The following is a 69,921-nucleotide window of genomic DNA, read 5'->3' as shown; positions in this document are numbered from 1 at the left end:
CCAGTTCAGCCATTGGCACCTTTGAAGATCGTCTCAGCAGGTGGGGAAGCCAGCACAAGGTGTGAGCTTCCATTCCCTTTCCTGAAATATCTGCTCAGAAAGGTCAGCCAGCAAGAGTGGGCACTGATGCCAAGATGGAGGTTGGCACACTGGGCCAGGCGCCTGCCTCAGAGCAGTCCGGTCTGGGGCAGCCTCCTCTGCTGGCCAAATGCAGCTTTTCTTTTTTTCTTTTTCTTTTTCTTTTTTTTAAAGATTTTATTTATTCATTTGAGACACAGAGATACAGAGAGAGAGAGAGAAAGCATGAGCAGGGAGAGAGGCAGAGGGAGAGGGAGAAGCAGGCTCCTCGCTGAACCAGGAGCCCAATGTGGGGCTCGATCCCAGGACCCCGGGATCACGACCCGAGCCGAAGGCAGACGCTTAACCATCTGAGCCACCCAGTTGCCCCCATATGCAGCTTTTCTAAGGGGTGTCCTCACCATCCACCTCTCCCTCCCAGCAGCACAGCTTGCACTGTTCCAGGCCAGCTCAGACCCCACCTCCTCCCTGGATGAAAGGATAAGAGGGTGCCATATAGAAACACAATCCTAAAGGGCTGTTGCTAAGACAAGGAAGCTGGGATTGTGCATCTCATTGCACATGGCTCTCCCAGGCCAATCCACAGTCTGGTGCTTGGAACTGCAGGAGCTCCTGGTATGGGACAAATGCACTGGCACCAGCGGGGGTGCATAAAGGCAACTTGGGCCCTCCCCTGCTCCACACCCATAGCTTTGAAGTCCTCTCCATATTCCTTTCAGTCAGGCTTAGTCTCTAAGGACTTAAACTCTGAGATATAACAAATTTGTTATTATTTTTTTCAAATATTTATTTATTTATTTTAGAGAAAGAGAGCGAGAGAGAGCGCAAGCAGGAGGGACAAAGGGAGAGTGAGAGAGAACCCCAAGCAGACCCCACGCTGAGCATGGAGCCTGACACGGGGCTCGATCCTATGACACTGACACCACGACCTGAGCCAAAACCAAGAGTCAGATGCCCAACCAACTGTACCACCCAGGCGCCCCAACAAATTTATTATCCTAAGCATCCTTGGTGTTAGCTGCCCCAAATTCCATGATTATAGGAGTCCATAATTATTTAATCAGGACTCTCAGTTATAAGTGACAGAAAACCTTTTCTCCCTGATCTAATAGCTGAAAAGTCTCAAGGTAGGACTTCAGGCATAGCTTGATCCAGGAGCTTAAGTCAAATCTCCCTTTGTCCCTCAGTTCATGGTGAGGTTGGCACACTTTATTCTTGGAATCAGTGTGGTGCCATGATGGCTATTAGTAATACAGAATCTATAGCCTCTCAGATTCGGTCCTGCAGGAAAAATAGAGTCTCTTCCTGGCTTCCCTCTCACTCCTCATGTCATGCCCAGAAATTTGACAAAAGTCCAGGACTGAATTCTCATTGGCCTGGATTTGCCAGGGGTCTATTCCTGAATCAATCACTGTAGCCAAGGAGACAATGGGATGCTCTGATTGGCTTAGGCCAGGGTCACATGTGCATGCCTCCCACCAAATCACATGGTCTAAAGGGGAAATGATGGTTCTCCATTGGAAATTGGTGGGCTGCTATCAAAAAAAAAAAAAAATGGTGAGCTGATGAAAATAGATAAAAATTGCTAAAAAGTGTCCCCACACCGAGGTTCCGAAGCCGTGTAGATGAGTGGTCCTATGAGAACTTGACTCAAAGCTTTGAGGGATCCCTAAAGCTCACCTTTCAGATTTGGGACAAGGGTAGTGCTGGAAGATGGGGGTGAGGATAGATCTCCCTCACTGTCCACCTTCCAAAGTTAAACAAACGATGTGCCTCCTTCCTCTCCCTTTACCTTTAACCCTCGGAGCCTGAGTATTCTCTTTACATTTCTTTTCCACCGTTGTTTTGCAATCAGCATGGCTAAGTTTCAGATGGGGAAGGTGGAGCATCCGCTGAAAGCTCTGTGGGTAGTAACTGCAGGGAAGGAGGCTGAAGAGACTTGTCTAGTGGCTTGCGGGGCAGTCAGCAATCAATTTGAATCTGTAGGAGGGAAGGTAGAGGCATAAACTGAATTATTGGTCTTAATTTTCCAGCCTCCCAGACTGGTATTTTACATTTATAGTCTTGCTATGGCTACATCGTGAGCTGAGTCTCCTTCATCACCAGTTGACTTTGGGCTTGGCCAGGGGACTTGCTCTTGTCATTGGGATGGCAGCAAATACAATGAGAGATGAGCCTTGAGATGTGTTTAGGCAGTTGTGCTTGCATTCTTGAATTTCTGCCACAGCCACAAAAGGAACCTAATCAGGGTAGATGCAGCCCCTTATAGGACACATGGAGCATACATGAGCTGGACCACAGCCTGAAGCAGAGTTCTCCAGTCAGGTTCTAGACCTGTGAGCAAAATACACGTATTAATGTTAAATGCTCCTGAGACTTTGAAGTGGTTTGTTACGCAGCATTATTATGGCAATTGCTGACTAATAAAAGTAGCAAGGATCATTGGAGGCTCTGGGTGGCAGAGAGAGTGTGCATCAGCCCAGCTGTACAACGGGGACTTTGGGGGACCCCACAGGGTCAGGATTTGGAGGCCCAGGTTCTATAGTTTCCCAACGAAGTGCCATGTGATCATGGGGAGTAACGCCTGTCTCTAGCTTCTGGCCTCGGTAGCCAGGTCCTGGAGCAGATGGTCCTGGAACTCCAGGCTCTGTTGCTGCTTAAGATCTGCCCTTCATGCCCTCAGCCCTTGCCTGGGAAGTGGCCCCCTCCGCAGAGTCCTCATGCACCTTCACACCTCGTGTGCCCTCGCGCAACAGACTCTATATAGAAAACAAGTCAGACTGTGACAAATGCAGAAATAGATGTGTGAAATTGTTCCAGGAGCAAAGACGAGAAAGAGCTAAAGACTTTGAGGGAAGAGTGGGTGTAGGGTTGGGGGGTAGCTCCAGCATGGAAGGGATGAGTTGGGCCTTTAGATGAGTAATATTTCAGCTGGTAGAGAAGAAGAGAAAGAGCCTTTCAGACAGATGGAGTGACGTGAGAAAGGCTGTGAGGCATATCTGAGCCATCACGGGCTCTTGGGGTGGGAGTGGAGCTGAGGCTCCTGGGGGTGGGGAGGGGCTGCAGTAACAGGGCTGGAGAGAGGCCATTGAGGAGGAAAGGGCCTTGGGTGCCATATTCCCTCAGGGCTGTGTCCTGCGGGCGGTGGGGAGGGTGGAGCCATGGAGCACTTGGATCAGCAGACCCTTCAGCAGGGAACAGAAGGAGTCCTAGGGGCTTCCTGGATGCCTGGGAGCTCTCCTGGCTTCCCACAGCTCATGCCAGCCCTGGGGGAGAACAAGGCTGGATTCAGGGCCACTGCAGGCTCCCGTGGCTTGGGAGGCCTGCAGAGTGAGCAGGTTTGGGAATAGGAGTAAATAGTTAAACGGGAGTCTCTTTGAAATGAATGACTGAATGGGAACATCAAGAGGGTGGCAAGTGAGTTCATCTGGGTCATGGCATTGGAGGAGCTGACTGAGCCTCGAAGCCCCATTCTCCTCTTCCCTCCTAGACATGTGACTGCAGTGCGAAATGCGGAAGCCTGGGAATCAGTCAGAACTGGGTTCAAATCCCGCCTCTGCCACTTACTAGCTATATGACCTTGGACCAGTGACTTAACCTCTACCGGTTACTTCTTTTGTAAAACAAGGATGATAATATCCACTTTCTGAGATTGGTGTAGAGATTAAATAATAGTGTGTGACATTTATACCAACCACTTATCAAGGCTCGGCACTGATCTTGGTAACTTTCCATGCACCCCCAACTCCTCATTGCACCTTTAGGAAGTAGGTGCTGCTATAAGCTCCTTTGACAGATGAGGACAGCCAAGCACAGAAAGGTTAGGTGACTTCCCCAAAGTCACATAGCCAGTAAGTGGCAGAGCCGGGATTTGAACGTAGGTTGTCTGGCTCTAGGACTTACGCTCGGAACTCACATGTTCTATATAAGATGACATGACCAATTCGCCTATCACACACGGGACACATACAAAAATGCTGGCTATGACCGTGCTATCTAAATCCTACCAAAAAATATTTGGAAGAGCAATTTCTGGGGAATGAGTACCAGGGGGACCGCCCTGGGCTAGAGGGAGTATGTTTCTCTAATTCTCTTGACCCAAAATGAGATGGAGAAGGCCATGGCCTGTGGACTGTGTACCAGACACTGTATACACTATCCTACTGATCTTCACGACCACTCCTCGAGGTGAGTATTGTCTCTGTTTTATAGACAAGAACGCTGAGACTCAGAGAATTCAAGCAGGTTGACCACCATCACCTGGCCAGTGGCATAGCTATAAATGGACTCAAGACTTTGACCCCAGACTCCATGCTCCTAGCCAACTGCGCTGCAGGCCTTAGCTATCCATGGATTGAAATAACCATGATCATGGGTCGCCTGGGTGGCTCAGTCAGTGAAGCATCTGGCTCTTGATTTTGGCTCAGGTCATGGTCTTGAGGTCGTGAGATTGAGCCCCACATCAGGCTCACACGCTGGGCATGGAGCCTGCTTGGGATTCTCTAGCTCCTTCTCCCTTCAGCCCTCCCCCTCAAGAAAAAAAAAAAAAAGCTTTGAAATGACCATGATCACAAAATCCCCAGGGGACGAGGGGAGTCCTCTGCACTTGGCCCACTAACACCTGGTCCCACGGGGGTGTGGTGGTCTGGTTGCATTTCCTGACTTAGCGAGCATGATGAACAGCTGACTCTGGACTGCCCATACACATTGTGGGAAGGGAAGGGTTAGAAGGAGCAGAGAACACAGCAATCCAGCGTGGGGGGATGAAATCAGCTTAGAGCTTTAAAGGAAAATCAAAAGACAAAAAAACCCCACATCTACCAACAATCCATCCAAGGCCGAAGAGAATGGATCACACCACCTCCGGCCTTCTTGCCCCATGTGTGATGAGGTGCTATGTCCCCAGCAGCACAAAGGGACAGGAGAGTGTGGGCCTTACATCCTGACTTCTCTGAGCCATACTTTCCTTATCTATAAAAGAGACGTGATTATTCTCCAAGGGCCTGTCGTGAAGATTGAAGAGGATGGTGCAGGAAAAATGCTTGGTACGGGGCTTGTCACACAGTAAGTGCTCAGCAAATGTTGACTGTGGTCGTTATCAAGGAAAGGAATAAGCGTAAAGGAGGGAAGGTGAGGAGTTTGGAGGTGTTTAGGGGTGTGGGGGGAAGAGAGGAAGGAAAACAAGGGGGAGGAGGAGGAGCAGTGGAAGGGCCGGGAGAGAGGAGGAGGACAGGGAGGATGAAGAGGAGGAGGCGGGTAAGTGGACATGCCACCAGCCCGGCTCCCCAGGCACAACCGGCCGTGTGAGCCTGGCCCGGGCTGCTGCCCCACGTGGTCATTAGGACTATTCACATATTCCTCCTGCATCCTGCTGCCGTATCTGCCAGATGTGGCTCTGGATGCCAGTTAGAACAGTTGTCCCCAGACGTGCCCAGCTGCAAAATGAGGACTCAGAGGTGTTGGGAAGGACACAGAAGACTTGGAGGGATGGCCAAAGGGACAGTGCTGTCAGGAGCCAACCACACCACTGCAGTCACCTGTCCTGGGCCTTTGTCTTCTCATAAATGAGAAGCTAGGAGTCGGCCTGGCATTTTGTGTCAGGTGATGTCTGCAGCTTGCAGCCCTGGCTCCTGCATCTTGTCCTGGGAGGGATGAGTATGACCCTGTCCTTCTGGGTCCTGGGGACTGTCCTGCCATTTTGCAGGATGGCCCTTCTAGTCTCCATGGAAGAATGTTATCAGACAAAGCAATTCTCAAATTAGAATGCGAGCTCTGTCTTAGCATGTTGCCCTTGGTAGATTGGGGCTCAGAGAGAGGCAGTGACTTCCCTAAGGAAGAACAGGCAGATTAGCTTAGTTGTGTTTTAGACCTAGGAAGGGGACTCTGAGAGTGGGCACCCAACAGGGACCTAGTTCCTTGGGGAGCAGTGGAGTGAACAGATAAATGTGGTATCTCCAACATCAGGCAAATCTTGGTTCAAATCCTCTCCATCCCTGACTCTTCTGTGAACTTAACCAAGTCCCTCACCTCTCTGACCCTCAGTTTCTCCACCTGTGAAATGGGAATAACAATGTGGTAAAGAATCTGAGCTATAGAATCAAACTGCCTAAAGCTGAGTCCTCAGTATTTCCCTGCCATGTGACCTGAGGCAACTTACTCTCTGAGCCTCAATCTTCTCACCTGGAAATGAGGATGATAAAGGACTCACCTCCTGGGGTGGTTGTGAGGTTAGATGAAGTAATACATATATGGGGCCTGGCACGCAACAAACTGTAGCCATTAATTATTAATGATGCTGATGTAGTCAGTAGCATCCCTTGCTGCCTAAAAGGTATTTTAACTGCCTGAGCACTGATGATCTCTCTACCAGCCCTTCATTCCAGCTCAGGGGCCCTGGCCACAGAGCTCTCTGGCACAGAACATTCCCCACCCTCCCACACTGGATGTGCCGGAATAAGAGCTGGTACTGGGGCAGCCCATCAGAGCCATGCAGATTTCTGACTGGGAAAATGCCAAAAAAGCTCTTTCTTGCTGTCACTGCTGAGGCCCAGATGGGGCCTGGTGGTCAGGGTTAAAGCCAGCTTGGCTTCTGGCGCCAGTAGGCCAGCCAGGCTGAGGCAAAGGGAGGCACTGGCCAACTTGTACCAGGAAGCTGAGGCCAGAGGGACAAAGGGTCAGGGTAGGGTAGGGTTTGGGGTGGGGGAGATGGGGCTGGAATTCCATGCTGAGTCATGAAAGAGTTCACACCCAGGCAGGTGCACGAGGAGCCTTAGATGTTCCTGGGGAGGGGCTGGGAGACAGGCCCTATACATAACCCTACTCTCTAACACTTAGGCAATCCCTCTGGGCACTCAGAGACCCACCATGTGTAACTGAGTTATTCTTGAATGTCAGCATTGCTCACACTAAGTTATTCTTGAACATCAGCATCATCACACCATCTCTGAGGATCCAACTGAGTGGCCAAGTCCATGTCCCTCATCCCTTTGCCCTCACCTCAATCATGGCCCAGGTGTTTGGAGGCTGGCATCTGCCGCTGTTTGTGGTCCTGAAACACCCCACCAGTGAGAACTGTGCTGGGGACTTCTACCCAGCCTCTCCCAAGTAGTTCTGAACCAGGTGATGATCTTTATTACCTGTCTTGATAAAAGGTAAGTGTTTTCTTTTACTGATGCATAACCAACAGATTAGTGACTCTAGGCTTAACTATTTATGTAACTGGTTTCATGGTCTCTTGGCAGTTCCATTACATTTACCGCTGCCATTCACCCCTGAATAATTGGGGATTCTACACTCCCCATGGCCTCCTACCCATTCTAAACTCATTCCTTCTGCTCATACTCTTCTAAAAAAATCAGTTAGAGGGGCTCTAGAGCTCACTAGGTTTGTGTCCTCATTTGTCAGGTCGGAACAAGAGGCCAGAGTGGAAAGGACACCAGGACCACAGTGGAAGTTACAACAAACCTGGGTTCAGCATCCAGGTCTCTTAACTCCCCATCTACCTCATTCCCCATTGCCTCCCATGTCTGCTCCCCTGCCAAGGGACAGGGGACCCACAGGCAGCATGGACTCTCCTGCCAGGGCTCTGTCCATATAGAACAGAATACCATTTATTTCCAGCTCATCCCGTGCCACTTAGTGTGTTGCTATGTGCTTCTGCATAGCATTTCCCTGAATCTCCCTCCATGAAGAGGTGTGACCACCATCCCCAGTTTATAGATAAGGAAATGAGCTCAGAGTCATGAAGGGATTTTCCCAAAGATGCAAACCTAGTATGTGACTGAACTGATTCAAACCAGAACTTTGGGGACATTTCTGATCTCTCCCTTGCTGGGACTAACAATAAGACCCTCAAGAAATCTATTTAAAATGTTCAACCTGGAGGTTGTATTCTCTCCTATATAGTGGGATAGTCTTTGGCTAGTGCCACACAGTGGGCTAAATCTTTGGCAGGGTCTTGCTCCTTCCTGCCGTTGCTTTGGCCCTGCTATGTGTAATGCCCCTCAGGGTCTAACCCTTGAGTGACTTCCACTCTTGAAGACCTAGGGAAAACTTGGTCTTCTCCAGATGCTGGGGTCAGAGCAAAGGCGCCTAAAACATGAATGGAGAGTAGGGTGGTACTGGGGGAGAATTATGCAGCAGAGTGAATATTGTAACTGGCTTTTTTTTCAGGACCTGGGTGTCTGCAGGCCCAGGCACTGGGGCTAATTGTTGCAGGCAATTAATAACTTGGATTGTATTCACTCTGGTGCAGGCTGCTTGTTTCCTTGGAGGAGGCAGGCAAAGCTGGGAAAGGAGTGCTAGGTCTGGCTGCTTGCAGAATTCTGGAGGTAGGAGGAGAGGGTTGCCATCTGTCCAGCCTCCCCCAGGCCCTGTCTATCCCAGTCTGGCCCTATCACCTTTCTCCAGACCTTTCTATCTTCTCTTGAATTATTGGCCCCTCTACCCTTTGCCCCCCATAAGCTCACACTCACCTCCTGAACAGAGCTCCAGGGAGAAGGAGGAAAGATGGTGCCTTGGTAGAAGCTCAAGATTGAACCCAGGGAGGCCTGGGTCCAACCCAACTCTTCCACTAACTTCCTACATGACCTTGAGTCAGAAATTCATTCACCATGAACATGGCAAGTTTCCTGAGCTCTTTTGCACCCATTATATCAAATGAAGTGCAGTCAACCCTGAAAGTCATGGAAAGAGGGAATGATCATTCTACCCATCTCTATATATAACTATAACAACATATAACTATATATGTGACTAATTATCAGATGGTTGTCTATAAATCCGTGCTCCACCTCAGCTGCAAAGATCATTGCCGGCATATTATAGGCACAGATCATTATACTCCCATTTTGCAGCTGAGGAAACTGAGTCTCAGAGAAATGAAGTGACTTATCCAAGGTCATAGAGTTAGTAAAAGACTTCTACATCTAGAGCTTTTTTCCAGCACACCCAAGTCCACTTGCCTCTACTCAACGGTTTCCTGGAGAAGTGAGACTAGAAGTTGGGGCCAAGAGCTCCAAAGTCAGTGTGTTAGCAGATTGAAGAGATAATTACTTTTAAATGTAATTATTCTATTCCTTAATGCTGGAACAGTAGAACAACTGTCTTAATCTACCATATTTTTCAGGATAAACAATTCCAACCCTCTCCATATACTCTTCCCCTGAGCTGCTCAACCATCTGCTGAGAGACTTGGTTTGTACACAGTTCATCTCATCAGGGGTGGGGCAAAGAAGTGAGAAGGGTTATGGTCACCTTCAGCAACACACCTCCAGGCCTTCTCTTGCTCAGCAGGCCATCATCATCATCATCACCACCACCACCACCACCACCTAATATTTATTTAGAGCTTGGTTTGTGCCATACACTGTGCTAAATGCTATTTGTGCACTGAGATTTACTCATTTAATAAACTCTTTATAACCACTACTATGAGATAAGTACTTCTCCCTCCCCCATTTTATAGACAAAATAACTGAGCTCAGCAAGGTGAAGTGACTTTCCCAAGGTCACACAGCTGGTAAGGGGTGGAACAGAAACATGGCTTTATTGGGAGTGGTGGACTCAGAGATTGGGCTCAAAGGCCCTACTTCAGACATAGTTGGAGAGAAAATGAAAACAGAAATAAAGGGATGGGAACGAAGGACAAAGCAGCCCTTTATAGCTCAAACACCTTACAAAAGAAGCTTTCAATTAGTCCTGAAGACAGAGTATAAGGGAAGCCGCTTATCGGCAGCAAGAGGCATTTAAATCAGATCCAGGAAGAACTTCCAGCAGACAGCACTGGAGCGGCAGAGGGGGTGGGGAGGTGGGGGGGCTAGGGGGTAAGGTGGGGGTACGGACTGTGGGGGATGGAGAATCTCAGTCTCTGCCACCTTTCTGTTGGGCAGATCACTGAGGCTTCAGGGAGGTGCCCTGAGGTTGGGCAGGGATCTCTGAGTCCAGCATCCCCAGTCCCCCATAAACACTCGTCCTACAGGCAGAGTGGGGAGTGGAGGGAAGGAAGTCTGAGGATGAGGCCCCGCGACGAGGTTTCTCATGACTTTCCGAGCCCGCACCAGCTAGGGCTGCCACCACCCGTTCCACTTTATGGCAGGCATATTTCAAAGGCCCGGTTCCATTTGCATTTTTAAAACTCTGCTGATGGCCTGGGAAAATTGTATCCTTTCAGTGTTCTCGGGCATCACACTCCCTACCTCCTCCCCCACTCCGTGGGCCTCTGCCTCTGCATCCTCGGTACCCAGAAATCCCTGGACAAGGGCAGAGCAAGCCCATCTCCCACTGGAGATCATCTGGAGACCCCTGGAGGCAGCAAGGACTTGGAGCAGGGTGTGGCCAAAGTGGCCACAGCTGTGGCTAGCTAGGTGGCATGAAGCTAGGACCCCCATCCGCTAAAAATAGTTCCCAGGGGAGCGGGGACTGTGTCCCAGGTGTGGGCCAAGGGTGGCATTCCTTGTGGCATTCCCTGTGGATCTGTCAGACTGAGAGCAACAGTGCAGGAGGCTTGGAGAACTTTGAGGAGGCTCCTGGAAGCAGCCATCAAACCAACTGAGAAGAGTAAGCCATTCACCCAGCAAAGAAAACCCTTTGCTCTCAGCTGGGCTTGGGAACACACTTTGTATCTCCCCTGTTGCTCCCTTAAAAACCAATCTTTTCTCTGTTCTCCTTCCTCCCACCCTCTCCCATAGCTTCACATTTTCTGGCTTCCTTCTGGGATGTGGCAAGAGAGACCAGAAGTGTGCACCGTGGCGCTAGGTCTGTTCCTTTGTACTCCTATGTCAGATTTGGCCACTGATCTTGGGGGCAGCAACACACATACTCCCCACTTCTCAGGAGAGGCCTTCTGTCTCTGTCTCCCTCCCCTCCCAGCTCAGGGTGGCACCCTTGGAGTCAGGAGCTGCTTCCAACCCTAAATGTCTTCAAGACCAGATGATGCCACTGGGAGTCTCCTAACAGGCTTGGCTAGTCTGGCAACGGCTCCCCTGAGGATCCTGAGCACATGGGGAGTGAGTGCTGGGGCAGGGACACTGGCTCGGGCCATTTGCTTCTGCATAGATGAGCTCTCAAGGCATCCAGGGTCATAAATACCAATGTGTCCAGTTGGCAGTGAGCCAGTGGGTACAGCTCCCAGGGACTGGACACCACAGAGCAGGAATGGTAAGTGAGCCACAGACCAGGAGCTGCACTCAGCACCTTAACATTAGAGGTGCCCTCAACTCAGTTTTCCTCTTTTAAAGAGAAGGGCTGGAGAAACTGGCACGGGTTGAGTACCTGTGTGTGGGTATGGGGCTTGGTGTTTCATTTTAGAACTCTCTCGTGTTCTTATCTCTCCCAGAAGCTGGGAACTTGCTGCAGGCTGAGTTGGGTTTCCCCCATCTCTGTCTTCCCTGCTCCTCTCCGCACACACTCTGAAGATGTATGATAAACTGGCTCACCCCTCACACAACAGTGGTGGTGGCCTCCCTTCTTCCTGGCTTCTCTAAGTAAAACCTCTCCATTCTGCAGCTGGGGTGCTGTGGCTACCCCGCTTTTGAGGCGACCCGCTCGGCTCTCCCTCAGTGACACCAATGCTGATGCCTTCTGAGCCCTGATGGAGAGAAATGGGCCAGGCACTGGTCTTTGCTGCCCGGCCCCTTCTCCTTGTGGCCTTTCGGACAGGGGTGTCAGGCAGACCACGTGGAAGAGCTGGAGGGATGCCCGGTCCCAGGGGCTGGCATGGCTCTGGGCTCTGGTGCCAGAAAGGTGGATGAAGGAGGGAAGGAGGGATGGCGCCAGGAGCCCGGGTTTGGCAGCTCCCGCTGGAGAAGACCCGGGGATGCCCTCGATTGTCCAGGCGGCTGGTGATCTGCCAAGGCTGTGCGGACGGGGAGACAGGAGCGCAGGCGGGAGAGACCTGGGGACCTAGGAAACTTGGGGTCGGAGCAGGAGTCACGGCCTGGGCCGTTTGCAGAGGCGTGCATCGACCCCCAGGGGTCGCTACGCCGCTCGCAGCCCCGCCCGCCGGCATTGTGAGCCCGGTTGTACCACCGCGCAGCTCCCGCAGGGGGAGCGGCGGCCACCACGGCGCCCGGCGGCGGGCTCCAGAGACAGCAGTGAGCGGCGGATCGCAGGCCCTCACCGGCCACTGACGCGAGGCCAGGCGGCGCGCAGGCCGGAGGCACCAGTGGCTGGGGGGGCGGCGCAGCTCAAGAGCCTGCCCCGGACACCCCCACACCCCGTGGTAGGAGCCGGGACCCAAACAAAGGCGGGCGGCAAATAAAAGGCGGCGGCGGCGCTGAGTGCTTGGGTTGTGCGCTGGGGACCAGGATCAGCCTCACGCTGTGCGCGGTCTGTGCTCTCTGGAGCGGAGTGGGGAACCCCGGCCTCCTGCAGCTCCGAAGAGCTTCTCCCTGAGACTTCCGCGAGGGGACAAGTCCTCACGGCGGGGTGGCCGAGCCCCCAGCCCCTCCGGTGTGCCTCCTTCCCGCGCCCGCGGCTCAGCCAGCTCAGCTTGGCAAGCCGAGGTGAGTGCGACGGCCGCTGGGCGCCATCCGGGTCGGGGCTGGGGGATGCATTGCTCAGAGGAAGGGGCAAGCCCTCCGCGCCGACCCCACCCCGGCCTGCGCGGGGCTGTGTGTGGAGTTCTCTTGCTCTCCGGCCAGCCTTGGGTGCAGGCCTTGGCTTCCCCGGGAAAGCCAGCTGATGGTGGGCAGAGCCCGGAGCTTGCCCCCCGCGGCCGGGCCCCAGCTCCGCACCAACTCCTCCCGGGGCCGGAGCAGCTTCTTCGTTGTGCATGGGTCAGTTTGATGTCCACAGTTGGCGAGATTTCCGATCTCCAGGGAGGCTTCCGACCTCCAGCCCCCTGCTTGTCCTCGCGGGTGGATGACTGATTCCGTAAAAGTTGAGTGTAGGTCTAAAAGCCGCCCGGGATCCGGCTCTCGGCCCGGCTAGAGCGGAGGGAGGAAAAGGTTAATGACCTCCTCTCCATCCACTCCCCACCTTAGCGCACTCGTGCTTTCGGCCGGACATTTCCCGAGTCCTGGAAAGCAATTAACCTGGCTGCAGGTCCAGTTGGGCGCGCGGGAGCTCTGGGGCAGACTGGGCGGGCGGTGGAAGCGCGATAGGGTCCCCGGGCCCTGCCGAGACGGGAGTGAAGGTGGAGGTGGGCTGAGCAGCGGGCAGTGGCGGCGCTGAGCTTGGGGTAAGATTCCTGGTGTGAGTGGCGCGGAGTCCCGTGAGCCAGCCCCGCCGCTGGGAGAACTTTTCCCAACTCCCCGGCGAGACCTGCAGCTGGACTGGGAAGGCGCCTCCAAGGAAGACTTGGAGACTTCCTTTCTGAGGCCCCTGTCTGCTCGACAGCTGGCGCCAGGCTCCTGCGGTCCCCCTGAGGCTGGGCGCAGGTGCCCTCCTGTCCACGCCCCGGGTTAGCACCGCGGACAGCGCCGCGAGCCGGCCTTGGAGACCCACAGCCCCCGCGCCCGCCCACGGACCCACGGTCCTTGCGCACACTCACACAGACGTACAGGCCACCTGCAAACCATCCCCACACAGACTCATAGTCCACTCATGCAAATATATATCCACTCACAGTCCACACACAGAGGGACGATCCATCCACTCACACGTGGGCAAACTCAGGTCTTCCCACAAGCGCTAGTATCTGCGCGGCGTCTTCCTCCAGGTCTTGCTGTCTCCGGACATCTTTCTAAGCCCCAGACTCCAGACCTCCTCTCTGGGTGCTCGCAGGGATACCCAGTGATTCACAGAGCTGCTCAGGCTCCCCGCACAACACACACATACAGACACACACTTCGTTGGGGGGGGGGAGAAATTCCCCCCGCCCCCCCGCCCCCCCCCCATGCAGACCTGAGCAGGAAGCGGGGCATCTGCCAAATGGAAGGAGGCGGCTATGGCCCAGTGGAAGCTATGGGCAGAAGCCTGGCCTTACAGAATCTGGATTTTAGGCTCAGAATCCATTTTGCTCAGCTCACCACCCCCATGCCTGCTCCCCTTCCTCAGACCCTACTCCAGACAAATCTACAACCAGGGTACACGCCCCTCTTTCTGCATCATTTTTTGTTTGCACTTTCTCTTTGTTTCCCTGCTCTGTTCTCCTCCCCCATGTATCTCTCCCTCCTTTTTTTTTTTTTTTTTTTTTTTTGTCTTTCCCAGTTCCTCCTTCCCAGCTGCCTTCACTCTCTCACCAACTTTCCTTCAGCCTGGGTCTGACCCCGGTCCATCTTTGCTCCATTCTGGACACAGCTGACCCTTAGGGGGAGCCGACTCCATTCTCCAGGTAGATTTTATGCCTCCACTCCCCCCTCTGTGAAAGTCTGACACCGCCCCCCCTCCCGGCCCATGGCCTCAGCAGCTTCCGGCCCCTCCCTGGGAACATGTCTAGGGCCAGATGCCCCAGAGCCCCAGCAGTCTCTCCAAGGGGCCAGGATTCCTCTGTTCTGGAATCACAGCAAGCCCCCACCCTATGGGGATTTTGAAGGATCTGGTACCCATGTTCTGGCTTCCCCTTTGATACCTCTTCTGCTATTGCCCTTAAAATCCAAAACCATGTTGGAAGAGCAAGAGTCCCAGTGTGATGTGGTGGAAAGAGCACTAGAGTGGGAGTAAGGAGACCTGCATTCTAGTCTCAGCTTGGCCACAGTCTCCCAGTGTGTCTTTGGTCAAGTTATTTCCCTTCTCTGAGCCTCAGGCTTCCCATCTTTGCAAGAACAGGGCTGGCTGAAGTGACCTTCAAGGGTCCCTGTTTGGTCCTAATAATGTGGAACATGAACTCACTCTTGAGTGTGGGTGGGATTGAAAATCAGGGTTCTAACCTCAGAGGTTATAGTACCTTTCCCCCCTGCTCAAAGTACCCACCACTGGTGAATTCATCCTGTCCCCTGAATGAGGGATGTTCAGGTAATTTCCTTTATAGGACCAGAGATGTCAAGTAATTTTCTTGAGGTCACATTGCTGCAGCGCATTCTCCATTGAGGCGGATATTGATTCTGCATGAACCACTGGTTCTGCTGGTGGATGCTAGGTGAATGAATGAATGAATAGAAGAGTAGGAACTTCAACCTGGATCTCCTGACCCTCAGAGCCTTAGAATTATGGTTTAAGCCCTTTTCTCTGACAGTTTAAACACATTTCTCTTGTCTCTTCATCTCCCCTTCACTCATCTGGTCATCCAGGCAGATGGAGTTGTCTGAGTTAAGGTCCTTCCTCCCTGAGTTAAGGTCAACTCTGGGCTGGTTGTAAATGACCACAGAGAAGGGACTCGCTGAGCACACCTTTAGAGGCCTGCCTGGTGGGTAGGGTCTTGGCAATCAGCCCCAAGTCCCTAAGACCTGGACCATGTCAGATGTCCATGGGCAGCTGGCCAAGATCTGAGGCCAGGAGGGAAGAGAGTCACTGCTGCCATCTGACTGAGTGGCCACTTCTTACAGCCCCACTAGCTGAGTACTGCAAAATTGCCTTTACAGATGAGCACAGTGAGATGCTGCAAAATGAGATGGTTTCTGTAAGGGCAGTCTTCCAGGCCACTGTCAGTCATAAAAATAGGCACCCAAAAGTGGTGGTGGTGAAATCAGTGGTTGATAATAACATTATTGGTGTTGATATTGATTAGCCTCTTTGGTTTTTTTCCCCCTCTTTGAAATTGTTTCCCCACCTGAACCTCTTCTACTCCTCCCCCCGCCCACCCAAATATGGAGAGATGGAGGGCTGGACCAGTGAGGCAGGGGTGTCTGATTGTTGGTGGATCCTAGCTGAGAGAAAGCTTGTCATTTTAAATCCTCCTCCCCCTGCCCATCCTCCCCCACCAGAGCATGTCTCCCGCCAGAGGAGCGGGGAGGAGTGTCAAAGTCTGTCAAAACACCCTTCCAAGCTGGGTTCCAAATGCAAAGCCCAGGGAAAATAAATAAAGAGGGCAGTGTCGGCCCGAAATAGAAACATGCACCAACTCACAAATATGCATGTTTTCTGAAAGTCGCATTTCACGGGCAGACAGTGGAGCTCACACTCCAGCTGCTCGACAAAGGCCAGAGGCATGGACACTGCCAGGATAGCCCAGGGAAGGGGGCAGAGCCTCCCCCAGTGAGCCAGCTCCCTGCTTGGCCACAGGGAGACCAGAAGGCCACTCCTGCTCCTCACCAGCTGGAGGGCACATGGGTGGGAGGACGGCAATTAGCGTGTGTCTGTGTGGTCATCAAAGCTCTTCGAAAATGGGCACCATTCAAGGCTAATGGCCTCAGGTCCCCTGCCTTCCAATGGGAGCAGCAGGCTGGTAATAACAATGCTGACAATGAGACTGCCATTTGTTGAGTACCTACTAAGTATTTACATATACTATTTCACTCAACCTCGTAGTCACCTCATGGAGTAGGGATCATTATTCCCATTTAATATACAGGAAAACCAAGGTTCAGAGAAGTAAAGAGGCTTGCCCAAGGTCATACACCTAGAAGAGGCCAAATTAGGGACAGATTTTTATGGAATAAACCTAAAGTCCCTATTTTGCCCAGTACTCTGCTTTGTTTCTGGTATTCATCCATGTATCCATTGAATGAATAGCTTTTGTTGAGAAACCATTTACATGATGATTTCCAAAAGAATGTAAATTCCTCTGCTGGCCCCAACAAGGGTGAAGCGTGAAGGGTAATGCTGTGGCCTGAGTTTAGCTCTGGCCATTTCTCAGGGACCGGGGGTGGGTACCTGAGGTTTCTGGGCCAGGGCTGGGACTGGGGGCTTTGCCTTGGCATCCTGGACTCTGTCCCCAACCACGGGAGCCCAAACCTGTCTGCCTGTGGATGGGCTCAGGTGGGAGCCCCTTATGAAGCTTGGACTAGGAAAAATGATTTAACTCTGTGAGATGTCAGGGCTTTAAGAGGCCTCTGCCAATGGGGAAGTGACTTCAGAGAGGGCAAGCTGCAAAGCATCACGCAGCAGTGCATTGGTGACAGACCCTGAATGCCAGGGAGCCAGGCTGGTGAGTGTGTGGGAAGCATCCAAGGGCCCCCAGTGAAGGAGCTGAGCCAATGCAGGCGGTAAATGTAATACTTCCTTTCCAAGGGCAGGGGTGAAATGCAGCTGTCTTTCACTGCATTTCATACCAAGTCCTCTCCTCTGCACCCTGCACCCCCACCTCAAGCCTGACCCTGCTGACCTGCCCAGGTCCCCACCTATGTATCATCATCAACAGCAACACTAGCAAAAACAGAACTTTTTGTCATGTGCCAAGCACTGTGCTAAATGCTTTACACGCATTAATTGATGTGATCCCTACAACAACCCAGAGGTAGGTGGCCTTACTCCACTTCACAGCTGAAGGGACTGAGGCTAGAGAGGTTGACTCACCTGCCCAAGGTCACACAGCTAGCCAGGAGGTAGGTGGAGCCCACAGAGCCCCCGTTAGCAGGTTTATTCTGGGGGGTAAGGAAGGGGAAAATCCGGAACTGAAACCAAGGGGAAGGAGGAGCTGATGGGCAGCAGCAGGCTATTTATATTACACTTCCAGGTCTTGTCACGCTTGCCGGCATTTGTGCCAGGAAGAGCTGTGTCCCTGCCAAAACCTGGAGGGAAGAAGCCTGATTCAGGGTCCTGGGACCATCCCCTGGGGGGCTTTACTGAAGCTTCGGGTCTGGGTATGTTTCTCCCTGAACTCAGGGGAGAACCCACTGGGCAGGTGGAACCCCTGGAGCATGCCCTTGATTCTGGCATCCTGCTTCCTTTGTTCCTCCCTCTGAGGGAACCGGACTGGGAACCTGGGAAATTCAGAAAAAGCCATCACATGGCAGATCTAGGGTCTTGCTGTATGCAGTGAACTTGACCATTGGAAATGAGGAGGTGGTGGGGACAATGAGAAGGAGTGGCTTGGATTCAGATGCCAGCAGGTGCCATCTAGGTCTCTTATAGGGGATGCTCCTTGGAACCAGGGAGTGATGTCCTGGAAGACAGTGTCCAGAGGCTTAAACCTCCTCTACCAGGAAGAGTCTTCTCCTTAACCCCCCACCTCCATCCCACAAGTGTCTGCCTGGGCAGCCCCATTGTGTGCCAGGCACTGGGTACAGAGGTGGAAAAGCCTGTCTCGTCCTTGTAGGGCTCACCAGAGTCTCCCATCCCCACCCAGCATCTCCTGCCTAGAGCAGAGGTGATGATGGATGAAAGCGATGGCTCCTCTAGGTCCCCTACCAGAAGTAGAAGAGGGACCCAGGTGTCCTCTGGGGCTCAGACGACATGATCCAAGCAAGCAGTCATTCCTGGGTTAGGAGAAAAGTTTCCCACGGGTGGTGCCTGCAGCACACTTGGGTGCTCTTCCCAGCTTGATGTCTTGGTGGGAGATGGGGTGTAGTAGAGAAGGCTCATCCCTGCCCAACCATCTGCCCCAGATATCTGACACACATACTGGCACCTGGACAATACATCCTCTGCCAAACCTTCTTAATGGAAGAGACGTGACTGCCAGCTGGAAGCCACTCCTATCACGGAGGGGAATGTGGTGATCTTCTTGTCTCTGGGGAAGGCGGCTTAGATGGGGCTGAGTTGGGCAAAGGGTTTGGCAAACTGGTGTTCCTGGGATGTTCGGGGAGGAGCATGTGTCCCTCTCCCCCATTCTGGCCTTTGCACTGTCCTGGAGGATTTCTCATGTTCTTGGCTGGGAGAGCTCTGCGAGGTGACCACTCCGATGACAAAGATGATGATGATGATGATGATGATGATGATGATTCTAATAACAGCCAACATATTTGGAAAGTTTACTACTTGCCAGGCACTGGGCTTAGAGCTTTATAGATATTACAGCTTCATCTTCATACCTGCCCTATGAGGGCATCACTGTTAGTATTCCACTTTAAGGATCAGCAATGTGAAATGCAGAAAGATGAAGCAGCCTGCCGATGAGCAGTGGAACGTGGGCAGGCTGCCCTCAGGTGCCATAAGCACAGCCACCATATGATGATTGAGGCCTTGCTTTGGCCTTTATATTAACTTGATTTGGGTCTCTAAAGATTGCAACCAAAGTACCTTTGGATCCTTCAGTAATCTGAGAAATTTTTACGTATGGGGCTGTGTCCTGGTTGACAGGGCGACATGCATAGACCATTTGCTTCTTGACTGCCGAGCATCCAAACAGATCATGTTTCAGATGTCCAGATGTGTGCAACATCTGGCAGACTGGCAGGACTTGTCTGGCTTTCCTCCCGATGTTTCCCCCTTTCCATTCTGTGTAGACACAGCTGGGACTTGGATCCCTCTGGACATGACCGAATGTGTGAAATCCCTGGTTGAAAAGTATTTGCTGGCTTTAAAGCATCATCTTGTGACTTCCCAAAGGCAGGATGTTGGTTTCGGTTCCTTTCTGCCATCCAGGCCTGAGACACATTAGGCTAAGCTAGAGAGAAATCAGGCTTTGGAAAAGTGTCAGCAGCCAGAGGAGAAGACCCTGCCTTCCCTTCTTCAAGCAGAGAAGCTGGAAAGAAGCTGACTGGTGGAGAGCATTGCAGGTAGTAGGTGCTGCAGGTTCCTTGCAAGGGTTCCTGACTTTCTGACCCGGTCTCCAGAGGCTTTGAGCAGATGGTTCCAGAGTAACAGAACCAGGAATTTATGATGAACGGGGATGTGTCAGCCAAGAGGCCCTCTTGGGCATGAATGAGCATAAGAATAAATCTGGGTTGGGAAGGTTCATAGAGCCTTCTGGGGAAAAGGAGTTCAAGATAAAGGCGATTTAACAACAAGTCTTTATTTTATATAGCAAGCACCAATGAGTGAATGAATGAAGACAATGAATGAATGAATCAGGGAGTGAGTGAATGAATGGGAAGTGGACTTCGACAGCCAGGTCCTGGATTTGATAGAGCCTGACCCCAAGTACTGACAAAGGGAAAGGACCTGTTCTTGTCTGCTGGAATGTCCTTCAGCTCAGGATCAGGAAGAGAGAGTCTGGGTCCTTGAACCTTGCCCTCTCACTGCACACCCCACCCCCACCCATTCTGCTGGACCCTCTGGTCACAGGGCCCCCCTGGCTCTGGCCATGGCAGGGATTGGAACCAGGGGCCTGCAAAGCTGATGGAGGTGGCAACCCCAGCACCCTGAGAAATCTGCAACGCTCTTCACCTTCCGAGCTGCTCCCCGAGCCCTAAACCGCCCCAGTTTCTTTCTTGTCACACTTCTGTGTCCTGGCCCTTTGGGGACTCCCAATGACAACTGGGAGGTATCTGAAATCTCATTGAGTCCAACTCTCCCATTTGACAAAGGGCAAACTGAAACCCAGGAAGGAAGACTAGCCCAAGATCACAAATAGATAGGAGACAGAGCCCCATTATTGTGGAAGGATTTGGGGAGAGTTCCCACTGACTTAGGATAACACTGCACCATTGAGCAGGGTGGGGATGGGGCAGAGAGGGACTGAGATCCTTGAGCCCAGGTAACTTCACTGGGGTCTCTCCTGGCCTCTGGGGCTGGGAGCAGCAGTTAGTTCCTGGGGCACTGAATCTCCCAAGCCTTTTATGGGAAAGGCAGCAGAGTTGAAGAGGGATGATAATTGGAGATCTGCTCTTCATCCCAGGCCCTCTGCTCTGACCGCTCAGCTCCAACCCTCAATTCCTGTCTCTGTAGGCAGCTGCACCTTCACGGAGTATGGGCCAAGGCTAAGAGCCAGTGTCAGACTCCCCACCCTGTCAGGGGCCTCTGTTCTGGCCTCATGTGCACAGAGGTACCAGGTACCCCTCCTAGACTGACCCCTCGACCCCCGACTATAGGCACCTGAGCTATCCATCATAAGTGTAGCCAGGAAGCCCTTCCCCGGAGCCACTGACCTGCGGGCACTGAAGCTGCATTTCCACCTAGACACCCAAGTTGATGAACTTGCTTGTTAGTCCATGATGCTTCTCTCCTCTCTTCCCTGGAGCCAGAGCTGTGCCTAGACTGCGGCCAGATAACTCTGGGGGCAGACACTGTGAGAGAGACAGAGAGAGACAGGGAGAGAGCAAGGAGGAGCTCACATGTGTGCACACCAGTGGGGGTCAGGAAGGCTGACTCCACATCTCGGAGAGTTTTCAACATGTAAGACTAAAAATCGAATATAGTGAGAAGAGTATCAAGCTTATCAGAAATCTGGTTCAAATAAATCCCTTTACTTCCTTTAGCCTCCGTTTTCTTGTTTGCAAATTAGAAATAATTCCTAAGACTTGGAAACCCATATGAAAATGATCTACAAGCTGTTAAGTTGCTGCATGGACACAAGATCATTCAGTCCCCCAGGATGAGAGGGCAGGGCGAGCGGTGGCTCTGGCCTGGGGACTCAAGGGCCCAAGCAGCCTCCAGGATCTCCTTGCTGAGCTCCTTGATGTGCTTTTATCCGGTGCTGGCCTTCTTGGCCCTCTGCAAACCCAGCAGCAGGGGCTGGGGGAGCCCCTAGGGTTCAGAGGGAACATTTGCCCTGAGGTTTCTCCCTTTTTTTCCAGGCAATCAGGCTGGGGTCCAAGCCTTCCTAGAACTCCATCCCAAACCAGTCGTGGTGGCCTCTCTGTGGGTTTGAGCACTTTGCATTATGTGCTTTGTATCTTTCAGCTTCCAGTTTACCCCCAAGCTTGTCTTTTGTGGTGTGGGGCTAAGAAGGGTCTTGCAATGTCCCTGGACCCACAGATGTGGTCTGGGTGTGCTGGGGGGAGGGGAGGGATAGTCTCCAAAGCCGCCCCCAGAGCTAAGACCCGACAGGCGGCCACCTGCTGTGTCCCAGCAAAACTGCTGACACTGAGCACACACATGTCCCCGGGCCCCCCAGTTACACAACAGCTTCCGAATGGGATGAACGGGAGCCCTCTCCCCATCCGTTGTCTCCCCGTCTTGGGCAGAGACTGAGAATCCAAAGGGGGAGGGCTTGAGAGCATCTCTCCTCAGATGGGGGACCACCGTTCAGGGGTATTAAGTGACTCGCTCTGAGTCACACAGCAGGTCAGTGGTGGGGGCGTCCCTACTCCCAGGCCCTGGGGCTGCTTTTACTGCCCAGATGGGCATCCCCTGCTCCTGCCTCCTTCCTTGTCCCTGAGCTTTGAGCTGTGGGGAGAGCTGGCTGGAGCCAGAGATGGTAGGGGAATTGTTCTACATATTTGTTAATCAGGTCTCAGAGAGAGAGAAGGACCCCAAGCTCATCATCCAAGAAGGAATCCAATTTGGCTTTTATGGTCATGGCTATTGGTCATATTTTGTGGGGATCTTTTTATTTTTTTTATTAACCCAGCAGTCCAGTGGGTCCTCCGGGTTCACACTGAAGTCCAGACAGCGGCCAGGACTTGGGACTGGGGGTGGGGAAGAGATGGTGGGAGGAGGACAGGCTGGCCAAGGCATGTAGTGAGGGTTTTCAGGAACCTTCTGACCCTTCAGGCAAGGGGTGCCTGGGGGCCTGGCTATATTTTATGGGCTCTGTAAGCGTTACTGGTTTTATTAAGCTTTCATTGCCTTTTCTTCAGAGATGCCAAGGCTGCTTGGCGGGCTCCAGGAGCCAGGACTGATGGGTCTGGGCCGTGAGGCCTGAGTTCTTAGACGACAAGAGGTGGAGTGGGGTGGGGGCAAGAGTGGGTCAGTCTGGGTGTAATTCCCCCTGCCAGTAGAGCACAGAGGCTAAAATGATGGGCTCTGACACTGGCCTGCAGAGGCCCGGACCCCAGCACCCCACCCCTGCCCACTGCCTCGTAGAGCTGAGGCTGGATCAGAGATGACATAAATAAATGAAGTGGCCAGCACTGGGCACATGGCATTGCTTGGTGGATGCAGGGCTCCCTGCCCAAGCCCCTCACACAGCTTCTGCCAGACAGTAAGCCCTTGGCCTTCTATTTTCTTTCACTGCTCGTTGAAGAGCTGGTTGGCAGATCTGGGCATCCTGTTTGTATCCCTCTCTCTGGACATAAAGTCCTGGCCCAAATGCCATCATTTCTTCCCTCCCCACGGCTGGAGGAAGAGGCGCTTGGAGGAGTGAGCCCTGGCCAGAGATCCGGGAGCCTGAGTCCATCCTCAGGATCAGGAGTGTGGCGAGCCTGCAGAGAGGCAAGTGTGAGCCCCAGGGTGGGGAACACCAACGGCTAGACCACCTGCTGGAAGAAGTCTTTGGGGACTGGGGAGGGTGACCAGGGCAGCAGGGTCTTTCAAAGAAGGATCCTGGACCATCTGCAACAGAATCACCTGGGGAGGTGGTGTGACTAGATTCCTGGGCCTCACCATCCCCCCCACCCCCCGCGCCCAGAGTCTGATTGACTGGATCTGGTGTCTGGCCTAGAAGTTTGTGTTTTAACAGGTGCACCTGGTGCCTGACCCATGTTAAAGTCTGAGGGTCTAGGAGGTAGAGAATGAGAGTCGGCTCCAGCCATGAGCAGGGGCCGGATTTGGGGCTCTCCCCATCTCTGAAGCTCATCACCATCATACTAACAGCTGTGACTCAGCAAGCTGGGTGTCACCATTGCCATTGTACAGATGAAGAAACTGAAACCCCAGGCCCCCCACGGGTGGCAGAGCTAGGGCTAGAGCCCAGGTTTATCCGACTGCAAAATCCATGCTTAGCTCCCCACCGCCACCCCCCAAAATCAGGCCCTGGTGCTCTCAGTACCCCATATCCTTCTTAGCGGTGGGGGGACAAGTTCTGTCCCCCTGAGCCCACTAGAGAGAACACAGAACGGGAGAGGGCGGCAGTGCTCCTGTGACCATTAATACTGGATTCCTCTGGTGCTGGCTGGGACGTTTCCCCGGGTGATATATTGACCAGAGCAAAGCTTGTTTGCCAGGTATATATTGAGCTGTTGGGCTTACGAGTCAGTGTCCAGTTTCCTCACCAGCTGTCAACCCGGGAGGCCAGCTGTCCTTCACGCACTCTATCTCCGCGGCTCGCCCTGCTCTGGGAAATGAGGGGCTGGACAGGCTCGCCGCAGAGTCCCTGCTGACTCCCTCTCCCACCCCTCCTGGCTCCCGATAAATAAGCCCAGATTTTCTTTGTGGGAAGTGGTCATGTGCATCCCTCTGAACTTCCTGCCCTCTGCTGGCACATTTAGCTAATGAGGCTGGTGTTTCTTGGGGGGCAGGAGGTCTGAAGGGGCATAGGTGTAGGTGCTTGATTCAGCAACAGCTACAAAGCCAGGTTTCCCAGGGGCTGGGGGCAGGGAGGATGGGGGTGGGAGATTTAGGGTGTTCTTGCTGAGGGAAGGGCTCAGACGCCCTGAGAGCCACCTAACCTCGCCCCTCCCTCTATAGATTTGGAGGGCATTCCCTGGCTCCTTAGCCATTTTCATTTGAGATGCTGGGTAAGACTTGCGGCTTTTTGAGAGAAGACTCTAGGAGACACCTAAGATCTAGCTGCTAGGCTGGGGCTCCCTGCCTCACCTCTACTTTCCCTCTGGGGAAATTGTATTAGAAAGAAACAGAACCAATAGGATGTAGATAGATGGATGGATGGATGGATAGATAGATAGATAGATAGACAAAATAATTGGCTCACATAAGTATGGAGATTAAGAGGTCCCACGGTCTGCAATTGGCAAGCTGGAGACCCAGGAGAGCCGATGGTGGAAATTCCTGCCTGAAATCCAGCAGAGTTGAGACCCAGGAAGAGCCGATGTTTTAGGCCAAGTCTGAGGGCTGGAAAAGACCAATGCTCTAGCTCCAGCAGAAGTTCCCTCTTACTCAGCCTTTTTATTCTCTTCAGGTCTTCAACTGATTGGATGACGCCCACATTAGGGAAGGCCTTCTGCTTTACTCAGTCTCCACACCCACACATTGGTCCAAGTCTGGACATCCCATGGCCCAGCCACATAAAGTTAACCACCAACCCATGTTCCCATCAAAGGGAAGACCAGGCTTCCGAGACTGGTGGAGACTTCCTTTAAGTCATGCCTTGAGCTGTCACATACCAGAAGCAGAACTGCTGACACCTGAGTGATTTCCGGCCTTGTGGGGCTCGTGTGGGCTTGCTAAAGAGCTGTAGGTTTCCTCCATGGGTATTGACATCTCAGCTCTCAAGGAACTTAAGGGCTACCTGGAATGGAGAAAAGATCATGGGCTTCAGAATCCGAAGACCTGAGGTTCAAACTCTAGTTTCACCCCTTATTACCTGTGTGACCCCAAGGGAGTCACTTAACCTCTCTGTTTATTGTGCTGTCACATGGGGAAGCTTGTAATGCCTCCTTCGCAGGGCTGATGTGAGTACGAGAGAGGGTGGATAGAGCACCTGCGCATGGTAGACATGCAGCTGATTATTAAACTATGATTATCTTAATGGGTGGCAGTTTCTGCATTGTGGCAGTTGGACTCTTGGCTTCACCCCATCCGTGTGATTTGGCCCCAATTTCACCACCATGTCTCTAATACTTCTGCAGCCTCCTGAGATGGAGTGCCCCAGTCTCGGAGAAGGGCTTGGGATTCGGGATGGCAGGCACATAGCTGGGGCAGCTGGAGGGTGGCAGACTCTCAGAAGATGGGGCATTAGGACTTAGGACATCGCTGCCCAGGAGGGACCGCCCTTCTCCTGTCCTCTCTTCTCTGCCTCAGATGAGCTGAATTCACCAAAGGACCAGACCCAGAATCGGGAAGCAGAGAAGAACACAATGTCCCCACTCCAGCATCAGGGGAAAATGGGACTGTTCAGCTCAAACGATCTCATTTTGAACTTGCGCCCAAATCTCTCAGCCGAAGGGTAGGAGAATCAAAGACCCCGAGATGTTTCCAAGGACCAGTGCTGCTGCATCGGGGAGACAAAACACCCCGAGACAGGAAGAAAAAGCTGATTAGCTCCTAATTGCTGTTAAATTATATATACATATACGTATTTTAAGTCGAATCTGCATGTCTAATGTGATCTTTTTTATTACATTTTAACAGTCTGGCTGAGGTAAGGCAATGAAGAAGGAAGGTTTCTGTCACCCATCGTGGGGAGGAGGGAAGTTGTAACTAGGGCCGAAGGCAGCCTCTGGTGTGGGGCCACATCCCTGGGAGCCACTCCGCAGGAGAGCAAGGAGGGGCCTGGGGGTGTCTGTGAAGCAACATCGCCTCCCACCAAAGCCCCATTCTGTCCAGGTAGGGGAGTCCACCTAGCTTGGGACTTGAAGAATGCTTCTTTCCCTAGACCTTAAAAATAGCTTCCCCATTTGGCTCTTTGGGTGCACATGCCTGGTTGTTTCCGGGGACTGCCAACCCCCCCTCCCCACCCCCCGGCTCAGAATCTGGCGATGGAGCCGACTGAGCCCTCCAAGCCAAGAGTCCCGGCTCTGCCACTCACTCGCTCTCAGAGGTGGCCAGAATTGAACTCTGGGCCTCCCAGGAGCCCATGAGCCAAAGTGGACATACATCCACAAAACAAGCTCTCCTCCCTTCTCTTAGGAGAAGCAAGTGGGGCAGCTGCCTACAAGGAATGGTAGACCCTCGGAGCCTGGAAAGGAAGAACCTGGCCTTACCCAATAAGGGTAACATCGCCTCCCACCAAAGGCCCATTCTTACCCAATAAGAACTTGGGTAAGTCCCTTCTCTTCACCGGGTCTCAGTTTCCCTAGCTGGAGGATGAAGGAGTTGGACTGGCTGCACTCTGGTGTCCCTTCTGGGCCCAGTGAGCCATGATCTACTCCCTGTTCATTTTAAAGACCCTTCTGTTCATCTCAGGGGAGCAGGAGATTTCCACACTTGCTCACTCATTGGGCATTCTCCAGGTCCTTCTGCTGTCTAACCAGGGTCTTTCCTGCTGCAACTTGGTCACCCCTCCTCATTTTCTCTCCTTGGTAGATGGAACCCTCCTCCAAGGCTGATTATAGTAACTCCTCAAAGAGTTGAAGGTTGTTAGCAAAATCCCTTCCATGCGTATACACACACATTCTATTTTTAAATAACAGTTATTTCTCACTCTAAAAGTAAGGCTGCACCTGATCACTGCAGAAAACTTGGAAATAGACAAGTATAAAAAAGAAAATAAAAATCACCCATAATCCTCCCAGACCGAGATAACCACTATAAATGGGTTTTTTTTTTTAATGCATATACATGTGGAATTATTTTTTCTGTTATAAAATTGAGATTATGCTTCAAATGTGTCTTTGGGTTGTCCCACACCTGGCCCTTAAAACTGGGCCACGTTCTTCCCTTCCAGGCCCCGAGGGTCTACCATTCCTTGTAGGCAGCTGCCCCACTCGCTTCTCCCAAGAGAAGGGAGGAGAGCTTGTTTTGTGGATGTATGTCCACTTTGGCTCATGGGCTCCTGGGAGGCCCAGAGTTCAATTCTGGCCACCTCTGAGAGTGAGTGTGTGTGTGTGTGTGTGTGCGTGTGTGTGTGTGTATGCAACAGAGACAGAGCGGGCGAGGAGCAGAAGCAACCCCCAAGGGCCCACCCTAATGGAAGACCATAAAGGCACAATGGAAGTTGGCGCCGGGCACTGTGGAGCTGTCCTTAGCTCCTTTCCATGGAGCAGCTGGAGCTCCTTGCTAAGCTATCAGTTCCCATCATTTGAGAAAGGAAAATAAATGTGCAGTTTGCTGCGCACCCTGTGGAAGGGCCCGAGGAGGTGGTTGCCCACTGCGGCATCGCTGTCAGCCCCCACTTGCCAGCTGGGCCTCCCTGGGTTTGGGGAGGGTCTCTCAGATCTCACCCACCCTTCTTGGCCTGCAGACTAGGACTCCTCTGCAATTTGTACGGATGTCACCGCTAGAAGGACCTGGCTCTTCACCATCCCAATGCCAGATGGGCGAGACAGGGCCCCAAGAAGAGAGGGACATGCCCAAGGCCACACAGAAATTTGGTGGCTGAGCCAGGCCTGCAGCCCTGGTGGCCGACCACCAGTCTGGCGTCATTTCCCACATGGCAGCTTTTCTTTCCAGGGGTGGACTGAGAAGGTGGGCATGCGGGTGGGAGGGGGCACAATAGACAAAGAACTCATCAAGTCCACTTCTTGCTTGTCTGTTTCATCCTCTTCAAGATCCTCCCCCCTGCCCCCAGGCAGAAGTAACCACACCCTCGGCCATATGTTTATATTGTTTGGTGACCATCCTCTGTCCAGGGGGAAGTCTTATCTAATATCTAAGTCAGGTTCTCCAGAGATTCCTTTGCCTTCTTTCATTCAACAATATCTGTTAAGCACGATCACCACCCCCTGCCCCCCACCGAGTACTTTAGGCCACATGGAACCCAGCAGGGAACATAACAGCGAAGTCCCTGATCTCTTGGACATGTCTACCCAGCTGTGGGGCTCTCACCAGGAGGCAGAATGGCTGTGCCCAATTTTCTGGTCACTTAAATCCAGCAAATGTTGTCTGCAGGGCATGGAGTCACACATGGGGGACAGGGATTCATTGTAATTGTTCCAGTTACTGTTACGATGTCAGCAATCATCCCCAAACTTAGTGATGTACGACAACCCATGCACTATGCTCATGGACTTTCAGGACAGGGTGCGGGAGAGGGTGGCTTAGCTCTCCTCCACAGTACCTGGGTCTCAACTGGGAAGACCTGAAGGCTTGGGTTACTCCTTGACTGGAGGTGTCCTTACCCACGTGTCTGGTGGTGGATGCTATCAGCAGGAGCTCCTACGTGTGCTCTCTCTGCCTGGGCTCGTCTGGACTTCCTCCCAGTGTGGCAGCTGGGTTCCAAGGACAAAGTGTCCCAAGAGAGCCTGGGGGAAGCAGCCTCTCCCATTGTCTCAGAAGTCTCAGAGCACCACTTCTGCTGTGGTCTCAACACCACCACCACCCCCACACCCCCGGATTCAAGGGGAAGGAATGCAGACATTAATTCTGGACGGGAGAAATCTCAGTCATACCATGAGAAAAGCACATGAGATAAGAGAGATTGCTGTGATCATCTATGGCAGATGCAATGGGCCACATGGGTCTGGCAGGAGTTCGCAGCCTTTGGGGAGAAGCAGAGTATACCGGGACAGTAGTTGTCATTTCCCAGGGACTGTGGTCAGCCTACTGTGTACATCATCCAACCACCTCTGTGAGGAGTACTGTTAGCCCCATTTTGCAGATGGGAAAACCGAGGCTCAGGAAGGCTACCCTGTCTGCCCTAAGTCATACAGCTAGGATCGGCACCCAGGTCTGTCTGCCTCCAAAGCCATAGTCTTTAACATTCTGCCTCGCCTGCCTTGTCCCTAAGTAATTTTTACCCCTGAAGTACGGTGAGAAGCTTAGGCAGGCAGCTGGGGGCTTCAGATCTGGGAAGCCTTCTTGTCACAGGTGACACTTGAGCAAGACCTTGAAAGATGCCTTACACTCAGACACCTGGGGAAGGGAGTGGCATTCCTGGTGGAATAGCAGTGGGTTAGAGGATCCCCCAAATCACTTGGGGAGTGCAGCTGTGATCCAGAATCCTGGCCTTGGGATGCCCCCCTACACAAACACATCAACATATTATGAACTGTACACCCCAAAAGGCTGGGGATAGGGTGGATGGACCCCAGAAAAAAGGCACAAGTGGACCCAGTCCCTCCATCATATGCCATCGGCATCCTCCTTCCAAGGCCGGGAATGGGGCTGAGGCTCCCACCTGCCCCCACCTCCACAGGCTGACTTAGTTCTGCCCTTTGGACTCCGGGTGAGTCTGAGCTGCCTCTGGTTCACACTCGGGAGTTTCTGCTGATACAAATTGGGCCCCGGAGCATGTACCATCCCCTCGGCAGGCTTGCTTTAGGGCATGGCAAATGGAAAGTCTGATGATCTCATCATAGAAATCTTGCATATTACAGGAGCAGTCCCCACCCCTGCCAGGCCTCTCTCCCTTTCAAGCCTTCTGTTTTGCCCTCCTCCTTTCCCACCCACCCTCGCCCCACTCTGTTTCTCTCTCTCTGTTTCCCTATTTGCATCTCTGTCTGCCCACCCCCATCCAATTCCACTCTCCTCTCTGTCTCCTCTTTCCAACTGTCTCGTCTCTCATCTCTCCCATTTCCTGTCTCCCTGTCTCTGCTCCCCTCCTTCCCCTCACCCTCTCTTCCTCACTTTCTTTGGGCTGTCGGCAGCCCCCTCTCTTCCTGGACAGACCGTCTAATTGAAATGGAGCACTCTAGAGAATGTTAATAGGAAAGGCAGCATTAATTAGCCAGCTCTGGCATAATTAGCTTCCTCTTCTCAATGCCTGGCATCTAACTGGATAATGAGTCTCTCTCCGTCCAAACAGAGGACAGGAGGGACAAGGGGGACAGGCCATGCCCGGGGATGCTGTAAGGCCTCCTGCCTTCGGGCCACCCTGCTGGAGTCCTCAGGCTGCCCAGCCTGCCCTCTCCTGCCAGGCCCTCCTGCTGCTTGTGCCCAAGTCTTGGGGAGACAGATGCCTGGCCCCTGCTCATGCCCAAAGGTTTGACGTTGCTGGAGCTGCATGTTAAGTGGTCTGAGTCTGACAAACAGTGGCTGCAGCTGCAGCGTCCCAAAGAGGGGGTGGGGAGCCATTGAGAGTTCTTGAGGAGAGCCATGACAGGCATCTAGCTCCAGCACAGCCCCATGGACAATGGCTGAGTACATTACAGCCCCCAGAGGGGAGCAAAGAAATCTGTTTATGTGACAGATAATAACGAATATACTGCACAGACTGCAGCGTGCTTCCACCCTTGACCTTCCTTGCAATTGTGTGAGGCAGGAATGGCCACCTCTATTTTATAGACAAAGACTCTGAGGTTCAGAGAGGTTTCCCACCTTGCCAAAGTTCACGCTACCAGGACCCAAACTCGGGTCCATCTGATTCCAAAGATCACATTCTTTCCCTTCTACCCTGATACTTCTGCAAGGTACTTCAGAGTTGCTGATTAAATAAAAGTGATTATAGTGGAGTAACACCTCACCTTGGCCCTGAGTTCTAAAATCAGAGCATGGGGGCGCCTGGGTGGCTCAGTCGTTGGGCGTCTGCCTTCGGCTCGGGTCATGTTCCCGGAGTCCTGGGATCGAGCCCCGCATCAGTCTCCCTGCTCCGCGGGAGGCCTGCTTCTCCCTCTCCCACTCCCCCTGCTTGTGTTTCCTCTCTCGCTGTGTCTCTGTCCTATAAATAGAATCTTTAAAATAAAATAAAATAAAATAAATAAATAAAATAAAATCAGAGCGTGAAGCAAAAGTTGGGAAATCGGGCACAAAGTTCCCTTCAAAAAGCCCTTCCGTGGGAAGGAATATCTCTTCTGTTTGCAACTGGGCTGTGATTCTCCCTTTTCCGGGACCTTGAGAGCCAAGATCTAGTTGGGGGAGGTGATGGACAAATAACATATTTTTTTCTGTTTTGTGTACGAGTGATTAAATTCCGTTGAGTTAAATGCCTGCTCGATGCAATTCCACTGTAGTATTTGTGGACGGGGTCGATTCCCAGGGCTGGGCAATTGCAGCCACGGGGCACCCTCCTCTCCCTCTCTCCAGCCTGCTGACCCTCTCCCTCTCCTGTAGGCTATGGACTCGGAGGATGACCCTTTGCTGCAGGATGTGTGGCTAGAGGAGGAGCAGGAAGAGGAGGAGGAAGCAACGGGTGAGGCCTTTAGGAGGGCCCAGAAGCCAGGGCCGCAAGCTGGGGAAGGAGGGCAGTGTTGCTGGCGGCGTTGGACTTTGCCTTCCCGGCCCCCGGCCTCGGGCTTCTGGAGTACTCTGGGCTGGGCTTTCACAAACCCGTGCTGTGCGGGGCTGGTGCTCTTCCTGGGCTGCAGCATCCCCATGGCCCTGTCAGCCTTCATGTTCCTCTACTACCCGCCGCTGGACATTGACATCTCCTACAACGCCTTTGAGATCCGCAACCACGAGGCCTCCCAGCGCTTTGACGCCCTCGCGCTGGCGCTCAAGTCCCAGTTTGGGTCCTGGGGGCGCAACCGGCGCGACTTGGCCGACTTCACCTCTGAGACGCTCCAGCGCCTTATCTCAGAGCAGTTGCAGCAGCTGCATCTGGGCAACCGCTCCCGGCCGGTCAGCAGGCCCCCCCCAGCTGTCCTTGCGGCCCCAAGGCGCGGCCCAGGCCTATCTCCGGACACTTCCGCCGACCAGAAACCAAAAGCCAATCGGATTGGGCGCCTTCGGCGCGAGGCCCCACCCCCGGCGGATCTGGCAGCCAACCAGAGTGAAGGCCCAATGAACAGGAGGCTGGAGAAGAATGGGCGGTGCCAACCCAGCGCCCCGCCCCCTGCCGTGGCTGCGGCCAATCAGAGCCGAGCCCGCCGAGGTGCCTCACGCTGGGACTACTCCCACTCGTATGTCAGCTCCAACACCCAGACGCATGCGCACTGGCGCATCGAGCTCATTTTCCTGGCACGCGGCGACGCAGAACGCAACATTTTCACCAGTGAGCGGCTGGTCACAATCCACGAGATTGAGCGCAAGATTATGGACCACCCGGGCTTCCGGGAGTTCTGCTGGAAGCCCCATGAGGTGCTCAAGGACCTTCCACTAGGGTCCTACTCCTACTGCTCCCCACCCAGCTCGCTCATGACCTATTTCTTCCCCACTGAGAGAGGCGGCAAGATCTACTATGATGGCATGGGCCAGGACCTGGCTGACATCCGGGGTGAGCAGACCTGTCTGTGGCTGGGGGTGGGGATCGGTGGGGAGGGGCTTGTAAGAGATGGGGCCCTGGGTGGGTGGGGCTTATAAGGGGCAGGGCCTTGATGAGGCTGGGGGTTGGGTCTTCCTCGGGTTGAGACAAGGTACTTTAGAGGCACATAGGAAACCTGGCCTTGGACTCACACCTGAAGGAGGTTGGGGTGGGACTCGGCTGTGGGTCGGAGTCAGGCTAGAGTTGCTTGCTGGGTGTGACCTGAAGATGATAGGTCAAAGGGCTGGGAACAGTGTTGGGTGTGAGATGGGATCCGAGGGAGGCAAGGAAGGAGGTTTGGGCGCACACCTAGGTTGAGGGAAATTGGGAGTTAGAGAAAGCATGGGCTGGGGCTTGGGCATGAGGTTGGTTAGAGGGAAGCCCAGGTGTGGTGACAGAGGACTGGGCATCTAATCAGGGGAAGATAGGGGAGAGACTGGGGTTGAAGGGAGACCAAGATGGGGTTAGTTCGAGGTAATTTAGGGATGAGACTTGAAGGGGGCTAGAGAATGGTTGCGAGGCTTGGGGGCTTAGGTGTGCCTTTTAAGGGACACATAAACAAGGTTCTAGGCAGATGGAGGGGGACTGGAATGGGAAGGTGGAGTTCAAGGATTACAAAGACTGAGCCTTGGAATTAGGTGAAGTTCACATGCAAATAAAATGTGAATTTATTGGGCGCTGCCTGAGCAGGTCTGGGGGCTGCTGCTCTTGGGCAGTGAGTTCTTTAAACCCTCTCTCTGTCCCATTAGGGACAGTTGGAGGCAGCCTGAGGGGGAGTTTCCTACGTCCTTAGAAAGGAGTCAGATGGTGAGGAGGCCAGAGTGACGTTGATGGAGGGCTGGGGGGGAGTTGACACTCTGAGCTCCTTGGGCCCCCACCCCTGCAGGCTCCCTAGAGCTGGCCATGACTCACCCCGAGTTCTACTGGTATGTGGACGAGGGCCTCTCCGCAGAAAACCTCAAGAGCTCCCTCCTGCGCAGCGAGATCCTGTTTGGAGCACCCCTGCCCAACTACTACTCGGTGGACGATCGCTGGGAGGAGCAGCGGGCCAAGTTTCAGAGCTTTGTGGTCACCTACGTGGCCATGCTGGCCAAGCAGTCTACTAGGTAGGAGGTCCAGCTGCACCCAGTGTGTATTTGCCCTTGTGTATACCAGGAAAGGGCTGTGTTAGGGCAAGAAACTATCTTCCAGGTGCTTCTTTCTCCTAAACCCCAGATCACCTGCCCTCAACCTTCTCCCTAGGAAGTCTTTCTTCCTGAATCAGGGGCAGAGCCCGATGCATCCTCCCTGTCACTCGGATAGCTGAAAGACTCCTTTTCTTGATCAGTGCTAATAGGTAGTGAACATGACAGCTTTGGCGGAGGCAGGAAATCCCACAGTTCTTGCCCCTGGAGGTGTGGGGTATTGCTTTTCTCCTGAGATGGTGCTAAAGGGCTTTCTGAAAAGAGTATTGACCAGGGGGTATTGGCCTCTCTGCCTCTACTACCCAGGGAGGTAGTTGGCAAGTCACTCTTCTTCTCTAGGCTGCAGTTTGCCTGCTTTTAAAACGGGGATGGTGAGTCCTGATACCCTTCTGGAGGCATTAGGAGGAGATGAGCCAAGAGATGTGAAGGTGCTCTCAGGCAGTGGGTGCTTTGGTTGTCCTCCAAACCTTGGGATATGTGTCTAAGAATACAACTAGGCCCCTCCTCACCCAGAAAGAGCATTAGATAGTTCATCTGTCAGTCCTGATGGACAATAACTGGAATGCCGCTCAGTCCTCTGCCCTGACAGGCCAGCCCCAGACACAGGAGGAATCATTCTGCCTGAAATACCCTTGTTCCCTCCATTACTCATCCATTACATTGAGCAACTACTTTGAGCAACTACTGTGAAAATCAGAGCTAAAATTCATGTGGCACAGAGCAGGTAGAAGCCCCTTATACACAACGTCTCATTTAATGTTCACACCAACCCAGTGAGGTAGGTGCTATTATGATTATCTCCATTTTACAGTTGAGGAAATCGAGGCACAGCACAATTAAGGAAGTTGTCCAATGGTGGAATGACATTAAAATCCAGGCTTTCTGGGGCACCTGGGCTGCTCAGTCAGTTAAGCATCCGACTTTTGATTTCGGCTCAGGTCATGATCTCAGGGTCCTGAGATTGAGCCCCACGTTGGGCTCCACACTGGGTGTGGAGCCTGCTTAAGATTCTCTCCCTCTGCCCCTGCCCACTTTTGCACATGCTCTCTCTCTCTCTCAAAAAAAAAAAAAAAAAAAAAAATCCAGGCTTTTGAATCTGGACCCCTTACCCTTTGTGCTTTTACACCAGTTGCTGCACTAGGAGCCTTCTCCCAGCCATGCTTCTTTGCCAAGGAAGCCCTGTTCATCCACTAAGATCCAGCCTGGGCAGTTTCTTCCTAAAGCTGGATCAAAAGCCCACTCTGCCCCCTTCCACCGTGCCCTTCCCTCTCCCTAAAGGAGGCAGGGAAAAGCATATGTTGAGTTAGATATATCTAGGGTCACATGCCAGCGACTCCACTTAGTTGTGTGAGTTTCAGTGGGCTCTCTCACCTCTCTGAGCTACAGTTCCATAGTAGCCCTTGGCAGTCTGTATTTTAGTTGTTTAATTCCTTGTCACTCAAAGGGCAGCCCTTAGATCAGCAGCATCAGCATCACCTGGGGGCTTGTTATAAATACAGAATCTCAAGGCCTTTCCTTGACCTGAAGGATTCCCAGGTGACTTGTTTGCACATTAAAATTTCAGGAAGTCTAGATTCATTATGTTTCAGTAGAGTGTGAGTTTGTTGAGGCCTGGGATTGTTCCTGGTTCACTTCTATAGGCCTAGCCCCCAGTACAGTGCCAGGAACCCCTTAGGAGGGATTTGTCTTGGGAATGAACGAGTGGATGGGTAGATGGATGAATAAATGGAGATGTTCCTGAGAAAGGTACTTGGCTGGCTGCATTAGGAAGCTGGGAGAGGCTGGCTGCATTAGGAAACTGGGAGAGGCTGGCTGCAGGAAGATCTGTAGGGTTTCAGATACCAACAGTTACCTCTGTGTAATATGTTCAGCTGCTGAATCAAAACCTCTGCCTGAGTAGAAAAGCCTCTCTTCCCCTTCCCATCCCCCTAGAGCTTCATAGGTGTGGTGACAAGCAGAGTCCCTATAGGCTTGACTTTAGTATCTTCTTGTGGAATAATCAGATCTTTTTATTATTCTATTATTGGTTACCCAAGAAATGGCAACATGCTCCTTGATTTATTACAGAATAATACACATGGTCACTTTTACTACTTCCCTGATAATACTAGAATTTTAGAACATGTTCACTGAGCTTATATCTTGTTGCATGCATTTTAATTCTATATACATTTAAACCCCATAAGACATTACATTATTACTCTACTGAGTCAGTACTCATTTATATTTACTCGCGTATTTACTTTTCCTGTTGCTCTTCATTACTTTCTACAACTTCATGTTTCCCCCTGGAATCGTTTTCTTGATCTGAAGAACTCTCTTTAGTAGTTTTGTCTTTTTTGTTTTTTTAGTGCAGGTTTGCTAGTGATAAATTGTGTTGTTTGCCTAGAAAACATCTTTATTTTACTTTCATTTCTGAAGCATATTTCTGCTGGTATAGAATTATAAATGGGTAGTTATTTTCTTTTAATACTTTAAAGCTCTCAATCCATGTCTTCTGACTTCCATCATTTCTGTGGGAAAGTCAGCTGTAAATATTTTGATTGCTCTTTGAAAAATTATCTTTTTTCTCTGGCTGCATTTAAGATTTCTTTTTTGGCTTTGGTTTCACCAAGAGTGGTGAAACTATGATTTATGTTCGTGTAGTTTTCTTTGTATTTGTTCTGCTTGGAATGCACAGAACTTCTTGAATCTGTAGGTTGATAACTGTCATCAGTTTTAGGAGTTTCCTGGCTATTGCCTATTCAAATATTGTTTTTACCTTTTAGGATTCCTTTTTAGGATTCTAATTACACAAATGTTAGACCTTTTCACTGAGTTCCATGTGTTTTCATTGCTCTTTCCAAGGTTTTTATTTTTTTTTCTATGTTCTAGTATATGTTACTTTCTATGTTTCATTTCTTTCTATGTTTTAGATATTCCAGTTCACTGTTATACTCTAGTCTTCTGTTATATCTAATCTGCCAAGTAATATCTGCTGAGATTTTAATGTTAATGTTAAGTTTTTCTGTGGAGAATTTCCATTTGATTCTTTGTTATTGATCTAAATCCCTGGTGAAATTCTTTAGTTTTATTTCTTTTGTCCATATTATCCTTTCTCTCCTTAAACATATTAATTATCATTATTTTAAAGTCCTTATCAGCTGACTTTCAATATAGGAATAACCTGTGGATTTGTTTCTGTAGTCTATTCTTTCACTTGGTTTTTGGTCATGTGGTCCTGCCTATGAGTATGCCTGGTAATTTTTATTGAGTGATGAACATTGTGTATAAAAAACAAAGAGGTCCAGATGATATTTTTTCCTGCACAGAAAGTTTGTCCTTCTCTCCACTAGGCAGACAGATTTGTGACTGATCACCTTAAGTAGCCAACCATTTCGCTGAGTCAGGGCTGCAGCCCTGCAAAGTTTCAATCTGCCTCTTGTTTGCCCTTGATTCTCTAGAATTTTCAACTGGGAGCCTGGTGTATTCTGCACAACTCTTTTCCCTGACAGTTACAAACTCTAATATTTGTTTCTCAAAACTACAAAAAGAAAAATAAAACAAAAACTCCATGCCACTTTTTCAGAGGCTTTCTGCTTAGACTTGCAGCCTAATGCTTCATGCAGCTCCACTACCCAGCACAAGTACTGAGGGAGAAACTGACCATATACTCTGCTGGTCTACAAGTTTCTGCCCCAAACTATGCTAATTCATCTGACTCCTAGCCTTGATTTTCAGCCTTCTGCCTGTGTTCAGAATCAGCAGATGCCTCCAGGATGAAAACAGCTGTAGAAGGGCAACTTACTTTTCCTAGGTTCTTCTCTTTCCAGAGTCTTTCTGGAGTTCCTCTACTTCTCATTACTTTAGGAACTCTCTACTGTCATTAAATAGATGACTTCTGAATTTTATCTGACTTTTTGTAGTTCTTGGCAAGAATATTGTCTCCCATGAGCTATTCCTTTATACCTGAGAGTAAAAGTTTGGGCCTGTGTCTTTTTATAGCCAGCAACTAAGATAGGACCTAGAACTTCAAAGGCACTCTATAAATGGTATACAAATGAATGAGTTAATTAATTAATAAACAGTTGCTTGAACTTTCAGTGTTCTACTCTAATGAAAGATCAATTAACCTATTTAGTTCAACAAAGTAGATAATCCAAAGATCTTTTCTACTTGGCTTTTAAATGTTCCATTTGGTTTTTTAAAACAGCTTTATTGAGATATAATTGACATACAGCCAACTGCACATACTTGAAATTTACAGCTTGATTAGTTTTGACACATGTATATACCATAAAACCTTTACCATAATCAGATGATGAACCTGTCCATCTCCCCCAAAAGTTTCCTCCTATACCCTGGCTAATCACTGTATTCTGCCCTTTCTTGTCTGCCCACCCCTACCTCAGGCACCACTTTCTGTTTTCTATCACTATATACTGGTTTTCATTTTCTAGAATTTAATATCCATGGCATCATATAGTATGCACTCATTTAGTTGACCTCTTTCAGTCTAATTATTTTAAGTTATATCCATGTTGTTGCAGGTATCGATAGTTTATTATTTTTAGATGCTGAGCAGTAATCCAGTGTATGGACATGCCACATATTTTTATACAGATATCTAATTGTTCCAGCATATCTGTTGAAAAGATTATCCCTTCAACAAAGATTGCCTTTGCACCTAGGACAAAAATCTATTGTCCATATATATGTGGGTTTATTTCTGGACTCTGTATCTATTTCTTTTTTTGCACACTTAAAAAATACACACAGGGCTATTTCAATTTTTTTTTTAGAGATTTTATTTATTTATTTGACACAGAAAGAGAAAGCACAAGTAGGCAGAGAGGCAGGCAGAGAGAGAGGGAGAAGCAGGCTCTCCACCGAGCAGGGAGCTGGACGCGGGGCTCGATCCCAGGACCCAGGGATCATGACCTGAGCCGAAGGCAGCCGCCCAACTGACTGAGCCACCCAGGCGCCCCTGCTATTTCAATTTTTTTAAAATTCATTTAAAAAATATGGGGCGATTAGCATTATCTATTTCTTCTTGCATGAGCTTTGGTAGTTTTTGAGTCTTTCATGAAATTTGTCCATTTCATTTAAATTGTCAAATTTGTTGGTATAAAGTGATTCATAATATTCCCTTATTATCTTTTAAATATCTGTAGAAACTAGTGATGTCACCTCTTTCATATGTATCTTCTCTCTTTTTTCATGATCAGTCTGGTTAGAGGCTTGTCAATTTTACTGTTCTTCTCAAAGACCTAGCTTTAGGTTTCTTTGATTTTTTTTTTCTATTGGTTTTGTTTTGTTTTTCATTAACTTCTTCTCTGATCTTCATTATTTCCTTTTGTCTACCTACTTTACATGTAATTTTCTCTTATACTTTTTGAACTAGAAGCTGAGCTCATTAATTTGAAACCTTTCTTCTTTTCCAATATAGGTATTTATTGCTATAAAATTCCCTTTTGTTACTGTTTTAGTACATCCCACAAATTTTCATATGTTGTGTTTTCATTTTTATTCAATTCAAAATACTTTTTTTTAAGGATTTTATTTATTTGAGACAGAGAGAGAGAACACAGAGTCGGGGGTGGGTAGAAGGAGAGGAAGAACGAGAAGCAGGGAGCCTGACTCGGGGCTTGATCCCGGGACTCTGGGATCGTAACTTGAGCCTAAAGGCACTTAACCGACTGAGCCACCCAGGTGCATCTCAAAATACTTTCTATTTTCTCTTCTGATCTCTTTTTTGGACCCATGTGTTATTTAAAAGTATATTATTTAGATTCCAAATATTTGGTAATTTTCCAGATATCATTTTGTAGATGATTTTTAATTTAATTCTTTTGTGGTCAGAGAGCATACTTTGTATGACTTTAGTCCTTTTAAATTTATTGGGTCTTGTTTTATGATCCAGATTGTGGTCTGTCTAGCTAAATGTTCCCTTGTGCCCTTAAGAAGAATACATATTCTGCTATTGCTGGGTGGGGTGCTTAATAAATATCAATTAGGTCAAATTGGTTGATTGTGTTGTCTGGATTAATTGAACCCTTTATCATTTTGAAATTGTCTTCTTTATCCCTAGTAATATTCTTTGCTCTGAAGTTTACTTAGTTTGTTATTAATGTAACCATTCCTGCTTTCTTTTAATTTGAGTTAGCATGGCACATCTTTTTCTATCCTTTTGATTTTAACCTATTTGTGTCTATATTTAAAGTGGGTTTCAGAGGAGCATGCGACTCTTGATCCCAGGGTCGTGAGTTCAAGACCTACATGGGGTGTAGAGACTACTTAAATAAATAAATATCTTCAAAAAAATCATAAAATGCGTTTCTTGTAGGCCACTAGGTTTTGATTTTTTTAAAAGCTAGTCTGACTGTCTCTGCCTTTTAATTGGGGTGTTTAGACAATTATAGGTAATGCAGTTATTAATATGGTTAGGCTTAAGCCTATCTTATTTTATTCTACTTATCATATATTCTTCGTTCCCCTTTTCCTCTCTTTTGCCTTCTTTTGAACTAATTCAGTATTTTTTATTATTATGTTTTATTTCCTTCGTTAGCCTTTTAGCCATAACTTTTTATTTATTTTAGTGCTTGGTTTAGGGCTTAAAGTATGCAACCTTAGATTATCACAGCATACCTTCAGATGATGTTATACCACCTTGTGTATAGTGTGAGACCCTTACAGTGGTATACTACCATTTCTTTCTTCCTGGCCTTTATGTTATTGTTGTCATGTGTTTTATTTTCATACACGTTATAAATACCACACTATATTATTATTTTTGCTTAAATGGTCAATTATAAAGAGACTTAATGAGTAATAAGAAAAATTTATATATTTGTTCATGCCATTACTATTTGCAGTCCTTCTTATTCCTTTGTATAGATCCATGTTTCCATCTGTTATCCTTCTCTTTGTACCTGAAGGACTTCCTTTAACATTTCTTATAGTGCAGGGGTACTGGAGATGAATTCTTTCTGCTTTTGTGTATTTGAAAAGGTTTTCATTTTGCCTTTGCTTTTGAAATATAGTTTTGCTGGGTATAGAATTCTGGGTCAACTGTTTTCCCAGTAGGTAAAAGGTACTGCTCCATTGTCCTCTCACTTGCACTGTTTCTGATGAGAAGTCATCCTTATTTTTGTTCTTCAGCGTGTGATGCATCTTTTTCCTCAGGCTGCTTTTAAGACTTTCTTTTGGTCACTGGTTTTGAGCAATTTGATTATGATGTGCTTTGTTGTTGTTTCATTCATGGTTTTGGGGGTTTTTTGTTGTTGTTGTTGTTGTTGTTTTGTACTTGGAGTTAGTTGCTTGAGCTTCTTGAATCAGCAGGTTTATAGTTTCCATCAAGTTTGGGAAAGTTGCACCCTCCTTTAGGGAGCCCACTAGCCCATATATTAGGCTGCACTGGGGCCCAGCAACTCTCAAGGTGGTAAGTCAGGATAACCATAGGACCCATTTTGATTCTCGTCTCTCAGGTATTATCATCCTGTGTTATCTCATGTTCAGAGTCTTGCTTTATATATTTTCTCTTTTTTGTTGTTGTTAATTTCATGGGGAGGGTAGATCTAGATTTGATCTTATCACTCCATCATGGCCAGAAGCAGATTTGTACTTTAAAACTCAATGTGACCAGCTGGTTATGTTTTTGTTATTACTAAGAATAGCCTGTGGGATGCCTGGGTGGCTCAGTCGGTTGGGCATCTGCCTTCGGCTCAGGTCATGATCCCAGGGTACTGGGATCAAGTCCCATGTTGGGCTCCTTGCTCAGCAGGGAGCCTGCTTCTCCCTCTGCCTGCTCTGCCTGCCACTCCCCCTGCTTGTGCTCTCTCTCTCTGACAAATAAATAAAATCTTTAAAAAAAAAAAAAAGAATAGCTTGTGTCACCTGCACACTGAATAGCCATGTAAAACTGCATATATGGAAGCTGGTTTGAATTTAGAATTTTGCAGCAAATATTGAGAATTGGGAGGTGGCATAGGATTTGACTGTGATTGATTATTATCTGTGTTGAGTATGGTCTCAACCTTGGCCGTACATTTGAATCACCTGGGAGATTTTTAAACACTGATGACTCAGCCCCACCCCAGAAATTGTGGTTTAATTTGTCTAGAGTCTGGCCTGGACATCAGGATTTTTGGAAGCCCCCAGGTGACTCAACGTATAGCCAAGGTAAAGAGCCACTGTGGAGGTGGATATCTCCTGGTCCTCCAAGTGTCAACAGCCATCTGCAAACCACTTCTGTCTTTCTTCTCCACCCCCCACCAGCAAAGTCCAGGTTCTATACGGGGGGACAGACCTCTTTGATTACGAGGTGCGCAGGACCTTCAACAACGACATGCTCCTGGCCTTCATCAGCAGCAGCTGCATCGCGGCCCTCGTCTACATTCTCACCTCCTGCTCAGGTAGGCTTCCTCAGAAGGCCCAGCAGGAGCCAGCTCCCCTCTCCCCACCCCACGTGCTCTTGTTCCACCAAAGTCTGCCTTCTCCAGAATGCCAGAAATCATCTTGAATCTGCCATGTCAGAGCTGGTGGGGTGGGATGCTCAGAGGTCACCTTTCAACCCCAGGCAGGGGCACTGTGGTCCAGACACAGCTCAGGCCATACCTGAGGGCCCCCACTCCCGGGACCTCACATGGTTAACCTTGTGCCCTTTGACCATCATTTCCTTGCTAAAAATTTTGTTTTGGGGAGTCTGGAGTATCGGACCCTCCTTTATGGATTATTCTGTAGCCTGTTTTATAGTCCCCAGCTGCCCTTTTGTCCCTCAGTTCACTGTAACACTGCCACCTTCCCACGTACCCTGGCTGCTTCTTTCTGCATATACAGTAGGTACTCTCTATTGCCCAAGCGAACGACAGATTAGCCAGACCTTCAAAAATAGAAAAGACATTCATTCATTCATCCACATAACAAATATTAATTGGGCACTGACTATGTGTCGGATGCTCTGAGGTGCCAGAGATCCGGTGAAGAATATCATAGACATGTTTACTACCCCCATGGAACCTCTAGTCTACTGGGGTGACAGATGTTAAACATATAATAATTCCCTACTAGCAACCGAGGTCAGTTCTATGAAGATGAGGGTCTGTGAACCACCCACTCAGATGGCTCCCTCTGCCACTCTGGCCTCCTGCCTGGCCCCTTCTCTCTGGGCATGAGAACTGTTCAGGGCACACCCAGGGTGGTGAAGGGCACTCTGTGTGGACATGGGGTGTGAGGCAGGATCCAGCTGTGTCCCTGAAGGGTGTGTGTTCTGCTGGGCCCTCCCACTCTATCCCATGTGCCTCTTGCCCTGCCCAGTGTTCCTGTCCTTTTTCGGGATTGCCAGCATTGGCCTCAGCTGCCTGGTGGCACTCTTCTTGTACCATGTGGTCTTTGGTATCCAGTACCTGGGCATCCTCAATGGCGTGGCTGCCTTTGTGATAGTGGGCATCGGTGAGTTGCCTCTGTGGCATGGTGGGAAGGGTGGAAAGGAGGTGAAGATTTGGAATAGGGGCCTTGTTCTGGGGAAGGGGTAGGGCCAGGGAGCATGGAGGGTGGGGCTTGGATTCTTGGTGGGTAGAGCCAAAGTCAGATGGGTCTTTCCAAACTCCAGGCTGAGAAGCAGGAATCCCCTGGAGCCTGACCTCTCAGGGGGCCACTCTGGGTTAGTGTAGGCCCAGCGTGGGTCTGATTCTGGAGATAGCAATATGATCCTGAGCCTGCCCCTGCTGGCCCGGGGCTCCCGCCCACAGGTGTGGACGATGTCTTTGTGTTCATCAACACCTACCGCCAGGCCACCCACCTGGAGGACCCCCAGCTGCGGATGATCCACACCATCCAGACGGCAGGCAAGGCCACGTTCTTCACATCCCTGACCACGGCCGCTGCCTACGCAGCTAATGTTTTCTCCCAGGTGAGAGACTGCCTTTGTCCCTGGCCCAGCCTCCCCGTTCCTCCCATGGTCCCTGGGCTCTGCTCCTCCCACTCACCCCTTCTCTTGCAGCCACACAGCGTTTGCCTCAAGGCACCTGCCACATCCCTAGACTCCGTTCTTGCTACTGGTCGTCATTACCAGAACTTAACAAATGGGAAAATCATGAAAATACAAATAGTATTTATTATTAATGCTCATTAATAGTAATCCAACCTCTGCCCTGAAGGGTGTGTGGCAATTCCCAAAGCTCTTCCACGTTTAGTTTTCAAGACATATGACAGAGGTACAATTACATCCCTATTTTCCTAATACTGAAACTGAGGCCCAGAGAGGTAAAGTGACCTCCTCAAGTTCACACAGCTGGTAAGTGGTGAGCCTGACCAAGTCCGCTGACCCCCAGTCCAGAGCTCTTCCCACCCACCAGCCAGCTTCACCCTACATTGTCATCCTTCTCATCGACATCCCTCTCACTGACCCCATGCTCCTTCAGGCCCCTGAGTTGAGCTCAGGAGAAGGATCTGAGTTATCTGAGTTTGGGCCAGGTCCTTGGTGCCAACAGAACCCGAAAGGCAGTGAGCCCACCCAAGCCTTCGAAACATTTAATGACCTGGGCCAAGTATCCCATCTAGAAACCACTAGATGCTTTGGGATTATTTGGGCCTTGGTAGAGAACTGTGTCCAGAAAACAGGCAGAGCTAGGTTCTAGGTCCCCTTTGTGACTGGCCGTGTGACCTTAAGACCTCTGAGCCTCACTCGCCTCCTGTGTGGATTATTCAGGGACTGAAATGAGCTGGTTGTCAAAGTTTTTCACAAACAGCGAAGACCTGTGTGCTGTTGGTTACAGTTTCCTTCAACTGCCACATCCCTATGCGGGTCCCTGGGACACCCCAGAGCACCCCCCATGGCTCCCCAGCCCCAGGTGCACATGTGAGCACTCTCTCCCTTACCCTCACTCACATGTGGCCTGGTCTAACAGGCTGTCTTCCTCTGACCCCCTAGGCGCTTGGGTAATGACCGTTAGTGAGTGCTTGCTCTGTGCTAGGCATCACCGTAGGCAGGGGGCTGCAGTGTGGACCTGAGCCTCTGCCCCAGAGGTGGGACTCTTCCTCCCCTGCTGTGCCCCCTTCTGCCAGCCCTCGCCTTCTGATGTCCTCCTGGCAGCCTGGGCCTCCTCACCACCCCCTCCCCATTCTGGGAGTGGTCTGGGGTCTTGAGTGCCTTTGGCTACAGAGGTCCAGGCTCCCTGGACTCCGGGCCTGAGCGGCCTCACAGCCCACCTGTACCTCTCCATTGCCAGATCCCGGCCGTCCATGACTTTGGCCTGTTCATGTCCCTCATCGTGTCCTGCTGCTGGCTGGCTGTGCTGTTCACCATGCCGGCCGCCCTGGGCATCTGGAGCCTTTACATGGCACCCCTAGAGAACGCCTGCCGGACCAGGTGAGCGGCCGGCAGAGGTGGGGGGGGCCGTGTCCTCCTCTCACCAAATGCCCGTAACACGTCCTCTAGGGCCGCTCAGCGCCCCACCCTCTCTTCTAAAAGCTGTGGGATCCTTTATTGAGCACCTTCAGTGTGTCCAGTTCTATGCTGGGCACTCCTGTGGGACCGAGGAGGGAGAAGAGAATCCTGCCGGGGAGTTACCATCTGGGAGCATCTACTCCGTGCCAGGAAGTGGGCAAAGCGCCTTTATACAAGACCTTATTCCCCCCCCAGCACCCTCGGAACTGGGTTCCCTTGTTTCGCCCATTTTACTGACGAAAAACAAGGGCTGGGGGAGGGTGGGCGACATTCTCAAGGTCACCCGTTCAGTAGGCAGCAGAGCTGAGATTTAAACCCAGTGGTCTGACCAGCCCCCCCATGCCAGCCACCATGTTAAATGCTTCTCGGGTTTTTGGTGGAGTAACCATATTTAGACATAGTGAGCTGTGTGCAGAGTTGGATGGGTCGGCCCACAGGTGGTGCCAGAGGTCAAAGTGTTGGGGTCTCGCGGGCTGGGTGGTCGGGGAAGGGGGGAGGGAGGGATGGTGACCACATGGAGTCAGGCCTGGGTGGCTGGCTGGGCTTGGGTACTCAGAATGACAGGGGCTCTGGGCTTGGGGCGGGGCACACCAGCGCAGGGGACCCTCTCCCTGGGTCATGGTTGCCGTCATCCTTTGTCTTCCCAGAGGAAGAATGGTACCGAGGGTCCGGGGGCGGGGGGTTGGCTGGGGAGATGGCCCTGGAAAGGAATCAGGCAATAGGCTCCTGGGAGTCTATGGTGAATGTCCTCCAGGAAACGTCCACAGCAGTGTGATGCCAGGGCTCATACGGTGGCTGGTACCCTCCCTGTGCACCCGGGGCCCTCGGGGCTCACCCCTCGCCCCCACTCTCCCCACAGCTGCCACCAGAAGTGTGGCCGCAAGAGCTCCCTGCACTTTCCCGGGGACGTGTTCGCCACTCCTGAGCGGTCTGGGGGCAGCCCTGCCCAAGGCCCCATGCCCTACCTGGACGATGACATCCCCTTGCTGAACGTTGAGGAGGAGCCAGGTAAGTTTGGCGCCAGCCTGCCCTGCTGACCCTGGCGAGACCCGGGCCTGCGTCTGCCAGGGAGGTCACCTTTGATGAGATGGTGTGAGGACAGGCTGGTCCTGATGGCCATCGGGGATCCTCATCAAGCACTTGGGCTTCCCTGGAGAGGACAGGGACCAGAGTGGGCTTTGACCTCTGATGAGCCACTGCTCTGCCCTGGCAGTGTCGCTGGAGCTGGGAGACGTGTCCCTGGTGTCTGTGCCCCCCGAGAGCCTCCAGCCACCCCCCGACCGGGGCAGCAGGGGCCAGCTCATTGCCCAGCTGCAGGAGATGCTGCACCACTGGGCCCTGTGGTCTGCTGTCAAGAGCCGCTGGGTGATCGTGGGTAAGTGGGGTCTCCACCCTCTTTCCCCTCCTACTTGCAGCTTTTCCTCAGTGCCCGAGGCATGGGGGACAGACTCCCCAAAGGACGTATCGGCCCTGGGAGCCCAGCCCCCTCCTGCACATGACCCTGGGCTGGCGTCTCACTCTCTGGGCGTCACCCCCTTCCCGTGTAGAATGGAGCTGGTCCCCCATAACTGTGGTTTATGGAGCACCTACTGTGCCAGTCACCACACCGGGTGGTAGAGCAGAGCGCTTAATGCTTGGGCTCTGGAGTCAGACCAGCTTGACCAGGTTGGAATCCTAATTCTACCATGTACTGGCTGGGTAACCTTGGGTTTGTCGGTTAGTCTGAGCCTCAGTTTCCTATCCTGTTCCTGAGGATAAGAATAGTATGTATCCAATAGGGCAGTCGGAGGGCAAGCCACGGTGCAAGGAATGAACTCAGCCCGGTGTGTGGCATGCAGTAAGTGCTCAATAAATGCTGAGTGCTATTATAGTTATAGTCACTGACAGTATTTAGAGTTTATAATCGAGTGGACGTGCCAGCTCCTCAGAAACTGTTAGGTGCTCTAAGATGGTGGCTGGTTCTTGTCCAAGAATGCAAGCTTGTCACCTGCCCCCCAGGTGACACGAATAACATCCAACCCCGACCCCCAGAGGACCAATCCCTGACCAGCTTCACCCACAGGCTGGCGTGCCACAACTCTGCCAGCTCCCTGGGGACCCCGTCCCACACTGCTCCCCCATAAAGGGAGCAGCTCTTCCCCAGGGCTGTGAGGACCCGCCCAGGCCCCAGGCCCTGGCCCTCGGCCCCGCCTAGTGTGCCTCCTTTCTTGGCAGGGCTCTTTGTCTCCGTCCTCATCCTGTCCCTGGTCTTTGCCAGCCGGCTCCGCCCCGCCAGCCGGGCCCCTCTGCTCTTCCGGCCCGATACCAACATCCAGGTGCTGCTGGACCTCAAGTACAACCTGAGCGCTGAGGGCATATCCTGCATCACCTGCTCAGGTAAGAGTTCAGTCGGGTGTCCCCTGTGGCTCCCTGCTCTCTTCGGAGTTCGGGTCTCAAAGACTGTTGGCCTGCGAGATGCAAGGTCCAGGTCACTGTGCGACCTCAGCAAATCACTCCACATCTGAGCCTGAGTGTTTCCCCATTTCCTGAAACCGGTATTTCCCGGGTGCTGGGGAAACCGTAGTGGGCAGGACAGGCTTCCTGAGCTCAGGGAGTTCATTTGCTTGCTAGGGGCCAGCATTGGAATAGTAGATCTGTGCTGTGATGGAGGAAGAACAGGGAGCCTGGGGAGCTCAGCATCATGGAAGGCTTCCTGAAAGAGGCAGTGTCTAAGCTGAGACTCAAAGAAAGGGAAGGAGTTAGCCAGGCTGAGAGAGAGAGAGAGAGAGAGAGAAGAGAAGAGGTCTAGGCAGAGGGAAGCACCAGAGGTGGGCAAAACCAGGGCCAAGTTTGAGAGAGTCGGTCTCAGGAGCTAAGGCTAGCCAGGTATGCTGGACCAGGGACTGGAGGACTGGAGTGAGGAGTCTGCATTTAATTCTAATTGGCAGGGGGGCTACTGGAGGATTTTAGGCAGAGAAGGGCCATGACTGATTCTCCCAGGTGCTGTGTGGAGGTAGATGGGAGGGACAGGGTAGAAGCTGGCTGGGAGACCAGGTAGGAGGCTGGTGCCTTCATCTGAACGTAAGACAGTGGGCCTGGGCCAGCGTGCTTATGGTGGCAGTGGAGTCAAGAGGTTTTTAAGAGGTGAAATCCATAGGATTTGGTGATGGGGAGTGGGTGTCAGGGATGAGCAAGGAGGTGAGTTGAAGATGTCTCCTTGCTTTAGGGGTAGTCTGATCCAGGCCCTCATTTTACAGAGGGAAGCCTGAGGTCGGGGTTGGGGCCAGGGGAGGTTGGCCCAAGGTCATACAGCTTTGCCAGGTCAGTTAGAGAAGCTTCTAGGAGCTTCCAGCTCCTAGGAGAAGATCCGCTGACTGCTGTAATTGCCTTCATTTAATTAGGGCAGTGTTCACATTAACCTGGCCTTCCCCTTGGTAATGGCATTAGCCAAATGCATGATAATCGACTGCAGCTCAGAGAGGTGCCCAAAGAGCCCCTCCTAAATTGGATCTAGCCCCGGCCGCATCCCTGGCTCCTCTCTCTCCCGCCCGCGCCTACACATTAAATTCCCTTACTGCTGCTGCTGTGGGACCAACTGCGAGTCAAAAAGCCACTCCTCGTTCCTAGATGGACAAAACCCAGGACGGTGCCAAAGCTCCTGGAATTGTCCAGAGAAGGGCCAGGACACTAGCCCAAGTCCAGCCTCCGCCCCTTGCCCCTCTTAGCTCCCTGAACTGCCCTTAGGGAGACCTGTTGGGGTTGCAGCAGAAAGGGCTTTCGGGGCCGCCAAGACTGGATCCAAATGAGGCTCTGCCTCTCACTTCCTCTGCGGGTCACAGAACCTCCCCGAACCTCTCTGCTTTCTCCTCTGTCATATGGGGTTAATGATAATGATCTCCGAGAATTATTGTGAAGATTGCATCTTTGAAGGTGTAAAATTTCTCTCATGAAACAACAACAAAAGAAAACAGAAAATCCATCCCAGTGGTTGAGGCAAAACAGGACAGTCTCTTGTCATCTCTGCTGGTTGATGATGTCCCATTCCCAATTGTTCCCACTCGAGCATTTATCACAAGCTAAATGCATGAGATGCAGCATCCCATTTGGTCCTTCCGCCACCCTCTGGGGGTTCGGAGTCACCCCATTTGACAGAGGAGGTACTTAAGGCATGGCGAGGACAAGGAGGGAAAGCGTCAGAGTGTCTTCCTTTGAATGGAGCTGACAGGTGCCTTCCTTTTGCCTTCAGATTCCTGCAAATTCAGTATTTGGCATTTTTTTCATTTCCATACAGTTTCTTTCAGACCCCTGTCACCCCTCCCCCAAGCTGAGGGCCCCAAGGCCTGTGTCCCTAGGGTGGCCATCTCTCTCCATCTCTGCCCTCCCCTGCCGGGCTCAGCCAGGGAAGCCCTCCTAATGAGGCACGGGGGTAGGTCTGTTCCAGGAGAAGCCCCACAGCCTGCAGAACAACATCCGGACATCCCTGGAGAAGAAGAAGCGGGGCTCGGGGGTCCCCTGGGCCAGCCGACCTGAGGCCACCCCACAGGGTTAGTGGGGCGTGTGGTCTGGCTGGGGGGGAGGGCCTCGGGAGATCCTGCCTAGTACTAGGATGTTCCTATGAGAACAAGAGTCTGTGTTCTTGGAGACACTGATGAGGGGTTGGGTTGGGGGGTGAACTTGGGGCCCTCGTCCACTATCCTACTAGCTCTCCTCAGTCAGAAAAGTAGGCATCCCCTCCTGCCACCACCCCAGCCAGGCCTCTGGCGCCCCAGCAACCTGTTGTGTGTGTGTCTCGGGGAGGGCAGGGGCATCCTGAGCCCCGGAGGCTGGCTTATCCCTGCCCAGGTCTCCATCAGAGGTGGGATGCTGGAACACGTGTGGGAATCAGCCCTCCTCTGGGGCAGTTCTGTGTGTCCTTGTCACCCCATGGCTGTTGTCACCCTCCGTGCCTGCTGTTGTCATTCGCAGCCCCGGCCCCACCATTTACCCCGCCCCCCCATCACGGGCAGCACCGCCACTACCCTAACCCAGATGGCACATCTTCACCATGACTTGGGGTCAATCCATCCACCTACACTGCCACCCCATCCTGGTGACCACTGCCACCTCCCGCTTCATCCGTGCCACCACCCCATCCCCACACCCACCACCAGCACCCCCCATCATGGCCATCGGCTCGGTCCAATAGAGAGGAACAGTGCCAGCATTTAGAGAGGAGCCCAAGTTAGGGCTCAGCTCCTCAGTCCACAGAACAGAGAGTGGGCTGCCCCAGGTCAGGGGAAGCTAGGGAAGGGGACTGTCCACCCCTCCTCCATCCTTCATTTGTCTCCCAGACTCCCCAGGCACCGTGTATGTATCCAAGGTGAAGAGTAAAGGCCACCCGGCTGTGTACAGGTTCTCCCTCAACGCCAGCCTACCCGCCCCTTGGCAGATCGTGTCCCCCGGGGACGGGGAGGTACCTTCCTTCCAGGTGAGCCTGGGCTGCCATGACCTGAACCGCCAGTACCGGGGGGGGCCCTCAGAGCCGCGTCGGGAGGGGGAGGCAGGGTCTCTGAGGGAGACGGGGACCCTCTCCCAGCCAGGTCTGTGGCACCTACAGAGTGGTGACAGTATGGGCTTCCAAGTCAGCCAGACCTGGGTTCGAGTCCTGGCTCTGCCATTTATAATCTGTGTGTCTTTGGGCAGATTGCTTAATCCCTCTGAGCCTCAGTCTCCTCATCTGTGAAATGGGGTGTGTAAAGTCCAGCCAGGGTAGGAGGTACGTGAGGTAATAGTACATAGCATGTAGGACACAGGAAGTGCTCAGTAGGCGGTGGTCATGTGATTGTTCTCAGCAGCTGCTCCAGCCTCTGAGGGCCACCCCAGGCCTCCAGGGTCTCCCTCTCAGGAATCATCTGAATCACAAGTTACACCCTGTGTCAACTCATTTGTTCAGGGTTTATATTTCCATCTGAATGGTGAGGTGTCTGAGGCATTTCCTGACTCTGAGTCTTTGCAGTGCTGTTCCCACTACCTAGAAAGCTTTTCTTCCAGTGGAACGCACAGCAGGCCCGTCACTGATGCCTCAGCATGAATGTCATCCCCTCAGAGAGCCCTGTGCTGGTCCACTTCTCGTCTGCCCTCCTCCTCCCCTGCCCATTTATCCTGTCTTATCATCCTATTACACTCATAGCCCCTAAAAGACCGTAAAGCCATTGTGACTGGCAGCTCCACGGGGGCAGGGACCAAGCCCATCTTGCTCGCTGCCGCACGCTCAGAGCCCAGCTCAGGCCCTGGGTAGAGTAGATGCCCCGCTGGAGGAAGGACTGAGGCTCAGCCAGGGAGGGAAGGATTTGCTCCATCTTCAGACTCGAACCCAGGCCTCCTGAGCCTCTGCCCCCCCATGGTGGGGGGGCTTGGACAGGGTGGGGGACCTGCCTTGGAGGGAGGGGCCGGAGCCTGAGGCCGGGCCCAGGCCGAGGCAGCCCCCCGGAGTCACCTGTCTTGTCTCTGTCGATCCACTGCTTAGGTGTATAGAGCGCCTTTGGGTAACTTCACCAAGAAGCTGACCGCTTGTATGTCTACAGTAGGGCTGCTCCAGCCGGCGAGCCCCTCCCGCAAGTGGATGGTGACAACCTTGGCCTGTGACGCCAAGCGGGGCTGGAAGTTTGACTTCAGCTTCTACGCGGCCGCCAACGAGCTGCAGCACACGCGGTAACGGCCTCGCAGATAAGCCCCTTTCCCCCAGCCGGAGCCCTCTCCCCCGGGAGATGTCAGCAGGCACCTTTAGGAAGCCCCTGTCCACATGCACACATGTATTCAGAGAGTTCTCGGCCCAGGACTGGGGAGTGGGGGACGCCGGTGCAGAGGACGGGCCAGTGACCAGCTCCCCCCCGCCCCCCTGCCTTGCGCTGGTGCCGCTGCCCCTCCCCCACATGCCCAGCAGGCGCCGTCTCGGGCCTTTTGCGTTTGCTGCTCCCTCTGCCTAGAATGCTCTTCCCGAGCGCCTCAGGTGTGATGGCTTCTCTCCGGGATTCAGGCGTCCACTCCGATGGCCCCTCTTGGGAGAAGCTGTCCCTGACCGGAACTCCCTCCCCGTCCCGAAGAACCATGCCCGGTCCCTCTCCATGCGCTACACCTGCTCCCCTTCCAGCCCCCATCGCCACCTGGGATCACTCTGACCCGTGGTTTATAACCTGTTGTTCCTCGGGAGCATCGTGCGGTGGGCACGCTGACCGTTTCCCCCGCTGTGTCCCTCACGCCCAGCACAGGGCCTGGCGCCCAGGGGGTGCTCAGTGAACACTTGCCGAATGAGTGGATGTGTACGCTCTGCACCTCCTCTCCAAGGCACTGTTCACTCTCTCTATATAATTAATTCTGCAAATATTTTAATTAACGCCACCCCCTCCCCCGCCCCGCCAGACCATAAGGAGACAGGATAGAGACTGTTGTACTTAGCTACTGCATACTTGGGCCCTGCCTAGTGCCTGGCATGTAATAAGTGCCCCAAAATACTTAACGGTGACAGCACTCTGTTCCCAAGGGGGGTGGGGGGGCTCCGAGCAGCTGGGGACACCCGTGTTCTGACCAGGGCCCCCCATTCATGTATCCATTGAGGCTGTATTTCGTTGTTCATTGAACAAACATGGGGCGCCGACTAGGTGCCGGCACCCCGCTGGTGCTGGGGATACGGTGGTAAATAAGACAGATGTGGCTCCTGCCCTTAGGCTGGCTAGCGGGAGACAGCAGCTAACAAGTCAGCCGCAGCGTCGTTACAAATGATGGCACGTGCTCTGCTCTGGAAGGGGGAGCGGTGCTGGGCCTAGAGAGCGACAGTGCGGGCCCTGCGCTGGTGACATGCGGGGCTCTGACTCTGACAGAGCCTGACCTCGGGGTGCTGGGCACCCATAGAGGCTGGACGTCACTTGGGACAGAGGCATGGCGTGGAGGTGGGGGCAGGTGACCAAGATGGGCTCACTGGGCCCTTCCAGCCGAGGGTACCTTGGCTTAGGGGGTGGGGGTCCCTCTGCCCACCCTCCCCTGAGCCCAGGGCTGGGCTTGCTCTGCACATACACAATAGCAACCGGGATCAGGCTGCCTGGATGAGCTTAGAACATTCTAGAAAGAACCTTGAGCTATGTCAGGTCCAGTGGTGAACAAGCTAACCATGGAACCCTTGCTTCACACAGAATCTTGAGGCTCAGTAACTATTCAGCTTAAGGTGGGGGTGCTTCTGAGTAGGGAACCGCAAGGCTGGCCTGGGGCCCCTCTGTGAACTCTTGCACCCCCTGGAGGACAGTTTGGAAACTCCTGGTCTCCATCCCTCATGCCCCAGGTGGGGAGACACACACACAACAGGAGGCTGTTGAGCAGGCCACGTGGCGCGTCCCGGCAGCGGGGAGACCAGAAGTGACCTCCGCACCCCAGCCCCCAAACTGAGACTAAATCCTTGTGCTGGGGGGGCCCCCGAGTCCGTCCCCGCCCTCTTCCAGTCCTGGTACCCAGCCGCACGTGGCTATGCTTGCCTCACCTCCCAGACTCCTCCTGGCCTTCCCAGCCTCAGCCGGGCTCCTTTGCCTCCACAGGAAAGTGTACTTTGCTCAGTCCCACAAGCCCCCTTTCCACGGGCGTGTGTGTGCAGCCCCTCCTGGCTGCCTGCTTAGCTCCAGCCCCGACGGCCCGACCAAAGGCTTCTTCTATGTGCCCAGTGAGAAAGGTACATGCGGGGAGGCTGCAGTGGGGCCTCGGGAGGCTGGGCCCCGCCTTCCCATACAGATGTGACTCCCTCTGCAGTGCCCAAGGCCCGCCTCTCGGCCACCTTCGGCTTCAACCCCTGTGTGAACACGGGCTGCGGGAAGCCAGCCGTGCGGCCGCTGGTGGATACAGGGGCCATGGTCTTCGTGGTCTTTGGCATTATTGGCATCAACCGCACGCGGCAGGTGGACAACCATGTCATCGGAGACCCGGTACGTGGGCCCACTTTGGGCAGATGTCAAAGGGCCGGACCGCACCAGATCTGCAAACAAGTACCAGCCCAGATGGCCACTGGCCCAGCTCCCCCCACGCCCTCTTGTTCCTCTGACTGCTCACGAGGCCCAGACAGGACCACCACAGGCCCTCGAGGGCACTGTTTCTCTTGAGGAGCGATCAGGGTTGAGCTCTTAGAATCGCCCAGGAATCTAGGTACATTGTGGGCCTGAGCTGGTTGCCCTTCACCATGAGGGGCTAGAATGGAGCTAAGGGAGATACAAGTGTGTAAACTCCGCCCCCCCCACCGTCCTCTTCCTGCAGGAGGCCCCTCCCTGCACCCACAGCCCCTGCTGCGTGCCTGACTGCGGGGCCCTCCCCTCTGTGTGGGCTCCGCCCCCTGTAGGTGCTTGTGCCCCGTGCTGGGTTCTTGGGTGTTGGAAGGGAGAGAAATTGTTGGAGCCATGGCTAGGTCTGTCTGGCACGGAATGGGTGCTGAGCATGTGGTGGGAAGGACCGTGGCTGTGGTAGGGTCAGAGCTCCTGCCTTGAGAAGTCAGTCTGGCTGGGTATACAAGGTTTCAGACCCAAAGTAGTTCAGGAGCCAGGATAGTCAGAGATCTGTGGGATCAGTCCCGACAGCGAGTCCCCCAGGTGTTCAGAGGAGGGTGGGAGGCGGGGAGGACACAAAGCAGTTGAGGGAGGACGGAGATTTGGCTGTGCGGAGCGGGAGAGACAGCAGGAAGCCCAGGTGAGAGCGTGTGAGTGAGAGCAGGGCTGAGCCTAGGGACCCTGTGCAGGGTGGGCAGTGTTGGGAGCAGAAGGTGCTGCTGGGAGCAGGACAGAGCAGGCTCGGCCAGGGACCTCAGGCGACCATGCAGAGGCTCCAGCCTGATGTCTGTGCGGGTGGCGGGGAGCTGTGGAGGTTCTTCCCCTGGGGCGGGGCTCGGGACTGAGTTCCCAACTCACTGAGCGGCCCGCGCCCACTTGTGTCTCCTTGGGAAAGGGCAGTGTCGTCTATGACAGCAGCTTTGATCTCTTCAAAGAAATTGGGCACCTGTGTCACCTCTGCAAGACCATCGCGGGGAACTCGGAGCTGGTGAAGCCGGGCGGGGCCCAGTGCCTGCCCTCAGGTGCGCGGGAGAGCCGTTTGTCAGAGGGAGGACACACCGGGGAGGCCGTGCTGTTGCTCCCAGGGTGGGCAGCCACGAGGCCACCCGTGCCCGGCATGAGTCCTGCAGACACGCGTCTGAGCTCGAGTTTGTGTCCGCACTGGGGCGAGGGCGCGTGAGTCTTCTAGAGCCGTCTCGTGCGCGAACACGGATGGGTGCAGAGGTGCGCGTGTGTGGGGATGTGTGCAGTGCGTGGGCACACCTGCCAGAGTGTGCCGGGTTGGACACCGATAAACCCGGCTGAGGTCATGCCAGGGCTCTGCTGAGGGCGCCCCAGGGTGTGCTTTTCTACCCCAGTGGCAAATGACTGCTGTAGGTTACCTCACGGCCCACTGTCACTGGTGGCAGACGCGTTTTAAGGCTGGGAGGTTGGGGGCAGGGCTGTGTCCCTGCCACCCGCTCACCGGGGGGTGAGTACACATGCCCAGGTGGGATGGGGGGAAGGGGTGCTGTCCAGGTCCCCAGCCCGACCACCTGTCTCCCCTTCTCCCTGCAGGCTACAGCACTTCCTCCTTCCTGCAGATGCTGCACCCGGAATGCAAGGAGCTGCCCGAGCCCAACCTGCTCCCCGGGCAGCTATCACACGGGGCGCTGGGTGTCAAGGAGGGCCGAGTGCAGTGGATCTCCATGGCCTTTGAGTCGGTGAGCTCCCAGTGGCCTCGCCTCACAGTGTGGCCAGATCAGAGGGGCGGCTCTTCAGAGAGGGGGATACTGCGGCCCAAAGAGGTGAAATTACTCCCCCCGCCGGGTCACATGGTTAGGAGTGTCGACATCAAGTGTTAAACCTGGCATCTGACCACAGGGCGCTGCCCTTTCCACCATGTAGGCTGTTCCCACCGGCCCAGGCTGTGTGTTGGTTTGTCGCCTCTGGGGTGAGGAGCCAGTGGGGCTGGAGGCTGGCGGAAGTCCCGGACGCTCCCCTCTGCCGCTCTGGGGTGCTGGGTTCTGGGCCACAGACCCGGGCGCTGGGCCTCCCCCAGGAGAGCTTGGGAGCCAGGGGACCAGCCATCCCCACACCTCACTACTTCCTCTCTCATCCTGACTGTCCCTGGACCCCGCCCAAGGAGGGAGGCCCATGTGCGAGCGCGCTCACACACGCACACGCGCACACGCAAGCACACCTGGCCTGGGCCTCTGCGGGCCCTGTGGCTGTGACACGGCTGTGTACTGAGCCTGCTGCAGCCGCCCGTGTGCTGAGACCCAGGGTCCGGTCCCAGCTCTGATCCTGGTGCGCACTGTGTCTCCTTGAGCCAGTCACGGCTCCCCGCCGGCCTCGGGTGCCTCCTCTGAAGATCCCTGCCCTCTGTGTGGCAGTCCCGGGAAGCAGCAGGGCCACCATGTAGAGACGTGGGGGATGAAAACCAGTGCTCGTTCTCTGGCCCCCGGACCTGCTTTCCTTCCTACCACCTGCCACTCGCCACAGAAGCAGCCGCCCCAAGTCAGGAGGCCCCAGAGCCCCTCCCAGTCCTCCTCCAAGGGAGCCCCAGGCCAATGTAGACACCACTTCAAAGCCCCGGGCCGTTGGGTTTTTTTAGTTGTGGTAAAATATGCATCGTAAAATCGATCATCTCAGCCATTTTTGAAGCACTGTTCAGTAACACTAAGCGTATTTACATTGTTATGCAACCAGCACCACCATCCACCTCCAGAATTCTGTCCCGTGAAGCTCGAACTCCCTCCCGCCCCTCCCCCAGCCCTCGCACCCACTGTTCTACTTCATGTCTCTGGGAACGTGGCTACTCCGGGCCCCTGAGGTAACTGGAATCTACAACACTGGTCTTTTTGCGTCTGGCTCATCTCATTCAGCATAATGGTCCCCAATTTCACACATGCTCTGGCCTGTGTCAGAATCCCCTCGCTTTCAAAGGCTGAGGCCCTAGATGGTTTGAGAGAGGACGGAATCCCCTCTTGGGCTCGTCCACACCACAGGGTGTCACTTCCAAGCTGACCGCACCAACACTCAGACACACACGTGCGCACAGACACGCCGTGAGCTGGTCTGTGCGCAGGGAGAGCGTGTGTGGGAAGGTCCCAGAGCAGGGTGAGTGCCTGTGTCCCCCGCTGAGCGGCTCCCAGGAGCTGGGGGCTGGAGACGGGCGGCTTGCTGGGCTGTGACAACAGCTCTGATGGGGAGACACCGAGGCCTGCCAGAGCCCAGCAGAGGCCCGTCTCGGGTCTTCCGGGAAGGTTTCCTGGAGGAGACAGAAGCCTTGAAGGGTGATGGGACCTTGCTGTGCGGGCAGAGGGAACGGTGTGTGCACAGGCTGGGACGCAGAGCACGGGGGCTCCGGGAGCTGCCGCTGGTTCTGTTGGAAAGGGATGGGGTCTTTGGTGGCATCAGAACCTGCTGCCCTTGTAAGGCTAACACGGGCACCCAGAGGCTGGTGGGAGGTAACCCTGGACTGGGGCACCCTCCGTGTGCAGGCGGCCAGAGGCCAGCTGTACCTGCCACAGAGCGGACCAGCTGTCACCTGGGAAGAGTGAGTGGACACTGCCCCCCCCATCTCACTGGTTCGTGTGCCTCACAGACCACGTACAAGGGCAAGTCCTCCTTCCAGACGTACTCGGACTATCTGCGCTGGGAGAGCTTCCTGCAGCAGCAACTGCAGACCTTCCCCGAGGGCTCGGCCCTGCGCCGAGGATTCCAGACCTGTGAGCACTGGAAACAGATCTTCATGGAGATCATAGGCAAGCGGCAGTCCAGCCCCTCATCCCTTTTAGCTCCCCGGGCCTGAAGTGGCAGGTGGTAGCAGGTGACCTGGGGCAGGGAGGGCACGGCATGGCCTGTCCGAGCTGCAACTTATCATCTCTGTCCTGGCCAAGAGTCCTGGGGCAACCGGAATGGCCCAGTGGCCAGGAACACCAGTCAGAGGCCGGAGTGTGGGTCTCCTGCTCAGGGGCACCTAGCTCCATTCTTTGCTCCTTAATTTGGCCACCTAAACAGTAACAGTGATCACCATTGTGGCAGCTCTCTGTCATGATGGGCCTTCCCAGGGCCACGCCCCGTGCTGAGGGCCTGACCGTGTTCTTTAAACTCCAAAGGAGGGGCGCCTGGGTGGCTCAGTTGGTAAGCGTCTGCCTTCGGCTCAGGTCATGATCTCAGGGTCCTGGGATCGAGTCCCACATCGGGCTCCTTGCTCGGCGGGAAGCCTGCTTCTCCCTCTTCCACTCCCCCTGCTTGTGTTCCTTCTCTTGCTGTCTCTCTCTCTTTCAAATAAATAAAATCTTAAAAAATAATAATAATAATAAACTCCAAGGGAGGCCTGTGTGGGGTGGGTACTCTTACTGTGTTATAGATGCGGCTCAGGGAGGTTCTGTGGCTTACCCAGAGTGACACGGCTAGCTGTGACAGTGCCCATCCGTGGGATCCCAGTAACCTCTGAATCATGGAGGGGCGGTGGGGGCAGGGGGTTGTTATAGGCAACCCCCCCACAAAACCCAGCTGAGGACCCTCTTCTCTTGCCTTCCAGGGGTGCAGAGCGCACTGTATGGCCTGGCCCTATCCTTGCTCATCTGTGTGGCCGCAGTGGCCGTGTTCACCACCCACGTTCTCCTCCTCCTGCCCGTGCTCCTGAGCATCCTGGGTATGTGGCGGGGGGCGGGGGCGGGCAATAGGCATCAGGCCGTGGGGCCAGGAGTCAGCAGGGGTCCTGCTGGTGGCCTCAGGTCAGGAGGTTCCTCTCCATCCCTAACTGTCACACATCCTTATTGAAGGTTTCCCAGCCACCCCACCCCCACCCCAGGCAGAAAGACCCTCTGTGACGGTCACTCACAGGATGGTGCCCCACCAACCTGTGTGCTCCCAGAAGGGACCCGGATGTTGCCAGGTGGTAGCTCCTGGCCCAGTGATATGTTGCTGCACCTATCCCTCTCCCCAAAACCCCTGCTTCTCTCTGGCCCTGGTCCTCCTGGTCCCTCCTGTCGCCAGAGGTGGGGGCTCCACTCTAGGGTTCACCCCATCCCCCAGGGGCCCTCTGAGTTCACCCACCATCCCTCCAGGACTGTGTGGGTGAGGCTGGGTCCAAGCTGCCTGCCGGCTGTCCCCTGCCCCCTGCAGGTATCGTCTGCCTCGTGGTGACCATCATGTACTGGAGCGGCTGGGAGATGGGGGCCGTGGAAGCCATCTCCCTGTCCATCCTCGTCGGCTCCTCTGTGGATTACTGCGTCCATCTGGTTGAGGGCTACCTGCTGGCTGGAGAGAACCTGCCCCCCCACCAGGCTGAGGTGAGCACCCTGCTGGCCCTACCCCAATGCACCTCCTGTCCCCGGTGTAGCTGAGGGGCCCCCAAGGCCAGCTGGACACCCCTGGTGCCCAGCTCCCAAGCAGACTGTTCTAGGGGCCGAGGTTTTCGCGGCCAATCTCTATGCCCAGGGGATGTAGGTTCGAAGGCAGCCCCACCAGAGCAGCGCTGTGGGCCTTGGGCGGGCCCATCCCCCAGCCTGTTTCTCTAGTGAGCATAAGGCCTCGGACCAGATGATGTCCAAGTGCCCTCCCTGCTTCCCTGAGTCCAAGTCTCCTTCTCCAGCCTGGGGAGCAGGGTGGCCCATCCTAGTCATGATTCTGAGGCCACCCCCCCGCCCCAGATCTTTGTGGCTTAGCAACAGCATGCTCATATATTCAGTGCCAGGACCAGCTCTGGGTCTTGTAAAGTGTTTTGTTTTCTCCTAATTTGGAGTTGTGTTGGTGTGGAAACGTTCATAAATACATAAATTAAATCAGTTACGTTTTTAGCTGCCTAGAGTCCAAAGAGATCCATTGCCATCAGGGCCATTTCTGAGGACCTACTACGCAAACCAGCAGCAGCCTGGCTGTCCTGAGCCGTTAGGTGCCTGCCTGTGCGCCCCCGGCAGGGAATCCGGTCCTCTTCCCACCGAGCCCGGAGAGTAGGTGCTGTCACCGGCCCCATTTATGGGAGCAGAGTTGGGGGCGTCCAGGAGCAGGCTGGCCCCAAGCAGGGAGGGAGCCCACTGGGTGTCGGGCCCCTGGCCCCAGCCTTTGCCCTCTCCTCGCACCCAGGACGCCCACTCGCAGCGCCAGTGGCGGACCCTGGAGGCTGTGCGGCACGTGGGAGTGGCCATCGTGTCCAGCGCCCTCACCACGGTCATCGCCACGGTGCCCCTCTTCTTCTGCATCATTGCCCCGTTTGCCAAGTTCGGCAAGATCGTCGCGCTCAACACAGGCGTGTCCATCCTCTACACGCTCACGGTCAGCACGGCCCTGCTCGGCATCATGGCGCCCGGCTCCTTCACCCGGACCAGGACTTCCTTCCTCAAAGCCCTGGGCGCCGTGCTCCTGGCGGGGGCCCTGGGGCTGGCCGCCTGTCTCGTGCTCCTTCGGAGCGGCTATAAGATCCCCCTGCCCACTGGGGCCTCCCTATAGCCCTGGCACTTGGGTCCTGACTGGCGCACCTTCCTGTCCAGCGGGTGTGGGACGAGGCGCTTGATCTGACCCCAGAGGCACGTTGTTTCCCGGCTCGGCTCTAACTAGTTCTGTCCCCAGGCCTGGGCGGGAAGAGGCGCCCCATCGCTCAGTGTGGGAGCAGGCGCCCACCTGTGTGGCCCGCACTGCATTCATGACGGCACCCCGCCAGGGCTGGGGGGGGGAAGCCGGCCGCCACCCCATTCTGCTGGGCTGCCAGCAGTTGTGTCAGGCACCCCCTGAGAGTGGAAGAGTCCAGCCCCCCTCCATGCTGGGTGTCCCTGTGGTCAGGGGGTGTCCCTCTCGTACTGCCTCAGTGCTGGTGACAGCTTTCCCATGTGGGTGTTACAGGGCCCCCATTCTACAGCTGTGAAAACTGAGGCACCAGGAGGCAAACTGATTGACATGGAGCTGGGGCGGTGGCAGAACCCAGCTGCCTCCTGAGCCCCATGCCTCCCTCGGGGAATTTGCAGGAAGAGCACAGTGGGTTCAAGGGCAGGGGCCTTGCACCCCCCTACCACCCTCCTCCCCTTCCCCCAGCTTTATGGCGGCCAGTGCTGGGTGGTCCTGTGGTCCCTCCCAGGCCTTTCGGTCCTGGCCAGAGAGTACAAGAGACGGGCCTGGGGTTCTGCATGTCCTACCCTGGGCCCCCACACAGCCTTCCTCACTGATCCAAGCCCCCATCTCCCCCACTCGACTCTGGGGGGTGGAACTGGGGGAGGCAGTCCCTGGGTGGGGGGCTGGCTGTGCCTGCCACCAGCTCACAGCAGATGGTTCCTGTTCGAGTGAGATGACACCGCAGACCGCAGCCATTAACACGAGCATCAAAGCATCACTGGCCCCGCCGCATTCTTCACATTGTAATAACTAAGCGCTTGCAGGCTGCTCGGCCAGAACCTGGCACAGGGGGTGGGGCTGGGCCTGGAAGGAGAGGGAGGTGGGTGGAGGGTGCCAGACTCCCCAGGAACCAAGGTCCCAGAGTGCTCTGCATGCCCAGGTCGAGGTTGGGGGCCTCAGGTAGCACTATGGGAGTGAGGTTCAGTAGATGCACCTTCTTTTAAGGGGCTCATCTGGCTTGCCAGTTGGGGCAATTTTTTAAAAGATTTTATTTATTTGAGAGAGAGAAAGATGAGTGGGGAGAGGGGCAGAGGGAGAAGCAGGCTCCCCCACTGAGCAGGGGGCCTGATGCGGGGCTCAATCCCAGGACCCCAGGAGCATGACCTGAGCCGAAGGCAGACACTTCACCGACTGAGCCACCCAGGCGCCCCAGTTGGGGTATTTTTGAGCCCTTCTGGTGTGCCAGGTACTGTTCTTCCTTGGGGCAGACATTGCCCCCCTGGGCATTAGGAAGCCAGACACAGACTGAGCTGGAACTGAGCCCTGAGGGTGGGAAAGATGTCCAGGGTGACCTCCAGGCTAGCTTACCTGGTCATCTGTAGATATTAACCGAGGGGCTAGGTCTGCAAGGCAGAGGTGCAATAGCGTGTCCCCACCTAGTGCACACCGGGGACCGAGTGGGGGCTCAGTATTTGTATGGGGAACAGCAGACTTTTGGACCCACCATCTATGCTGAAGCCAGACCCTAAGTAATTCATGGTTCTAGTTACTGTGCCAGATGTTCTTCTCAGGATTTTTATCCGTCTGCTGGGGCTGCCAGAACAAAATGCCACCAACTGGGGTGGGGGGATGGTGTGTGCTTAAACAACAAATTTATTCTCTCAGTTCTGGAGGCTGGAAGTCCAAGCTCGAGGTGTTGGCAGGGTGGTTCCTTCTGGAGGTTCCGAGGGAGAATCTGTTCCAGGCCTTTCTCCTGGCTCCTGCTGGTTGCAGGCAGTCCTTGGTGTTCTTGGGCTTATAGACACGTCCCTCCCATCTCTGCCTCCGTCTTCACATGGCCATCTTTTCTCTATGATGTTCACATCCTCTGATCCCTATACAAGGACACCAGTGGTATCGGATCAGGGTCTACCTTAATGGCTCCACTTGATCATCGGCAAAGACCCTGTCTCCAAGTAAGCTCACATTCATAGGTCAGGGTTAGGACTTCACTGTATCTCTGGGGGGGGACACGTTTCAACCCAGAACCAGCAGGGCTCAACGTGCATCGGCTCATTTGTTAGCCTTACGGAGTGTGTGCTATCATACCCATTATACGGGTGGGGAAGCCAAGGCTCTAAGAGATTGACTTGGCTAGGTCATACAGCTCGTAACAGAGGAGCCAGACTTTGACCCCAGCCAGTCTGCCCCAACCTTTAAAGGTATACAACCTCGGGGAGAATTGTAACAAAGGCTGACAGATGGGGACATTCAAGGTTGGTGGTCAAATCAAGAGGCCTGTTCTTAGAAAATCTGGGCTGGAAACCCTTGAATGTGTACAATACTTCACCCTTAAGTACTTTCCCCGTCAGCCTTCTGTGAAACCAGAGCCCTCAGAGGCCCAGCAAAGAGCACTGAGGCTCAGGGGCAGGTTGAGCTTGGGACCACACAGCCCTGAAGGGGCTGCTCAGGGGTTCAGGCCGGTGAACCCAGGGCTCCGGCAGCCCTTGTCGGGGGGCCATGATGCAGGGTGGCATCTCTTCCCGTGACTGACGCTGTGGGAGGAACGGGCAAGCTTATGGGAGGACTTCAGGTGGGGGGGGGTGACAGAGAGTCAGGTGGCAAGATGACAAGGCACCCCAGAAGCACTTAGAGAAATGACTGTCCCATCGAATAACCTAGTTTTAATGGGGAGGCAGAGTCGTTTGCATATCATTTGCATGCAATCCAAATAATGCCCATTTGTAAAGAAACCCTCACTTAGCCCATTTCCTTTTAAGAAACCGCTCCTCTTCCTTCCCCTTGACCTCTGCTTTTTTTCAGAGTGTTGGGGGGTGTTGAGCAGGCAGCCAGACCTCGGTGTCACTGTCACCTCCCCCCAGGTGACTAGGGCTGCCCCGCCCACTACAACTCTGGCATCCCTCATAGCTCTCCAGGGAGCTGGGTTCCCATCTTACAGATGGGCTCCTGGGGCCCGGAGTGGGGAAGGCGGTTTCGGGCAGTACCAGGCTGCTTCTCCTGCCCCGCCCTCTGCAGGTGGCATTCTCAACTTTGGATATTTATTTCCTCATTAAAACTGACCTGGCCTGGTCCCTCAGGCCCTGCGTCTGTCCAGCTGCGGGCCAGTAATGCTCTCCCTTCCCCGGGGGCAGGGCCTGGGGGAAGGCTGGGGGAAGGATGTGGGTGACTATTTGGGGCCATGCACTCGGCTGTCTACTTGCCTACAAATAAATCGCCCTTTCTCTTGTTTGTGAATATTGGCACACAGAGTCCCAGAGGCACTAACTCCCATGAAAAGAACCTTGACCTTCCTTTGCTACTGATGCACAGCTCACGGTCTTAATGAGCTTTTGCCGGGCGCTAATGAGATGCCCTTCATTAGCTCAGGCACAGCAGTTAGCCTGGGGTCTGCGAAGAGGTGCAGGTATTCAGCAGGCCAAGGAGGGCCACAGGGCACAAGGGGATCCCAGGGGTGAGAGACCCCTGTCACCTGCAAAAGTTCCCTGAGCCCCTGCTTCTCTCCCTCCTTCTCTTGGAGGCCAGGAGATATTAATGAGAGCCAGCTCTTTTGGAGCGCCTACTGCGTCCTGGGTCCTATCCATGCATTCTTGGGAATCCTCACAGCATTCCTCAGAAGGGAATGTTTTTGTTTCTGTTTCACTGCTAAGGCAGATTGAAACTCAGAGACATGAAGTAACTGGCCTGAGCTCCCACAGCTTGTGAGACAGAGCCGGGCTTCCCGCCCAGGGCTGTTGGCTCCTGAGTCCATGCTCTCTGTCCCCTACAGCCTCTCAGCAGGTACCACATTTGACTCCAGGGCCAGCTGATCAGCTTCCCTCAGTTGCTGTGCACCACCTGCGTGCTAATCCTAGAGAAAGGAGCACCCGATCTGGAGTTCAGAGTCCAGTGTCCGAGTCTTAGCTCCAGCCCTGCCCGGGGGGCCTTGAACAAGCCACTGAACATGGACTTAATCTGGGAAATGGGGCAGGGGACAAAATGACCTCCAGAGCTCTGATCCATCCACTGCTATGCTGGCAGGATTTGAGTCTCCCGAAGTCAAGCTGCCCCCTGTGCCCACCACCGGTGGCTGTCCCCTGTGAGTCCTGTTCTCATTGTTGTTCACATCTCATAAGCAGAAGAATGCCCATTGGAGCGGTGCGTTCATTTGTTCAACAACTTACTTACTGAGCACCTACTATGTGCCAGGAACCGTTCCAGGCCTCAGTGATACAAGGGAATGCAAACACAGACCCAGACCCTGACCTCATGGACCTTACCATTGAGGTGGGACAAAGAACTTTCATAAAAGAACCCCTCAAACATATAACCACAAACCAGAGGGTGGTGAGGGAGAAGAGTGATGCATAAGGGCACAAAGCCATGAGGCTGGGGCTGGCAGAGGGGTCCCTGGAGAAGGCTGAGGACCACTTTCCTTGCCTCTGGGGCACTGATCCCACCCAACACAGGCCTTCTGGAGCCAAAGGACAGCCTACTGCAGGCTGATGTGAAGGCATCAAAGAAAGGATTCATTGGATCTTAGAGGGCATAAGGCAGAGCCTTCTTGGGGCAGCAGACATGGAAAGGGACAACAGGCTGGCCCAGGAGAGAACATCTGGTTCAGAGTGACACAACCCACCAGGTGAATCAAAAGAGAGCCAAGCAAAACACGTGGAGTGGCCCTGTGCACAGGGTTCTCAGGCCAGCCTCGGTTCCTACAAAGAAAGTTTCTCAGGAAGAACTGAGTCTCCTTTGCCCCTTGGGGCCTCTAGAGGAGTTCAGGGCTGGTGGTCATACCTGCTCCAGCAGGCTAAATACCATTGCCTTTGGCATTCGAGGCCCAGCAGAGTCCCGTGAAATGCTGGCCACTCTACACGGATGTACAATAGGAGCCCAGCCTCTGGGGGCCATGGGTCCACACATTGCTGTCCCTGGGGGGTCAGGCTGGCATGGGGCCTAATGTCTTTGCCCAGCTCTGCCCTCCAAGGCTGCTTGGATTTGCCTTAGAGACGAGGTCTGCATCCTGAGACCAGAATGGCAGAGTGTGCCTTCCAGCCACAAAGAGGGGCTCAGGCCCCCCACACCACATCTCCAACAGAGGGGCTCCAAGGGAGCCTCTTCCAGTTCCTTCATCCTCTTCTCAGCCTTCATTGTCTCCTCCTTGGTTTCCCCACCTTTAATCGGTCCCTCATACAAGCCCATTCTTGCCTCTTCTGGTCGCTGCACCTTGACTTTTTTTTCTTTGAGGATCTTCCCCCATCCCAGACCTGTGGTGCAGATGAAGCTGAGGCAACCCTCCCCCATACACACTCCCCTGATTACCCCCTTACATTACCCCCCTAACCAGGTGTACGTGGCATGTAACCCAGGCCTGGTCAATCAGTGCATTCCATCTTCTGGCCATAGTGATAGGCTGAGGGATGGACGGACCCAAGCCAGTACAATGAATGTCTTCCTGGGGACTTGGTGGAATTATGGCAGAGATAGACTCTCCTTTGACCGATATTTCTAGGTTGTGGGAGGAAATCCTGGAGCCTGCCTAGGAGTGAGGCTGAAACAGAGGAAAGCAGACCGAAGGGTAAAAGTCAAATTTCTGATAACATCACTTAAGCCCCTGGATCCAGCCATGCCTGAAGATAAATGTGCCTAGATTTCTTTCTTAAGCCAATAAGTCCCCTTTTCCTTAAGCCACTTTGAGTAAAGTTCTCTTTCACTTTAAATCAAGAGTCCTAACTAAACAATCTCCTGCAAAAGCTTCAAGTATTTCTATCATTTACGGGTTTAAGCCCCAACTCTTACACATGACATTCAAGGTCCATCGTGATCTGGCCTCAACCCTCTCTTCAGGCTCATCTCCTACAAGGTCCTCCAGCCATCCTAGACTGCTCACCTGCCCCAGATATTCTCCATCTCCATTCTGGACTATGCGCACATGTCCCCCTCTCTTTCCCCCATTAACGCCTGTCAGACTCTGACCTGTCCCTCAAGGCTCAGCTCAGATGCTACCTTCTCCACGAAGGCTTCCTCTTCTCTCTCATGGCTCCTTGTTGGAACACCAAGCTCCATGCTCTCATGAGTTGCGTCCACATCTACCTTCCTGGCTGACAATAAGCCCTTGGGAAAGGAAAAATCTGTGCCCACCTCCAGGACTGCCCAAGGAAGCTGGACTCTATCCCAAGGAATGGGAGTATAATGAAGGGCTTTTTAAAGCAGACCATTTTAGGCTTATCCAATTGGTAAAAATCTAAACATTTGATAACACCCTCCATTGGCAAGGCTATGGGGAAACAGTGCTTTTATGCATTGCTGGTAGGAGTGTAAACAACCATCATGGAGGGTAATTTGGCAATAACTATCAAAATCACAACGGCATGATCCTTTTGATCAGCAAACCCTCTTCTGAGCATTTATCCTGAAGATAACTTACACTGGTCAAATGTAGACGTTAATCATTGAAGCCTTGTCTGGTATAGCAAAGGACTGGGGGCTCCTAAATCTCCATCAACACAGGGACCAGTGAAAAAATTAGTCCCTTCAGTCAATAGGATACTCTGTAGCTATAAAGAACAAGGAAGCTAAGTGCTAGCATAGGAAACATCGTCCAGCTATATCAAACAGGGCGACCATTGCAAAACAGTGTGTAAAATGTGCTAGCTTATGTGTTTAAAAAAAGGGGGATAGTTGAGAGGATATATACTCATTTTGCTTGTGTATGCATAAAGAAACCCTGAAGAAAGCATAGAAAAGCTAAAACATTGGTTACCTGTGGGTATGGGGGGGCGGGTACCAAGCATATGGCAGACAACAACTGAAGGGAGACTTTTTTATAAATCATCTCACATTCTGGATTTTTTTGAGTACGGGAATGCAGTACCTGGATGATTTTTTTTCAAGCAGAGGGGAGATGTGGCTTTCATTTGCTCCCTAGAGTGCTCACTCTGATTGCAGGGCAGAAGGTGGACTGGAGGAGGGTGGAGTGAGGCAGGGCGAGCAGTGAGGAAGAAGGGGAGGGGCACACCCCCATACACACCCAGAAAAGGCATCAACAAATATCAGCTGAGGTTGTCTGAACCCAGGTACTGCTGGGAGCTGCTCCGGCCAGTGGCAGCCTCCCTGCCTCCTTCTCTAAGCAGAAACATGGGGCAGTCACCTGCTCTGGAGTCAAAGAGTTTAATCAGAGTCTTTGAGGTGATTGGGAGTGTGGCATTGCTGATGCCTCTCCCTCTCCCCCTTGGAGTTGAGCAGGCAGAGGGAATGCTTGGGAGGGGCAGAACAGGGCGATAAGGCTGGGGCTGGGCTCCGTGGCCTTGCCGGTGTGGAATCCTAGAAATTGGGGTTTGTGTCCTCATTCTGCCTCCATTAACTGTGTGAATTTGAGCAAGTCATTTGCTCTATCTTAACCTGTTTGCTCATCCATTAAATAGAATAATCCATGGTGCATGGTTGTTGCATTTTGAATGAGGTAGTATAATGCCAAGGGGCTGGCCATACGATACCTCCTAAACCATCATCACTATCATTGGCATTGTTACAAAACAGATTTCTCCCAACTCAGGGTAGCATTTATGTGCTTAGAGTTGCAAAGCACTTCAATAAACAGGAACTATTTACTCCCCAATTAGTTTTTCTCCAACTGTGGGTGGAATGTGTTTTCTTGTCCCATTGATGCTGGATCTAGCCATAGGACTTCGAATTGTCTATTGGGATGCTGGCAGGAGTGAAGCAAAGCCTTGAAATATATCTGTCCCAGGGGACTTGCCCTCCAAGCTTCTGCTTCTCCAAGGGAAAGACATGCCCCAGGGAGCCCACTTGCTCCAGGAAGCTGAGAGATTTGTGGAATAGACTTGACCCAAACTGTAGTCTGGAGCCAAACAAAGCTGGTCCTAGCATAGATCACCTGACTCTTCAACTGACATTGCTGATTGTTATTTTAAGCCACTGAGTTTGGGGAGATTTGTTTTGCAGCATTATTGCAACAATAGCTGACTGAATCATTGGCCATGACTTCCAGAATAAAGTTGAAGGTCCTTCAAGTTCTTTTGGATCTCATTGACAATTTTCTCATTTGTATCTCACACTACTGCCTCCACTTTGCACCTCAGACCTCAGCCAAACCAAACTTCTTTCAGTCCTGATGCATGTGGTGCGGTGACTCACCTCCAGCCCCCACGCAGACTGTCCTCCCTGCCCAGAACACTCCCCTACTGCACCTTCATAGCTCCTCTCTACCCTTCAGACTCAGCTTCTGCCAGGAAGCCCTCATTAGTGCACCAAGTCTGGGTTGGTTGTCCTGGGACGTGACCCCATAGCCCTTTGGATTGCTTCTGCCTTACATTTTTAGTGACCTTCTACTTGTCTCTCTCTCCCCACAAGGGCATACTCCATGAAGGCAAAAGACAAAATCCTCAGCTCCTGGCATAGAGTATATTCATTGTAAATATTTGTTGACTGAATGAATGTCCTGCCCCTTCAAGCCTCCATCTTCCTACCTGTAAAATGGGAACTATCTCATCAGAACTGGGGCAGAGCGATGCCCTTGCTTTGCTTCACTACAGGGGGATGAATTAACAGGTGCCTTTTACTCTCCAGCAACTCTGCATCCCTCTTTGCCTTCACCTCCTCCCCCACCTCTTGTCAAAGGGACTGGAGGTGAAGGACATGGTTTCTCAGCAGATCAGTGGAGTCTTTGTTCTGCACAAGCCTACCTGACGGAGATGCTGCTTGTACTTATCTGGCTTGTGTGGGGAGAGGAGAAGGGCTTCTGACCAGGCTGTCCCCAGACTATCACTCCACTCTGCCTCCCAGAGTGCCTTCAGGGCAGATCTGCCTTCCTTGGTGAGAACAGGCAGAAATCTGCAGGGTGAGCGAGAGAGGAGGGGTGAAGGGAAGCTGACATGTAACTGAGTCCCTTCCACATGCCTTGAAATCACTTCATCCCCCCTATCCTCCCTGAAAGGAGGATTGTATCCCCATTTTTCAAAGAAGACAGTGAGTCACCCATCTTCACCCAGTGGTGGGATTCTAACCCAGGCTATCTGACTGCAAGGTCAGTTTCTACCGCATACAACTGCCTCCACACCGAGCAATGATCTGGTATACGTCACTGGTGCAGGTAGCGTCAAAGGGGACAGAGAGCATCGATGACATTATCACAATAAAAAGAGAGACGCCCTAAAGTGTGTACAGCACTACGCAACTCACAAGCCGCCG

At 53.0% G+C, this 69,921-nt stretch overlaps 1 protein-coding gene across 2 annotated transcripts; it reads left to right on the top strand.

The window, feature by feature from the left end:
• The first annotated feature begins 12,263 nt into the window (after positions 1-12,263).
• On the top strand, positions 12,264-63,969 carry DISP3 (dispatched RND transporter family member 3). 2 transcript variants are annotated; one of them, XM_036065160.2, is made up of 21 exons: positions 12,273-12,581; positions 31,429-32,530; positions 33,444-33,663; positions 41,998-42,134; positions 43,036-43,170; positions 43,470-43,630; positions 44,949-45,088; positions 46,026-46,174; positions 46,380-46,541; positions 47,381-47,542; positions 49,576-49,689; positions 50,476-50,612; positions 51,651-51,835; positions 53,707-53,837; positions 53,915-54,087; positions 55,094-55,220; positions 55,756-55,901; positions 57,788-57,947; positions 58,730-58,843; positions 59,317-59,483; positions 60,277-63,969. In XM_036065160.2, the coding sequence occupies exons 2-21, from the start codon at positions 31,432-31,434 to the stop codon at positions 60,637-60,639; spliced, it is 4,182 nt and encodes a 1,393-aa protein (XP_035921053.1). In that variant the 5' UTR covers positions 12,273-12,581; positions 31,429-31,431; the 3' UTR covers positions 60,640-63,969. The 2 variants fall into 2 exon arrangements, with proteins under 2 accessions (XP_077929920.1, XP_035921053.1); XM_078073794.1 differs by lacking the exons at positions 43,036-43,170; positions 58,730-58,843; positions 59,317-59,483; positions 60,277-63,969 and having other exon boundaries at positions 12,264-12,581; positions 57,788-58,292.
• Positions 63,970-69,921: the final 5,952 nt, after the last annotated feature.

The sequence above is a fragment of the Halichoerus grypus genome, chromosome 5 (genome assembly GCF_964656455.1).
Source record: "Halichoerus grypus chromosome 5, mHalGry1.hap1.1, whole genome shotgun sequence".
NCBI lineage: Eukaryota > Metazoa > Chordata > Mammalia > Carnivora > Phocidae > Halichoerus > Halichoerus grypus.
This window is presented reverse-complemented; position numbering and strand designations above follow the sequence as displayed.

Coding starts and splice junctions, on each gene's coding strand:
- DISP3 (XM_036065160.2), top strand. CDS start 31,432: ATGGACTCGGAGGATGACCCTTTGCTGCAGGATGTGTGGCTAGAGGAG. Junction 42,135..43,035: donor CATTCTCACCTCCTGCTCAG/GTAGGCTTCCTC, acceptor TGCCCTGCCCAG/TGTTCCTGTCCTTTTTCGGG. Junction 46,542..47,380: donor GAGCCGCTGGGTGATCGTGG/GTAAGTGGGGTC, acceptor CTTTCTTGGCAG/GGCTCTTTGTCTCCGTCCTC.